At 42.7% G+C, this 70,722-nt stretch overlaps 4 protein-coding genes across 6 annotated transcripts; 1 reads left to right on the plus strand and 3 right to left on the minus strand.

Annotated features, from left to right (window-relative positions):
* Positions 1-2,408: 2,408 nt before the first annotated feature.
* dnai3 (dynein axonemal intermediate chain 3) lies at positions 2,409-16,910 on the minus strand. Its single transcript, XM_028403966.1, has 23 exons — positions 16,833-16,910; positions 15,693-15,754; positions 15,575-15,610; positions 13,657-13,841; positions 13,181-13,285; positions 12,880-13,016; positions 12,591-12,779; positions 12,049-12,165; positions 11,652-11,845; positions 11,390-11,487; positions 10,702-10,791; positions 10,530-10,613; positions 8,452-8,571; positions 7,685-7,758; positions 7,311-7,461; positions 6,834-6,924; positions 5,353-5,480; positions 5,201-5,261; positions 4,937-5,067; positions 4,650-4,857; positions 3,481-3,572; positions 3,206-3,328; positions 2,409-2,546 (listed from the first exon to the last, which is right to left on the minus strand). The coding sequence occupies exons 2-23, from the start codon at positions 15,745-15,747 to the stop codon at positions 2,409-2,411; spliced, it is 2,607 nt and encodes an 868-aa protein (XP_028259767.1). The 5' UTR covers positions 15,748-15,754; positions 16,833-16,910.
* Positions 16,911-16,960: 50 nt separating this feature from the next.
* On the plus strand, positions 16,961-23,464 carry mcoln3b (mucolipin TRP cation channel 3b). Its single transcript, XM_028403279.1, has 14 exons — positions 16,961-17,125; positions 18,736-18,950; positions 19,030-19,197; positions 19,388-19,541; positions 20,568-20,634; positions 20,712-20,808; positions 20,896-20,995; positions 21,081-21,193; positions 21,598-21,747; positions 21,835-21,936; positions 22,149-22,271; positions 22,366-22,572; positions 22,662-22,801; positions 23,033-23,464. The coding sequence occupies exons 2-14, from the start codon at positions 18,738-18,740 to the stop codon at positions 23,070-23,072; spliced, it is 1,674 nt and encodes a 557-aa protein (XP_028259080.1). The 5' UTR covers positions 16,961-17,125; positions 18,736-18,737; the 3' UTR covers positions 23,073-23,464.
* On the minus strand, positions 17,656-39,550 carry LOC114434236 (G-protein-signaling modulator 2-like). 3 transcript variants are annotated; one of them, XR_003670480.1, is made up of 16 exons: positions 39,431-39,550; positions 32,785-33,006; positions 32,383-32,518; positions 31,932-32,071; positions 30,240-30,363; positions 29,968-30,083; positions 28,761-28,916; positions 28,125-28,233; positions 27,830-27,989; positions 27,648-27,745; positions 27,337-27,519; positions 26,642-26,804; positions 26,016-26,201; positions 25,823-25,932; positions 24,477-24,891; positions 17,656-17,668 (listed from the first exon to the last, which is right to left on the minus strand). XR_003670480.1 is itself a non-coding variant. In XM_028403277.1 (15 exons), exons 1-15 carry the CDS (start codon positions 39,436-39,438, stop codon positions 24,721-24,723), a joined length of 2,082 nt encoding a protein of 693 aa, XP_028259078.1. In that variant the 5' UTR covers positions 39,439-39,550; the 3' UTR covers positions 24,049-24,720. The 3 variants fall into 3 exon arrangements, 2 of the variants coding, with proteins under 2 accessions (XP_028259078.1, XP_028259079.1); XM_028403277.1 differs by lacking the exon at positions 17,656-17,668 and having other exon boundaries at positions 24,049-24,891; XM_028403278.1 differs by lacking the exon at positions 17,656-17,668 and having other exon boundaries at positions 24,049-24,891; positions 39,309-39,440.
* Positions 39,551-49,856: 10,306 nt separating this feature from the next.
* LOC114434789 (alpha-2-HS-glycoprotein) lies at positions 49,857-55,271 on the minus strand. The gene is made up of 7 exons (XM_028404188.1): positions 54,979-55,271; positions 54,175-54,285; positions 53,509-53,596; positions 52,833-52,999; positions 52,426-52,533; positions 51,298-51,384; positions 49,857-50,571 (listed from the first exon to the last, which is right to left on the minus strand). Exons 1-7 carry the CDS (start codon positions 55,201-55,203, stop codon positions 50,071-50,073), a joined length of 1,287 nt encoding a protein of 428 aa, XP_028259989.1. The 5' UTR covers positions 55,204-55,271; the 3' UTR covers positions 49,857-50,070.
* Between the last annotated feature and the right edge of the window lie 15,451 nt (positions 55,272-70,722).

A 70,722-nucleotide genomic window follows, 5' to 3' on the forward strand; every position in this document is an offset into this window, starting at 1 on the left:
CAACAAGCTGTTCCTGCTCTGCAGCTGGATGACAATGTGTGAAATGTGCGCAGAGATTTGTGGAAGCAAATCTCAGCGCACCCCCCTCACTCCACCCAAACCCCACCCCACCTAACACCCTCCCCAGCAGGATCAGCTAAGAGGCCAGCCAGAACAATGCCGAGGCAATGGCTTAATTCGCCAGGCCAGATTTACAGCCCCTCCTGCACAGCACCTGCTCACATTGTTTCCCAGGATTTGCCTCAAAAACTTTGAAGAACTTGTGATAAAAATTGCGACCGCAGAGCAATCCGTCCTGTGTAGACACCCCCACGGCTAAAGGTCTCCTTTTATGTTTGGGAAATCTCTTGGACTGGGATGAAGAAGTCAACTGAGGGAAATCTGACATCATGAATACGCTCCATGCCGGCGGGGGTGGCGGGGTTTTTTTTAACGGCCGTGCTGTTGTTGTTGTCGTCCCTCTGAGAGCCTAACCTGCAAACATATTTGCGTTTGTGAGTGTTTATGTTGCACCCAGCATTCTTTGCATGAAGACACTCTGCGTGTGTGCAGCAGCCACATTCCTGAGCTGGCCTGGGAGAAAGTGAGAGGCTCCGCAGAGGACAGAGGGCCTGCAGGACAGAATTCACTGTTTTGTTTTTTTTTGAGTAGGAGATGACTGTAGAGCAGAGGCCCCCTATTGTCACCGGGACCCCGTCGGTGCCTCAGAGGCCATATGGACGCCCGTCTGCCTGCGCTCCCCTCACATCAGCCCATTCTTCCCCCGCCTCCACTCCGTGACAGGACCGTCCACGTGAATGAGTCATGGCCAGATTGAAGTCGACCCCAGCTCACTTCTGCTGAGGAGAATGGTCTGTGGCCATCTTCTTTTTCTTCCCTCTCGCTCTACTCTCGCTTTCCTTTTGAGGCATCTTGGACACAGTATGAATACTTGGCAACAGACAGCTGCCCTTATATTATGCAGTACCCCCCCTTCTCTGTCCCTCTACCCCCTTTTCTGGCAGGATACCGGCTGTCAGTTGGTGACTATAGGTTTGCTGCGCTGCTCTTGACCTGAGGTGGACCCCGCACTCTGAGGCATCCTTATTTTATCCCCATGAAGGAGCGAAACTAATGCAGTTCTAAAAGCTGCAGAGGTCCTGCTTTCAACAGGGAGAAGCAGCATTCACATAAATGTTGTGAACAATGTCACAGAGGTAAACGTTTAGGGGAACATTTTGTTTGGTTTTCCATCAGTGCTTCCTTGTTCCTGTAGATAAAGTACAGCTTCCTGTGATTGGACCAGCCCTTCACCAGAAAAAAAATGTATCATGAGCTCAATATTTCAGTCCCTGAAAACTGAACATGTGAGGTATTTCTCCAGTTGGATCGCTACATATTCACCATACACCCTTACCCTGTTTTTAAGGCCTATCCATAATCAGTCAGTTTATGCCAAATCTAAATAACCGTGGGTAAAAACGAAACTTGCAGCAAGAGAAAACAAAACAGCTCAGGGTGTCAGGGGGACGTGAACCTGAAGCACATAATGCTACAGGTTCAAAACCAAACTAAAAACTAGGACCCACTGTTCACTGAAACAAATCCATAGACGTTAAATAAAGATGGACAAAAACTGTCCGTGATGTCACCACGAAGGGTTCTGAAAAGGCCCAACCATCTTGGCAGTGCCTGACTCCGCCTACAATCTGATTAATCCAAATATAGGAGGAGCTAAGGTGGGCGGGTTGAGACCTAGATGTCAGTCAAAGTTGCATACTCTGCAACATGCATAACTGTAAGTCCTAATACGTTAAAAAAACTTCACTCCACTCTTTTTGCAGGAGTTAGGTAGACCTCCACACACATTCAGAAGCGCTCATTGAGAATCCGTGGATGACACCACAGAGGGTTAATCCATCTTAATTTACAATCTAAGATCAAGACACGTGCTGCGAGATTATTTCTAGTTTACAAATGGTGACTAATGGTTTTTGCATTAGACCCCAGGCGGTGACTTTGATAACATACCAAAGGCACTTTGAACGACACAAGATAGATATCATGAAATTAAAGAGCCGTATAATGACTTCCTGCCAAGGTCGACTCTTCGAGGTATTCCAAGCTGCATCCTCAGGGAGCGGAGCTGCGGAGGGCACTAATGGATGGCATTAGCCGGTAACAAGATCCCACAGGAGTGAGGGGAAATCATCTATTGGTGACCCTGAAGCCCTATAAACCAATAACCATCTCTAATGTTGATGGCAGAATCAATGTAATTAAATGTTGACTGTAATCCTATATTCAATCCTGTAAATCTACACACATGTAGGTGAAAAACAATGATTATAAATGCTTCAAATTATGATAAAGATACAACCAATAAATAACAAACAACAATGTTTTCTGGATGGTATTTTATGTGTTCCTCAGTGTATGTGTGCACTACGAGGAATTGTGTGTGTCTGCAGGCCCGTGTGTCTCAGCTGGCTTTCCTCCAGCGCCAGGAAATCACTGTACAACTTCCTGTTCACCTCCAACTTTTTGCTTTTTTGCTTCTCAGACTCCTGTGGACAAAACCAAAGAAGAAGAAGAAGAAGAAGAAACCGGTCATAAACAAGTAGCAAACAGGGCAACCTTGAAAATGTTTTATCACATTTGATGACCAAACTTTAACTTTATCTGAATTCATACTGCAGCTTAGCTGTGAAAAGGTTTAGCTTCTATAGTTAGTAGACAGACTGCCAGGCACTGCCTGTCAATAACTTCCCTATCCCCCCCAGTGCCCGGGATCAAATAACCATCTGGATGAATTAAACATGAGGAGGGGAGAGATAATGACAGAGGCGCTGAGAGAGAGACGAGAGCATGAAAGAGGGACAGGCTGCTCCGGCTGTTTTTCAGCATCAACTTTGCACCAAAACGCTTTTTAACTGGGTCAATGAGAAACATTTGTAGGTCATTCTGTCCGGCAGCTGTCGGTGAAGTCAGGAGTGTTGGAGTGCAAAGACCCGTTCAAGGCCAATGTGACAAAACACTGATGGCTGGGAGAGGAACCATCATGCACATACTGGATTAGCTGCGTTACAATTCAAAGACGTCAGGTGCAGCAGGACTTTACCTGAGGGGGCGGGATACTGACTATTCAGATATAAATAAGGCATTTCACTGTTTTGATGCATACTGGCTCCTTTTCATCAGTTTAGAGTTGAAATCAACAGCTTACCACTTCCTTCTTGAGTTTCTCCGCCTCCTGTTTGTTTAGCCCTTGTTCCCACAGTCCACCTCTCTTCAGGTAATCCTGCAGTCTGTCAGTCTCCGACCCAAAGCGCTTCTGCACATTAGAACTCTGCACACACAGCACAGGAGAGGGAGGACATTGGTTCTAATGTGTGGCGTGTACTGCAGCAGACATGTCTGTAAGGTTGTTCTTTTGCCGTGGAGTCATTAGTAAACGGACAGCTCACAGTGAGTGTGTAGGAGCTGGCCGGGCTGCCCTACCTCTTTCCTGGAAGGATTGTAGAGGGTCTTTGGTATTTCAATAATGCGAAGCATTCCAAGGTCGTCAGCCACGGCCAGGAAGTGCTGCTTTGCTGTAGGTATGAAACAATCCACATTTGAAAAACAAAAACAACTTATCAGCAAGGGCAGGCACATGCTGTGTCTTTGGAGGAGCAGCTGAGGTCACTGCAGAGAGCCTCTGGGTATGAAAAAGACTTAAAGATATTTTTGATGCTACACAAAGTCCATCCTGTTATTTAAATATGACTAATTAAAACAATGCAAATAGATCCTGGGTAAGAGGCAAGAGCAAGCAGCAGCCTCCGGGGCTCAGACTTGAAGCCCATGAGGAAGTGTCAAAACTTGTAATTCATGCCGCAACCACTGGGGGCTGGCTGTAAAAGCGAGACATTTCCCATAGACTCCCATGTTAAAATGGCCGACTTCACAGCAGAAATGACTCTGGTCTCAAATGATAGGTTCCCTTTTAGTGTCGCGGGGTTGTACCGTATCACAGCGCGAGTTTCCTGCTTCTACGATCGCCCGCCCCCCTAAACTGTGCTTGTGCTCCCTCCCTTTGTCCATATTTGGAGTTTTGGCGGACGTGACGCTGTCAACATGGCGGCGGTCAGAGCGTCCCGGAGCCTCCCACCGAGCCTCAGAACGGCTCTTCAGAAACAAACGGGTGACGTCACGGAAGCTCTGTCCATAGTTTTTACTGTCAATGGGCAAGAGACTAATAACATTTCAAGATTCATTTACTGAATCCTTTTTGCAAAATTAGTCTAATACGGGACAATCTTCATCTTCTACTTTTGGCTTGTTCCCATCAGGGGTCGCTACAGGGAATCTAACTCCATGTCCTCTTTTAGCACATCCATATATCTCCTCTCTGGCCCATGTCCAAACCACCGTCCATCTGTTATATCTGACTCCAACCTGAGCTGTCCCTCTGATGTGCTCGTTTCTAATCCTCGTCACTCTTTCTAAAGCCAACCTCAACATCTTCATCTCTGCTACCTCCAGCTTTGCCTCTTATCTTTGTCTCACTGCTACAGTCTCTAAATCATACAGCACAGCTGCTCTCACTACAAACACTGCCTGCACTCAAATACGAAAGACTAAGTCAAAAGTGTTGTGTTGTGCACCAAGGAGGCCAAAGAACTCACGGGCGGCAGTCCAGGCTCTGATGCAGGTGATCCTGGTGTTGGTGATGTGTGCGTGGACATGCATGGGTTCGCTGATTTTTTCCAACAGGTTCCACACTTCGATGCTTCCGTCCTCTTTCCCAATGAAGAAAACAGCCGGCCGAGTCGGGGACCAGCAGCCTGCGGTGCACTCGTGCTCAGAGTTCGGCGACAATATGATGGGACCGTCCTGGGCGTCACAGCAACAGAGTCGGTCTATTTAACATGTAGTTAAGGGAATCGATTATTCGATCAAAAAGTGTTGTTACCATGACTTCCTCCTTCCAGATGGCAAAGTTGCAGTTTCCCACCGTCAGAACAATGTCTCTGAAGAAGGGTGATCGCTGTATTGTGTTCACAGAGCAGTGATGAGTTCTAAAACACAGAAGGGGTTTGCTATCTGGGAAAAGAAGAGAAAATCCACAGTTTGACTTGGCAGTCATTTGTTTCCAGGGCAATCAACAGTGTACATCCACAGAGGCTGCCAAACCAAGGAGCTGCTGATGGGTGGTTATTAAAATCAGTTCACTTACTGTACAGGTGACCGGAGTCGTCTTTCTCTATTTTCCAGTCAGTGTAAATAATTTCTCCACACTGGCAGCAGAACATACAAATGTAAGTTATTATGGACGCAGTTAAAAGTTAAATATTGCTTAATGTTGACTTTCATAGTAGAAATATTTACGTCTGTTCCAGCATAGAACTTAGTGTTGACATCATCCAGACCCCTGAGTCCACTTTTGGCTGAGGGTGCGCTGAGCTGGCTGTATTCTGGGGTGACCTCTGCCTTTGCCTCATTTTCATCAGAGTGTTCTGAAAAAGGGGGAAAATGAGGTCAAAAGTTCTGCTCATACGATATTATTTAAAAATTCATGGGCCTTTTTCAGGAAGTTTAGAGAAACAGCCTGATTCCTTATTATCAGAGTTACTTTATATTCAAAATAGGGAAATAACAGGCTGAACAGTGACGTTGGTGCAGTCTGCTCTGTAATCTGAGCACAGAAGGACAAAGGGGCGGGAGGTGGGGGTGGCCGAGGTGAATGAGTTGGTAAGGGTGGGTGGGTGGGGGGGTATGAGGTAAAGAAAGGTATAACAGGTAGAGGTGGCTCGGCTGCGACAGGTTGCTCGTGGTGGATGCTGTTTCCATCACAAAAGCCCAACTGTCCGTCAGGGACAGACCCCCCCCCCCCCCCTCTCCACCTGCAGACATCAAGTCTCACTCTGTTAGATTAGAGCTTGAAGGTCAGAGCAGATTACCCCCATCACACATCTTCTAAATCCACTTTCCCACTTCTTAAGATGTGTGTAAAGATATGAGATAGACAGCTACGGGTATTGTTTGGCCACACTGCACTGCTGCTCATCACTGCTGATCAGTAAAAATCACGGAGCAATGCAATTACATCCAGGGCGCGCTCAATCACTGCCAGTCAAACATCTTGAGCGGCACCAACATATTAATCACACAGGGGTTCATTAAAGCCTTGATAACAGAGCGCCTGACTGGCTGTAGATTTATTGCCTGCACTGGTGAGCATATTAATTCTATAACCGCCAGCCACCAAAGCTGTGTTTATGGAGGTAGACCTTCAGCCGGACAAAGACAGGCCTCTTCTTGACCAGCCAGGACACACACGATCATCCTCTGGCCCACGAGGAGCCTGAGCAGCATATTGCAAAGAGCTGACAGTCAGCAGGGCCAATGCTCCGCAACTATGAGGGCCTTGTTTTGGAAGTATCACTTAATAAAGTGCTATGAAACCAGAGGAGAGAGAGAGAGAACCTGAGGGCAAATGAACTCTGCACCACTGATCACTGTGCTCAACCATCCAAGGCAGAATCCAACAGTGCACGTAGACTCAGCTCTGACAGGAGATAGTTGTGTCTAATGGTGATTGTTTGGTCTCCTCACTTTGTATTGTGTCGTAAAACAATCACCTGGGATCTCACCTCAGATGACACAATATCAGGTGCCATCGAACGGCAAGAGCGTTCCGGCTGCAGCTTTTTACAATAATACTTCCTGTTTCATCACACTCAGAACGACCAGACGGCCATCTGTCTGATCACACCGCCATGTTTTTATGGTATATGGTGTCGTAAATGAGGAGGACTGGTCAGATCCAGCACAGCAGACTGAAACAGGCTTCAGGGTGAAATCTTTACCTGCGTTAGTGCTACTGTTACAGGTGTAGTGTTCGAGGCTGAACTTCAAAGGAGCGTACTCTCCACTGGAATGGATATTTGGCAGAGAAACCTGACATGTGACAGAGGAGGAGGAGGAGGAGGAGAAGTCTGAGACCACTGAAGACTTAAAACAAACTCAATGTATGCTAACACAGAAACACAGAAGGAGCTTTTACTTAGTCTGGATTCACATCGGCTATAAGCCAAAGTCACAAATCATGAATATTTAATTTAATGCCTTATTTGGTTATGTTCAAAGGATTTAGCAGGAGGAAGGCAAACAGCTAAGCCAATTTGATTTCTTTAAAAAAAAGGGCTGTTTAATTTATGCAGCTTAGTCCAAAAAGGAAATAAATGTCATAAAATGTCATGAAAATGTTATATTTATTAAGAGATAATATAATTATTTACCACTGAAAACAGCTGCTAAATAAGGGACCAAACAAACAACGTTACCCTGAACAACGGCTTCCAGGTCCGGTCCAGGTGTTTGAACATCTCTGACACAAAGGGCGTGTTCAGTGCAGTTTGGTCCCCGTTCTGATTGCTCTCTGTCACCATGTGGCTCAGGATTTTAGGCTTGCGCACGTCCCAGAACATCACAGTGCTGTAGAGGGACAGACAAACACGGACATGGATTCATACAGACCCTGAAGTCCAAAGCTTATACACGCTAATATAAGCATGAATAACACAGGCAGGATAGAGCCTAAAAAGAATACCAACCTATTAGGATCTAAAACTTATATTGTGAACACATTTATCTTCATGCAGCTATGTTTTTAAAAGACATGCTGTATTTGAAGTGGAGATGTGTGTATAAGGCCTACCAATCAGGAGAGCAGGTGACAACCTGAACACAAATGTTGTACAGGTTCTCCACCGGTGCACCCAACCTGGTCACCTGATCAGAAAGAGAGAGAGAGAGTAAATAAATACACAAATGCCTGCAGCAGCAATATTACTGAGGAGCTGATGGGAAAGAACCAGGGCTCCTGAAGATATACGGCAGGTCTACGTTTCCCCTGGGGGCACTTTGATGATTGCCTTATTTTACTTATCCTGATGAGTGAAGGCAGTTGAGATGATTGATAACAGTTTGCCATATAGAGATGAGGAAGTCAGACTGTAGTCTTTTATTGAACCTGTGTAAGACTGGCATTTATTTATTGTGTGTGGACATTTAATTTAACAGACCCGATGCCACAATCCATATTTTCCCTTTTTACGTGGCGAATCTAATTCTTCACAGAACAAGCTTCTTACACCCACACACTTACATCCTGTTTGCATTCTAGCAGCCATTAATGTTATACAGTATTCCAAAACCAGATAGTGAAATCCTTGTGCCAACAGGAGATATGACTGTTACATGTGAGAGATTATAATAAAGTCTTACAGGTTGCAACACAATGTTTACATTAGATATGACAAATACTAAAGAACGCTTCGCCTAAACCACTGTAAAGTTCCTTTTATCAAGAGGCCGAGTGAAATGCAGGCGTTCTTGTGAAAAGGTCATGAAACCAGACATGTGGTTGCTGATTCCCTCCAACAAATCCCCCCCACCCCCCAGCTGCCCGTCAGCCCCGCGTACCTCGAATGTTGGTGGCAGCCACTGGACATCGGTAATTGGGGCTTTGTGGCTGCTCTCTAAGGCTGACACAGCACAGTGGCGCACGGCAGGAGTCTTAATCACTGCATCGTCATCAAGGTCCTGGTGGGAGGGTGGACACAGAAAGCACAGCATACACCTTACAGCAAACTGACAATTCAATCAAACAAACAAAACAAAAAAACAAGGCTGTGCAGCTCTACAGCCATCCAAACTGCTCCGTTAGACCTAAAACTTAAACATAATGCGAAAGACAGGATGTGATCATGAAAAGGCAAATGGCATACTCGTAGTAGTAAATATAAAGACATAAGCCCCTGACTCATTGATCCGGCACCAACATTGTGCTATTCCAGGATTATACTGTATCATATTACATGTTTCTGTTGTACCACCCTCAGCATGTCTGCAGCTGATGTAGCTGATTGTAGATCATAATCAAGCTGTGCTACTATTAAATTGCAGGCTAGTTTTTTAAATACTTTGCTTTAACAGTGTTCCCTTTCCATCGGAGCTCTCCCACAGCCCTGTCCCTCACGGTGCAGTATTAGTATGTAACGCTCCATTTCTGCAGACTGAGGGTGATTCAACCAACACCGAGGCCACAGAGACACGCAGGCATGTCGTCCTCCAGCATGCTAACAACGTGCCGCCCCTGTTGGTTAGCAGAATGCTGAATGACATGCAGCAAGTACGGTAGTTTCACTCCAGCGTAGCAGGTGCGAAGTAAAGAAAAAACCCAGAAACTACTATGAGAGATTATGGATTACTGTTAAGTGTCTGACTTATTCAAATGGACAATATTTAATAACTTTTCCAGTGAGATACGATCTGTGTAGCACAAAAATAGAACCAACACATGGCAGCTTGCCAGTTCTAGCTCATCGATATATATATAACTCTAGAAGACAGGTTTGATTAAGAGGTTAAAATATCTACTTGACAGCGTTGTATGCTACTTCTAACTTCTAAGTTAGTTGTGTTGTGCTCCTGCAGGCTATAATGGTGTGAATAAAACTCAAAATCTATAAAAAGCCTGATAAGGCAGCAACAGGTGCTGGTGCAGCAGAGCTTTTCACAGCACCCGACATCCAAATAAAACAAAACCTTTTAGCGGATACAACAGCCTTTGTTTAAAGTGCAAACAGGGCAGCGGTCTGATTTGCCTGAGTGTTATCTTCTATGTGGGGGACAATCTACGGTGGTAGTGGAGTCACTTGTGTAACAGCTGGCAAATGTGAGCTGATGCTGTTGACTCTGGGAAAATAAAGTGCAAACAGGCACAAAGGAGGACGGAGGGAGGTGCTGAGGGTGGGAGCATGGAGGCGAAAGAGAAGCAGCGGTGAAGGAAGGAGTGGGATGGAGACAGCTGTTGCACTGTAGAGGCAATAAAAGCACACAAAGCAAACGAGCGCTGGATGATGGGGGGGCATATGTGTCTATTTAAATGCAGCAGTAGGTGGAGGATGTCAGCGGAGGTCAGGCACAGAACCAGACGTCTCAGCACGTCACAGTGGATTTAATGCACTTGCTATGTTGTGGGTTTTACTAAGCTCTGTTGTCATGTATCATTACCTGCATCTCCATCTTTATTAGTCTACACCAGCTCATTTAAACAAGGCAGATATTCCACAGAAAAAGAAAGCAGTCATCAGATTTCATTCAATTAGCCCGCCTCAGTCTGACTGGCATGTTTGCACAGGACCTGATTGGCTGCTTTTATTCTGTCAGTAGGCTCATGTCATGATATAAACTGACTCCAGAGGTTTACTCCTTGCTTTAGCACATTTGTAAAAACAACTTGTGGCTGGCTTGAAAAGTGCCATTAGTGCCACTGCATTCCCATCTAATGAAAGAGTGAGGGTGAGGAGAGAAGTTATGAGTCAACCAATCATCATCTCACTCTGTCATAAGAGAACAACCTGTTTTTACAGCAAATACGCCGCCCGCGCTGATAAACTGAGGACCCAGAACTGAAACTGACATCATCACCGAAGTCCACGACGCAGAGAGAGCATGTATCACTGTATCAACAGCAGCGTCAGGATATGGGTACTCACAAATATGTTGACGGAGGCCTTTTTACTGCTAGGCTGCGTTCCCTGTATGTACGTGACGTGAGTAGAAATGTCCCAAAGCACAACCTGTGGTCGAGACGCCGGAATGAGAACAGAAAACTTTTTTATATTCAAATAAAAAAAAACAACAAATTCTTGAGTTAAAAATGAGCACCTGGCCGTTCGAGCAGCCGCCAACGATAATATTTGGATTCGAGGGGCAGAAATCAAAGGCAAAAATATCATCTGGGCACTCCAGGAGCAACTGTAAAAAAAACAAAACACAGAAAACCACACACACACACACTATAAATATTACATTTCAAAGTAGACATTTCCATGTATTGGGTGCTTGCCATCCCAAGTATTTATTTATTCAAGTCTCTCCATACAAGGTTCAGTGTTTAATCCACAAAACCATGTGCATACAGCGGATTCCATTTCATCAAGGAGTTAAAAAAAGACCCAGAAGATGGAGGACAGCAGCACAAAGTGGCACATTTTTCAACCTCATGATTAAATGTGTGCACGTTTATATTAAGCTGCATTAAAGTATAACAATCCTGCAACAATCAATAAGCTTATTCACTTATTTTATGTCTCGTCGTGCAGATGTACATCGCACAGAACTCATGTTACTTCTGAGTGATTTAACGGCTCAGTTTTATTGATCGGGTTGCTGGGTCAGATCAATGGAGCCACTCAAATTTTCCTAAAGTAAATAACGGCGTTGAGCGGAGGCACGGAGCAAATCTGGCCGGCCTTCTGAGAGTGTAACAGATACGAGGTGAGAAGGGGGAGAAGTGACTTGAGAAATGTTTTTTCTACTCACACTCAGACGTGCTCTCATCTACTTTTCATACCTGGGGATTAGAGGGATCAGAGAAGCTATAGAAGACAATGAAAGCAGGTCGGACCAAGAGCTCCTCCTGTTTCCCCTTCAAAGCCACGGCGATCACACCTGTCACATCAAAAATACATTAAAGACACCAACTCAGCAGCATAAACACAGAGGAGGCTGTGTTTATGTTTTCTGAGACATCGTCGGATCAACTCTGACACCTTTTTTTTTTAAACATTACATCGGTCAATGTTTAGAAACTAACTTATATATAAATCTGTTACCATGGATGGTGGGATGCCAGTGAACGCTGCCTACGCTCTTGTGCTTGCTGTACATCTGGTCTGTAAAGGCCTGATGAAGCGATAACCCTTTAGAAACCTTCCCAGACCAATCACCGTCCTCCTCTGTCGACAGAGCCTTCAGCTCATCAAAGAAGACGTTGGTGATCACTTCCTGCTGAAGGGCCAGTAAAACGCTGCAAGAATCAAACACAAACCTGAGTGTGACTGCTCATAATGTTCTCTCACAGGAAGCAGCAACAATGAACACAGCTTAAATATGTCAGAGAGCGAGTGCTGTGGAGTCATTCAGCTTTTGTCCTACTTTCTAAAGTGACTTTCCTTCAACCTCTGGAGAGTTTACTCCTCTAAGACAGTTTACTGTAATAATTCACTGTACCTGGAGGTCACTGTGCTGCAAAATGTATTCAGACTCTCAGACTGCAGGATGCTTTCTACTTCCTCCTTGCTAAACACTCTTGGAACGTACTGGATGGCGAGATTCCTCAGAAATTTCCTGCAGAAAGGACACAATGTATCACAGGGAGAGGAGTTACAACTAGAAAAAGGCATTTCCTGAAAAAAAAGTTTGATTGCTGCAGCTGAAGCATTGCTTTGAATGCTGATGTGACGGATTGCTCTGAATTGCTGGAGAATCAGAGCAATTCAGAGCTTTGTATGCCTCTGTGTGTCAGCCTGTTACCATGGTAACAGCAGAGGAGACCTCAAAAACCACACCGACTTTGAGAGCCTGGCGTGCAGAAACGATTCGGAATTAGAAAATTCTGCATACAAGTTTGATAGAGCAGCATCTAATGAGCGTTTTAAGACTAAATGGAGTCTGTAGCTTGACATTTGTAGGAGGAGATACATTTGGCAGATGACCCTCGTTGAAGGGCTCTCTCTGTCTGTGCAGAGCAGTGTAGTGATCTGTGGGCGTACCTGTGAGTCTGAGCACTGCTGCTCTGCAGGGTGGGAACAGCCTGCGTCCCGCAGTCCCTCTGCATCTGTGTGATGCTGAATCTGCTGTCTTGGTAGGAAGCACACTCCAGGTAGTGTTCCTTAGCATCTGCAGCGCTGCAGTCAGAGAAGCTGACCGCTTTGCCAACCTCCCTCTGCAGTCTCACATACCTCCACCCCAGCTGATGATGACAGGACAGAATTAAAACATCATGAAAAATGTTCAGACCAGATCAATTTCAGGTTTTTTTTTGTTTTTTTTTAAATATACTGCAGTGCCTTTTCTCTGGTCTGCCCGACAGATTCCTCGTCTACTTCCTGCTCACTGCCCAGAGATATCCATTCCTTCGGTTCTGGGGTTTTATTGATTTCAGTCTCTGCCTCCTCTTGTGTTTCAGGCTCTGGGGGCTGCAGATCACAGACAGAATTACAACAACAGCATAATGAACATCAAACACAATAGTCTGAATTATTTCTGATAGTTCTAACTGAAACCCTCATATGTGCTCAGGCTTAAGTGAGAATATCTTGTTGAAATCAAAATAAAATGTAGTATGTTGCTGTCATTTTACCTTGAGCATCCTTTCCTTGGCTTCTGGCGTCACAACCAGGTAGAAGCTCACACCATATGTGAAGTCTCGGTCAAACACCAGAAGGAGCTCCTCCTCTGGGTAGTCCTGTCAGAGAGAAGAATGAACGGATTTAATTACGACAGAGAGGCAGTTCACAGGAGTAATTTGGGGCACGTTGTGTGTCTCACAAACAAAGACCACACAAACACTGAGAGCGGGCCTTGGCTACAGAAAGCTGGCATTACTTATGCTTTAAAACTGATGAGTTTCTCTCTGGTCTCATTAGAGTAATGGGCTATAGGGAGCATAAGTGCATAAAGTATGAGTGGCGGTTAGCATGTTTTTAATCTAGATCAGACAGAGAGGAAATTAGGTTACAGCGCTCCTTCCCACAGCTCTCGGACGGGGTCTGTGCCTCATCACGGTGTCTTGAGGGTATTGTCTGAGAGACCTGTGCGACAGTGGATCCGCCTTACCAGCACGATCTGCCTCGCAGGGGTGAAATCGGACACTGTGGCTCTCATCCTCATGTCCTGTATGATGTCGTCTTTTTTCAGCAGCTTGTAAGGGTTCTCCCGTGTGACGTCTTCATCGGTGCGGCACCCAAAGAGCTCCTGGGTGGCTGAGGTCAGGACCAGGGGGAAGATATCCTCAGGGTGATCTGGATCAGGAGAGAGCTCACAGTCAATGGGAGAAACACGATGGATAAAGGAAGTTTGGGGAGACTGGACAGAGGTCGTGATGCAGGATATTGAATTTCTGCCAATAAGCTTTGGCCGATACATATGTTTCTCTTGTCTATCGGTCTTATATAGTGGACAAATTCAAATAAGCCAACACTGAATAATTGTAACTAACATTAATAAAGCAGAGAAGCTTCAAATAAAAACAACCAGGGAAGAAGACCTTGGGGAAGACATCCAGAAACACATTTAAAAACTGCATTTTCTACACGAGCCAAAGCCTGTACACTCGGGCTGGATGTAGAAATAATCAGTCCTCAGTCATCAAGAAGTCACTGGAGTCTGTGACACAGACACTCCCTCCCCCCCCACTGTCCTGATCAAACACACAGTACTGCCTCTGATCCTTCACCTGCCCCTCCCTGTGGGGAGGACCCCTCTACAATATCACAGGATGAAATGCAGCCCATGTGAAACTGTGGCCAAGAAGCTTCTTCTCCTCTGGCATCTGAGAGGAACATCAATTATGCATCAACTGAGCGCTGCTGCTGGAGATATTCGAATAGGACTCTTACTATGAAACAAAACAGACAATGCATGTAGACTCAGAGGCCAGGCTCAGTCCAGGGCATCCTACAGTAAACAGGGCCCTGCATAATGATAGTTTTCATCCTGCCTGCGGTCTCTCTCTCTCTCTCGCTCTCTCTCTCTCTTCAAAGTCTTTCCACAAGGTTGCTGAGGGGACGCCGGGAATGCTCAAGTACAGCTTAAGTAACCACTTCCCAGCTGGGTGTGTCAACCTTTTTCACTCACACCACTTAGGCCTCATGCCAAATCATTGTAGTGGAAACTCACACCCTTCATTTTGCAGAGTTATGTGTCAACTATAGGCCATTCACATTCATGGGAAATATTTGCTTGGGAGACAAAGAGAGTGCGATGTGCGATGTTCCATATCCCTCAAGAATGCAATTAAACTACATTTGTAGGCGGCGTCAGAGACGCTGTGAACTTGTCGGGTCGCTTTCCTCCTTCATAATTCAACAAAGGCAGATATTTATACTGCACCACATCATACTTTACTCAGTTTGTGGTCATCTCTGGTGACATTTGTCAAGCATTTTCAATGACTTTTAAACAAATATATTTGAGTAAACCAACATGTTGATGAAGATGCTCAGTCATTTTCATTCAAAGGGTTAAAGTTAGAACTGATAAGCAGCAAAACATCTTCAAGAAAACTCTGCAGATCCAGTTGCCTCGCTTCAACCCTTTGAATGTGAACCAGCATGTTGCTATTGAGACAGAGACAGCTGGAAGGCACCAGGTTACCTTCTGGATTTTAATGGGAGGACATGGTCTTGGGTTAAGTTTACGGCTAAGGTTGGGTTAAATTAAGCATTTAGCACTCCTAAAGGAAAGTTTGTACACACAACAAGACACAATGACCTAATCCAGAGTGAAAGATATGCTTCCAGTGACCTGCACATGACCAAAAGCATCGCTTCAGGGTCGGTATGCTGAACGTAAACCAAACCGTGACAATGGGGGCCTACAGCTGAGTCCACCCAGAGGCTACGCTGGGGTAAACCAAAAACAATGCATGCATATAGCTTTTCTGACTTCTGAAAGAAATCTCAGCCCGTTACATCACTCCTTCAGAGTGAGACGGGAATCCAGCATCAGGATAGCAGAAAAAAACATTTCTTACCTGGAGGAGGAGGTGTGGGTGACTGAGTCTTCCCTCCTGAGAAGAAAATATCGGTCTGTCACTATTTTATTAACCTCTTCATTACAGATCAAACAAAATAGAAACATGTTAAACACACCTTTCTTCTTCTTGCCTGCGCTGCTTTTTGCACTTTTGGATCTCTTAGGTGGCATCTTTGCTCTGTGGATGGCAGCTTTAGTAAAAATGTGAAAGATGACAAATTTTCTTATATATATGTGTGTAGATATATTTTTTAAATTAATCTACACATTCATATTTTGCTGATCAAGTGTATGTGTGAAACTCATACACGATAGACTACAGACAGCCCAACAACACTGCCTTAGATGTTATTACCCGTGCATGTGGCGACATCTTGTGGACGATTATAGAATTGCCTTTCCCTAGTTACCAGAGACAATCATGTCTTTTTACAGTGTACCCCAGTTTGTAATTGCTTGAATAGTTATAGTTACTGACACTGAGTTGGAGAACAAATGTTCAAAATACTTCTTATCTTTGAATCTTTAACAAATTTATTGAAAATATATTACAATAAAGCTGTACTGTTAATAAAAACCTTAAGTGCAGGCTACTTCTACAGAATTATATATTATTAACGTACAATATGTTTGGTTATGAATTATTTCTTCATGTTGTTGGTGCTGTAAATTCAGCTCACAGTCAGGTGGTCAGAGAGTTGGAAAGAAGAGCTACTACTCAGAGCCTACAGCCTCACTGAGGATGTTTAATGTTATGGTCCTGAACTAATCCCCCCTTAAGCCATATTTACAGGAGGCTGAACCCAAAAGTTCAGCTTTTAGACTGATGACAGTTATTAATGCTAATATGGAAAAGTAATGCTGTTGTTTATCTGAGGTTTCATTAAACCTAATACTAAGATCCGGTGCAATGTGATGATTTGTTATGATGTAAAACAGCATAAAAAAGAGGGGGTACTAACTTTTAACACGAATAAATAAATATTAAAGCAGAAGACAATAACACAAACAGCATCCGTTCTTGGTAAAGTGTATGTTAAGTTAAGTATAAGCATGCCAGACGTCTTATTTACATCCACAGATGTTAGCTAACTTTAGCAAGCTAATGTTTTTATTACCTAGCTAATTAGCATGGCTACAGATCATTAAACAAACTCTACGGAGCAGCGGTGATAATGTCTGTTTATGTCTGTGGGTGAAGCTATTTTAAGCGAAGAGTTTATAGACGAGTAAATCAAGTTTTTTTTAACCCTTACTTTAGCTTGAACTCCTCTTCAGCAGTGACACTGTTTGGTTGCCATTAGTTACAGGAGTGCGCCGACAGAGAGAGAGAGAGCCAATCAGATCGCGGCTCGTTGTAGTGACGTTGCAGGAGTGTGGAAAGAGTTACCTGAGGAGGGTGGACTGAGTTTACTGTGAGGAGGAACGCTTCAGGAAGTTCAGTCCAACTAGTTCAGCTACTGCAGTGACAGAAGAACAACAGTTTGATTGATTATTGATTGAAATCAGGACAGTCGGAGGCGGAAGGGTGACGCGCTGCGGATCATTGGTAAGTAGCATTTTGGGGAAGGGTTATCTGTTGGTGTTGGTCCGGACACACAGCTGGGCACAGATCTAAATTCTTTTACACGACAAATGATGAATATTTGATGCTATGGTGGAAGCCGGTCATGTATTATTGATCCATGCTCAGCTACACCTGCCTCCATGTTCTTCCTGCTCTCACTCAGCTGTCATGTGGAAAGATAATGAAAGCAGTTATTCAGAGGAATGGCCTAGATTTGTTTTTAATTCAGTAAACAGCAGCACAAAAGATCATTTTTTTAATGTACACTGTGCTCATCATATCTGTCACTATAGAAGCTTTAAAGTCACCTGACTTCCTGCAGATTGTGTCTCATTAACTTAAAGGCAAGCTTTATTTATATAGCACCAAGGCACAAGGCAGTTCAGAGTGCTTTACATGGGATGAAATCACAGAATAAAAACATTTAAAAACATTAAATTAAGAAGGAAATTACAAAATCATAAAAAACATAAAATAAAATCAGGACGATTAAATGAGAAGAGTGCAGTTAGAGAGCAAGCAGGCCTGTCCCTGATGATCTCAGGCATCTGGATGGTTTCATAGGGAGCCAATAAGTCCAGGATGTATTCTGGTCCAAGACCATTCAGTGCTTTGTAGACCAGGAGTAAAGTTTTGAAACATATCCTTTGACTCATAGGAACCCAGTGCAGGGATTTGAGGGCCGGTGTGATGTGGTCCATTTTCCTGGTGTTACTCAGAACTCTAGCCTACTAAAAATAAATGCATGAATAAGTCTTTCTGTGTCTTGTTTGGACAGAAAGGCCTTTGATCCTAGCAATGTTTTCCAGGTGGCAATAGGCAGACTTAGTAATGGCTTTTACATGGGTGTTAAAGTTCAGGTCTGAGTCGAGAATTACACCCAGATTTCTGGCTTGGTTTGTGATCTTCAGTGACATGGAGTCAAGGTAAGCGCTGATCTTAGCTCTTTCATTTTTGGGGACAAAAACAATCAGCTCTTGTTTTGTCAGCATTGAGCTGGAGAAAGTTCTGGCTCATCCACTCATTGATTTGTTGAGTACACTTACTTAGTGAGTGTAAGGGACTGTAGTCATGTGATGACACTGATATATAAAGCTGTGTGTCATCTGCATAGGTGTGATAGGAGATGTTGTGATGTTCTATGATCTGAGCTAGGGGCAGCATGTAGCTGTTGAACAGAAGTGGTCCAAGAATGGACCCTTGAGGAACCCTGCATGTGATCTCAGTTTGGTCAGAGGCACCAATTGACACAAAGTAGTCCCTATCATGTAAGTAAGATTTGAACCAGTTTAACACAGTGCCAGTAAATCCCACCCACTTCTCCAGCATGTTGTGATCGACTGTATCAAATGCAGCACTAAGGTCCAGCAGCACTAAGACGGAGACTTTGAATGCATCATTATTCAGATGTATGTCACCGGTAAACACCGTGAAGCTGCCCTGCTGCTCTTTGTATTGGTTACTTAGACCCTAACATGTTTAAAAAGTGATTGATGTTTAAGAATGTGTTACTCACGCCGACACCGGTCGTAGCATTGATGTGCTTTCAGTCACCATTCAGAGTTTGGTTGACTTTCATCCATATGTTTCAGACATGGAGGAGTCCAGCGATGAGCCACATGATGAGACCCCTCCACGGGCAGAGCAGCAGCAGCAGCCTCAGCACCCGGAGCATCAGGAGGTGGAGTCCCTCAGGAGGAAGATCAAATACTTCTTCATGAACCCCTGTGAGAAGTACCACGCTCGAGGACGCAAGCCGTGGAAACTCATGCTGCAGATCATCAAAATTGCCATTATTACCATCCAGGTACGTACAGCAAGAAAAAAAACGTGACCTCAAAAACAAACTTCCTGCTGTTCTCATCAGAAATGCTCTCTGATCCCAGCTGGTGTCTTTTGGCCTGAGCAACCAGATGGTTGTTACGTTCAAGGAGGAAAATCTGATGGCGTTCAAGCACCTGTTCTTAAAAGATTACGTTGACGGAGGCGTGGATACGTACGCTGTGTACAGACAAGCAGACGTGTACGATCACATCGAACACATTATCACACAGGTGAGTGGATTTCCACTGAACACACACAGTCGTCGGGTTGTTCACTTTCCTTTTGTGCTTCTGTAAATTATTGTTGAGAAGCTCCGTGTGTTTTTATTAAGCCAGGCTGGCTGTCATGGGGTCGGACTTTGAATCTTTCACGAAGTTGTGTTTTATTATGACTGTCCAGCTGTTCTTTATTGTTTTCCAGTATGGCCTCCTGCACAACATCACAGTGGGCAACCATGAATATGAGAAGAACGGTGGCGTCTACACCCCCCTGTCGCTGTGTCAGCAGTTCTACAGGAACGGCACCATCTACCCTGGAAATGAGACCATTGAAATTGATGCTCATGTAGACACTGGTGATTATTGAGATGATCATTGATCATTGAATTGTTTGGATTTATATTTCAGTGTAGTTCGTGTATTTTTGTTTTACAGTGTAAAACAAAACTTCAGGCATCGATATAAAATAATTGAAGTAAACTAGAAAAGCATTTCCTGAAGTGCAAGTTTGATTGCTGCAGCTGAAGCATTGCTTTGAATGCTCTGAATTGCTGGAGAATCTGCAATCTGAATTTAATTTGCTGAAACACGGTTAAGAATTTGAAAAGATGAAGCTCTTATTTTGAAAAGTAGAAAATCTTAATAGGAGGAGATATATTTGGCAGATGACCCTCGTTGAAGGGCTCTCTTATAGAATTAATATTTTGAAAACGAAACATTTTTGAACAAATCCGAGTTCAAGTTTAATAGCCCTCGAAGAGCTGAACAGAATGATGTTTGGTTTCTGTAGCTGAAAGCATGTGGAACTAGTTACATGTCAAAGTTGAAGGGGGTTTTGAAGGCTCCTCCATAGACTCCAATGTTAAAAATGATGGCGAAATTGCTTAATATTTGAAAAATTATAATTTTTTTGAAAAAAACTTGAAGTTGACCCAGAATGTCCTCTGTGAGATGAACATTTTGATAGTTGAATGGCTGAAATCGGTCAATGTATGCACCAAAAAACGTACGGAAGAAAAAAAGAAGAAAGAGGGTGAAGAACAATAGCAGCATAGGAGCAATCAAACTAAGTATGGCAACATATTGATTGAATTATTTATCCTTATCTATCCTTCTCAGCCTTTTGACAACAACTTTAAGCCTTAATACAAATAAAACAAGTGAGCTATATAAACATCCACCCCCCTACAGGTGTCAAGGAAACTACCTGAAGCCACCAAAAACAGGCTGTAAACATGTCTGCACTAATGTTGGACAGTTTAACATGGAGCTCTGTGAGGACTGAGTCACTTCTGGAAACACATTTTAAAGGCAGATTACACACATTTATCCAGTATAAACGCTGAATAATTGTAAACTAGTTTCATTTTTGTCTTTGAAAGAATGCCTTAAAGTGTCTCCGATGTATCGCCCATTACCTCGTCCACATTTCGAATTGCATTTTAAAAGGTCAGTAAACAGTTAATATGTGTCATTCAGCAGCTTTACAGTGGCACAGGATTTAACTGTACTGTCTCTGATCCCAGGATGCTCTCAGTCCAGATCAGGTTTGTTCTCAAGGCCATAAACCTGCAGACAGTGAGACATCGAGAGCTGCCGGACTGCTATGACTTCACCGTTATGGTCTGATTTCAGCACACATCTGTCCTGTATTGTCCTGTAAACATGTTTTACTTGAAGTGCGCCTCTCTCTCTCTCTCTCTCTAACAGATCACTTTCACCAATGAAGCTCACAGCGGCAGAATCAAGGTCGACCTGGAGAACGATGTTGAAATCAATGAGTGCAGAGACTGGAACGTGACTGGAGCGTGTAGGTTTGACGGGCAGATTTTTAATGTGTAGAAATAACCCGCTCTACTTAATGCGACTCATCTTTAATGTCTTTGCTCTCACAGCTGCCAGAAACATTTACCTGACCGTGCTGTTCGACTGCCTCATCGTTGTAACGTGCATCACTTCCTTGACCCTCTGCACGCGCTCAGTGATCAACGGGATTCAGCTACAAAGGGTGAGGAACAGAAACGGCAGAAGGAGGTTAGACAGCTCAGGGCTGATGATGCAGAAAGTCTGACAGGTATTTGAAAGGTGTAAACCTAAGGATGTTCACAAAGACATGATGTCAGCAGAAGTGAACTGTTGAATTCCTGTCCTTCAAGACTGGTCAAAGTCAATGCACAGATTCAGTACTTGTCCACCAAGAACAGTCCAGATAAGTGGAAAGAAAGTGAAAGCAATCCTATTTTCATACACCAGTGAATGCAGGAGGGAGGAGCTGGGGTTGAACCGCCGACCTTTCGGTTATTGGACAACCCTGCTCTACCACTGAGCCACTGCTGCCCGCCTCAAAGAGAAGCAATATTGAAACTTTCCTGTTGGATTTACACAACCTGCATGTTGTTGTGATGTGAACAGGAGTACACCCACTACTGCAGGCTTCACTGCGGTGAAGAGGTGCCGTGGTCGGACAGACTGGAGTTTGTGAACGGCTGGTACATCCTGATCATCGCCAGCGACACGCTGACCATCATCGGCTCCATCCTCAAGATGGAGATCCAGACAAAGGTAATCCAGATGCAGCAGTTTGAGTCATGTTACAGTGTGAAGGGCAGCGTCTACCACTGCTTCTACTTTTATCCGTTTCGTTTTTAGGTGCTCACGAGCTACGACGTGTGCAGCATCTTTCTGGGTACAGGCACCATGTTCGTCTGGATTGGGGTCATCCGATACATGGGCTACTTTAGGAAGTATAATGTAAGAACGAGTTTAATTTAATAAAAGACAAGAAATGTTCATCATTTTTTAAAGATGGTGGTCAAAAGTGTTCCCTATAGACGTTAAGAGATGCATTGACCTGCTAAACATTAGCCTAAAATGTATCTTTAAGGTCACATAAGCTAGACGTCCAAAGACTGGTCCAGTTTTTCTGATCCATTATTAGCACATGTTCTTTTGGCTACTTCCAGATTCTCATCCTGACACTCAGGGCGGCGTTCCCAAATGTGATCCGCTTCATCTGCTGTGCTGGAATCATCTATGTGAGTTACTGTTTTTGTGGCTGGATCGTCTTGGGCCCATATCATGAGAAGGTAACCACTGTTTTTACGCAACACAAAGTCATTTCTGGTAAGAATTAGAAGATAATAATAATAATAACAACGCTGATGTGCGATTGTGTGTCAGTTCCGGACCTTAAACACCGTGTCAGAGTGTCTCTTCTCACTGATCAACGGAGACGACATGTTCCCCACCTTTAAAATCATGAAGCAGAAGAGCAGCCTGGTGTGGATCTTCAGCAGAGTCTATCTCTACACGTTCGTGTCACTCTTCATCTACATGATCCTCAGCCTTTTCATCACCATCATCACAGACACCTACGACACCATCAAGGTAAAGCTGCTGTGAACTGCTATCGTACATTGTCTCTACAGCTGCTCTCCAAGTGTGAACTGATGTCGGGCTCTGTTGGAATCATTTAGCAGCAGCAGCAGAGTGGAACTCCGACGTCGGAGCTGCATAAATTCCTGTCGGTGTGTAAAGATCTGCCAAACTCGGGAGTTTACAGACTCGACAATACCAGCTGCTTCATTAACTGCTGCATTAACTGCTGCGTTAGCAGGTAAGATCACATGTTCCCTTCCATCCAGAGCACATGTCATCACACTTCAGAACCTCTCTGCTCATTTTGTTTTGTTAGCATGCAGCCCTCCATGTGAAATGTGATGAACGAGCAATAAAACAGGACAACACCGAGGAGTACATATGGCAACTAAACAAAATGAACAGAGGGTAAACATGGAGCAATGAGGCAAATATTAAAATCTAAAGGGAGTGATTTTTCTCATTTCAGACAAAGGGGGGACCAAGACAGGCTGACCTCAGAGGCGTAGCAGGTCCTAAACATGGAGGTATTAAAAGGCTGTACTGTATAAAATACTGAAACAATTACCATGCACTTTAAGCAGATATATTCACTACAAGTCTGTTGGAGGGTTTTTACCTTCTTTACCAAGTTTGATGTTGTATTTTCAACCTTAACCCCGGATTTACACCGGATGTGAGAGCGTAGTATAACTGCAGCGCAGCATCAAGCGTGAAGCGCTTCCATTACAGTCAATGAGAGTATTTACACCAGAAGCGTTGCTGTGCGCTGCTCTGCGTGTGATACGCAGCAGTTCTATTTTGGAGATGTGTTGCGCCCAAGACGCGTCTATTTGCACCAACTACATCAAGCAGACAGGAAGTCAGGCACCAGAATAAAAGAGTTTCCAGTGGATTTTCAAAATAAAACGCTGTCAGACTGAACTCTGATTTAACATCGCTACCAGCAGAGAAACAGCCACAGCCATGTATCAGGAGAGATTCCGTTTGAAAAGTAGAGAAACAGCATTTTATATGATAGAACATGCTTTTATAAGGACGACATCAGAAAGGAAAAGGCAGGGAGAGAAGCAGCAGCTGTGCTCAGAGTGGAAGGTGAGGAGCTTCCCTGTGTGTTGAGGGAGTAAACTGAGTTTTCAGTGACTGCTCTGTGACCCAGCCTGACACATAGAGAGGACATGAACCATCTGATAAACAGGCAGATTACTACGTGAATCTCACGAGAGTGTGGAGGCAGCGCTACGCTTCTGAAAGGCTCCTGGTGTAAATTGATGTTGTGAGACAGACGGGCGTATTACGTCCGTAAAGCGCCACGCTGCGCTTTCACGTCCGGTATACATCCGGGGTACAACTGAAGAAGGAACAGCTGATCTCAGTTGGTTGCATTAAAAAAAACAGAACTATTTTTATAAATGGCTGAATTTTTTTAACACATTAAGTCACTTGATGTAGTGTAGATCTAATAAATCAATAAATAATCTGTTGTGTGAATTGAAGTTAGATTTTATTTCTCCATTGTCAGGAGAAGGTTTCAGTATAAAAGCTAAAATAATATTTTTTTTTTTCACCCTCTCGCTCTAATCAATCTGTAAAATCTTGTAACAATGCAGAAAAATCTCATCTCAGTTCATAAAACCCATAAAAACCTGTAACACTGTAAAACAGAAACATCCAGGAGAGGATACTGTAAATGGTTCCACTTTTACTCCCTCGACTCCCTGTGTGGAGTTATTGCTGGAGAGGCGGTCTCTTTAACCCAGACCTGGTCAGACTGGGCTGTGCACTGTTCCAGTCGGCAGATTTTAAGCTCATAAAAAGTCTTTGTGCATCATCATGAAGCCAAAAATGGCTTTCATTTTGCTTTTGATGTTGGAGTACAGTACTCTTACTGTGACTCAGTCTGTATGAGTGACGTCACGGGTACCGAGGTCTCTGAAAAGGTCCCAGGAACACGGTCAGCTGTCCTGAATGTCTTGGAGTTTTCCCATGATTTGATCCAGTTTTAGATGGTTGTGATTCCTTGTAGCATCCCTTTTATATTCTTGGCAGGATCCAATGTTTGACAACAAAAAAAACTAAATATTGAGTTAAAAAAGAGAGAGAGAGAAGTTACTTCATTATATATCCTGAGATAACATGACACATGGCTCCAGGACATCAGCCTGGTTTGGACTCAGTGATGGCGGTAGGAGGCGGGACTCGCTGCTCCTCCATCCTGTTGGATTGTGAACGCAGGATGAGACTGAAGAAATCCTCATCTGGAACGGTTCGTCCCTTCTTAGCAGTAGACGACGGAGCAGCACACCTCTGGTCGTTCAGCCTGGAACCCTGAAAAAATAGCATCACAGTGGTGTGTGTGTAAAAGACGCTACAAACGCTGGTTGGGAAGTAAAACACCCAGAATTCCCTGATTTCCGAATCTTAACCCTTTCACTACTATAATCATAACAGTTCCCTGCCTTCTTTTTATCAAAAAATGTTCTTTGTATTAATTATTTGACCTGTTTTTCTTGACAGATGAAATATAACTTTCAAAAGCTGCCACACATTTGTTATTATGTTATAAATGCTCAGAACCGTGTGTAATAACAAGAAAAATAAAAAAATGGATTTGAATTTTCAAAAACTATAAATGTGCAGCAACAAGACAACAAGAGGTTACAAAAATTTAACTCAAACTATTTTACATCGACTCTCTTCTACGCTCCACAAAACCCCCGCCCCTGATACACCTGCAATGTGCTCATTACCGTAATGAATGTAATAGAGATCAACAGAGCTGTTTCTCAGCTTTCAGAATCCGTTGAGATTTTTTTCAATAGTGCGAACATAACCAGAGCTACGGTAGTTTTAAACAGTGCATGTCGTGTCGCCGACCACAGCTCCGTTTTAGGAGGGGTACCTGAGACTGTCAACTTAAATGTCTATTTGCTCTAAAGGGGGTTCAGGCTCTGGGTTTCTGTAAAGAGCTTCGAGACAACTTTGATTGTGAAACGTGCTATATAAATAACACTCACAGAGTAAAGAGTAAAGTCAAAGCTGGGTCAGGTATGTGAGAGTACACACTGTATGCACTGACCCAATCTTTCCAAGATAGAAATATTCAATGGTCAAATTCTTCTTCTCATTCCTAACACTGTGTAGGCTGCTTTTTTTAAGGTGAGGAAGAGGATCTGATTTAGTGTAACGTTGAAACTTCAGGCTGTGGTTTTTAACGATTAAAGATGTTTCAGAAGGGAAATATCTTTGCACTTCTCACCTGGCACTTTACCAGCATGTCAAAGAAGACCTCGTCCCCCTCAGGCTGCTCAGCGCTGGCCTCGAGACGATCGTACAGGGAGTGTGTGTGAGGTGTATTGGGGATGGGGCCTGAGAAGAACAAGTAACACTCATCAGGACGTGAGCCAAAAAAAACCCAACGACCGCAGAGAGCGTCCTGGTTTCGTCATCACCTTGTTGCGGGATTTGGTCTGTGCTGGAGGTGGTGGGTGTATGAGGCGGGCGTGAGGCGCTGAGACGTAAGCCAGGAAAATGGCTCATGCTGACTCGTTGGTCGTCCAGACGACGGGCCTGGGAGCTGGCCAGCAGCTCCAGGAAATGACCAGGATCCTGCGATGGTGGTTCTCGTTCTGAAATAGCTAAAACAAACAAAAGTTATACGGGTGGGTAACAAGCGTTACTCCTGTGTGCAGCACTTGGTGTTTACAGTGATTCTATTGCAGCAACACTCCACTCAAATAATCTTAGGAGCCTCAAACGACCCCCATAGTCTTGAATTTAGTATGAAAAAAGTCCTTCATGATGATGAATGTATAGAGCTGTGATGATCTTTAATTTATAGCCGTTACTGGAGTAACCTTCAGTAAAGGATGGGGGCTTTTGGGTGGAGTGTCACTTTGTCTCTGACACAACACAAAGGATACACAACAAGTAAAGGACACATTTTGTGGACATGAATTCACACCACATGGAACATGATGAGTACCTGTCCTGTCGGGAGTGATGGAAGTCTTTGAAACATAAGTTAGTAAAACGTACATGTGGTGTGAACACTACTGAAAACACAGGGCTGACTCACATTTCCCCTCAGCTACAGGTAGGGTGGAGGAGGGTGAGGGGTGGGCAGGGAGATGGCTCTGGCCATCCTGTAGAGAGCACCTTTGGTCGTCCATTCTGCTGCCCTGGAAGCGAGAGAGGAGGTCGAAAAAGCTGTCCTCGCCGATAGTGTCCCGCGACCCCGGCTACAGTGGTGACAAAAAAAAAAAACAGACGCAGGCTGACAACATCAGCAAATAACTCATCATATATCTAAGATATATATCTAAGATCACTGGTGATAAATAATGAAAAAATAGATGCTAGTAAAATCAGTATATTGATTAAAAAAAATTCTAAAAAAGTATATAGTATAATAGTAATGAGGTGTTTAATAAATTATGTTTTGTGATTTTCTGATATTTTCAAAGACCAAAACTTTATAAAATTGTATAATAATAATAATAATACAATATAAAATCCACAATGGATAATCAATTTATGATGTAGTAACTCTTGCCTTTGCCTTTGTTTTGGAGGTTTTTCATAGATTTCAAATTAAATTTTTTTTTGAGGAAAACATCCTAAACACGGCTGTAAATGTTGAATTTTTCTCACACGAGTCAAAAGCCCACATTGCTAGAGAGTGAGGTTGCGTCATGAGGTCCATATTTCCCTTTTCTCTTTCAGGATGATGCGTCATTACCCATAAACCTACAGGTCATTCCTGTATCTCACCTTAGGAGACGCGGTTGCGTCCAGCTCTGGAGCTGAAGGTATGATGCGGTTTTCGTCTTTACCCGACGATTTGTTGTTCTTCTGCTTTTTGCTTTTCAACCGATGGAACAGGAAAAGTTTAGTGGAAGCCTTGATTGTGTTGTTTTTTGAAGACCCGGGAAAAACATCCTCCTCCTCCCAGTCCTGTTCAGAAAGAATTTTAAACATGGCTGAGAACTCATGTTTCTGTACACCAAAACCCACCAAAACACTTTAAATACAGCCATCTGAGGCTAAAATTAAGCCAAACATGAGCAGATCTGTATACGTACTGGATGTGCAGGCGAATCTCCACTTTCATTTTTGTCTGGAACTGGACACAAATTCAGGTTCTCTGCACTCTCTTTTTTTCTTAACGGAGACCTGCCCCCTGAAACACAGACATGTCAAACTTCTTCTGATGTCTACAGCACCAGGATGACGTCTGGAGAGCGTGCTGTGCGGGTGGATTTACCTGGCAGGATGGGGGAAACCTGGTAGCTGACTGGCAAGGCAGAACTATTGGTATTGGTGTTGCGGAAGATGTTAATGTTGGAGTTGGACTTCAGGCCTACAACCAGCCGCAGATCTGACAAGTTCATCCTGGCGGTCATCTCGCCACTTTTATCTCCCGTCTGCACAAAGATAGTATTAAACATTCAGTGTAACATACAGTGTTATATTCCCTACACAACCAGCAGATGGAGCTGCAGGCCTGATGAAAGCTACTGATTGGCCTGTGAGGGAGGAGGTGAACTGTAAACAGTCACCTCTTTGGCAATTTCCAGATGTTTCTCAGCGAAGTACATGGCCTGCTCGTGATTCCCCAGGGCGGTGTGGGCATTTCCTAGACTCCAGTACGCTCTTCCTTCACCGACTCTGCAGCGAGACACGAGAGGGGAACAGGCTGAGCAACTCATCCTCTGAGGTTACGCAAGAAGGGGCAGCGCATTCATCACACTATCACCCAGTGCGATCAAACCGACTTCATGTTAACCTGGGCTCGTTTCACAACAGCTGGTGTTCAGCAATTTCATGTTTATCTAAGTTTTTAAAACACCCCCTTACTTCATGTTTAAAGAGTGTCTGAGTGACTCAACAGCCATGATTTAGACAACACTCCTGTTTTTTCCTTGTTCCTACAAACACCCACATGATGAATTCCAGCATTTCCTTGTCACCAGAGATAGTTAGGAGCACAAATGCAGCAAAGCAGGAACCTTTTTCTCCAACAATACTTGAAATCGTGTTCTGTGGGCATGACACTAAATCAACTCAGTCTGCTTCTCTGTGTTTCTAGGGCAAATGATCTGTTCAGGGGCCACACACACACTGAAGCTGGTCATTAACACTTCAAAGACAGTTTGGCAGAGAGGCTGACAACAAATGGCTCTTTAGAGCTGTACCGGTCGCCGAGGTCCTGAGCGATGACCAGATGTTTGAGGTGATAATCAATGGCCCTTTCATAGTCCTGCAGAAGTGTGTAGGTGTTGCCCAGGCTGTAACAGGCTTGAGCCTCCACCGCTCTGTCCTTCAAAAGCCTGGCCAGCTGCAGAGTCCTCCTGAGGGCGAAGGAAGGGGAGGAAGAAGGTCAAAGAATGTGAAGGGTGGGTGGAGCAGAGTGATACTCGTCACTTCTCTTCTCTTCTCTCTCTCTCTGTTCACATTTTCCACAGTCTTCTATGTCACGAAGTAAGTTAAGTGATCCAGGATCACAACTTTTGCTTGATCTGTGTTTGCATATTTTAAATATGAAGCATTAAAAAAACGTTCCTAGCTGGTGTGATAAACACATTTCAAAGCAGATATTTAACATCTGTTCTCCAGCCCATCATGTGTTCCCAGGTGTTACTGCAGCTTTTAGGCCACATGTGAGAGGACAAAAAAAAATTCACATAATTCAAGAAGAATCTGTAAAATGTGATTTTTTTTTTGTAGAAAGATACAAATTTGCAGACAATTATTTAGTTAATTAGATGCACTAAAAGCCTGTATAAAGCCTAAATAAAAGAATTATCTACCTCTGGAAAAAATATACATGAGGGCCCTTTGAGGGAAGCAGACATGAGATGTTGAGGAGTTGTAGGTATAATGTAGTCCTATACAGCTGCCAGATTTAGTTAAAGAAAATGATGTTATTTTATGTTTTGAAACATTTGAAATGTTGTGTGTGATGATGCTAACAGTAATAATAATGATATTAACTAAATATATTCTAACAAGGTAAGGATTTACATATTTTATATCTATATGTACTATATCCTCTTTATTTATCCATTGTGTGTATTTTAAGAAACACATACACAGACAGTAACCCATGTTATATGTGTTCCTGAGTGTTCAATGCTTTTATTGTGAAGGTCAGAAAAGGGAGGAAGAGAGCGTTTTGGACGAGTGGAATCTCAGTGATTATTTGCCAGGACCGACTTTAATTATGACAATGAGCTCTCGTGTCTGTTCATTTTAGAACACACCTTACCTCACACCCGCGTCTATTATATTATGTTAGAATAATAAGAATCTAAATGATGGCATCGTTAGTGCTCAGGTATGAGTATCAACACAGCAGCCAAACACCAGGTGAAAATGGCCGCGAGCCTTTGATTTACTCACTTGTAGTGACCGGCTGCCACCTCGAACTGGCTGAGGAATATGTGAGCGTTGCCAAGGTTGCAGTGGGCCCTCCTCTCAGCAGACTTATCCCCGAACTCTTTAGCAATGAGGAGCCGCTGCCAAACAGGACAAACAGCGATGTGCACATTAGGTCAGGACTAACAGGAAACACTGTGAGGCAACCAAGGAAGATGGGATGGCATGCAGTCTGCAGAAAACGTGTCAAATCCTCTTAAACACATATAAGAATGCTGAGGATCACTGCTGCTTACTTTTTCATGTGCAGCTACTGCCGTTTCAAAGTCACCCAGCAGATAGTAGGTGTTGCCGAGGTTCCCGTAGGTACGACCCTGAGCTGCCCGATCGCCCAACTCCTTCACCAGGGACAGGTTAGCTCTGTGACAGCAACAAACAGATGGTTATGTTCCAAAGCTGTGGCCTGTGTGTAGAATATGTCAGTGTGTAAACTACAGCCGGCCTGGTGCCGTGTAATATTTGATGACTTGTTTTGCAAGCAAAACTTAAAGGTAGGGTCGGAGATTTTGAAAACTCAGTGAGAGTCAGCCAGATTTGGAAAGTAAACACACGCCCCTTTCTCTCGGAGCTCACCCCGAAGCCACGCCTCCCAATCACATGGACGCGCATTACCTGAAGACGAGCTGCGGTCTGTGACTTCGGCCATCATGCACGTACCTCTCTGGTGCACACAGAGCAGGAAGAGAGTGACAACCAGCCAATACTCCGTGCAGGGTCCACCCGGAGGATTGGCTGATGTTTTTAGTGTTTTATAGCTTCCACAGATGATTCATATTCTTCGTTTTAATGCGAAACTGCCGAACTAATTGGTTGCTATCGGATTGTAAAGAGAAGTTACACTAATTTAACAAAAAGTGCATCAGAATGAAATCTCCTACCCGACCTTTAATAGTTTGTCATCAGAAGCTGCAGAAGCTGCTTTTTTTAATTATTATTATTTGTTGCCATCCTCTGTGTTTGGGTCAGCAGGTTAAGGTGAGTGTTTTTGAATTTTGAAAGTTTAGGGAAATTGGAGATGTTTTTATATAAATATAATAAAAATGTAAATATTAAAAATGTGCATGGTCTGTCTGTGAATGAGCAGGTGAAACATCTCATGTCATCTCTGGGTCATCACACTACTAAAGGTGGGATAATCATAAGATTGATAAGTTTAATCAGCTGCTGGTTTTCTGTGATACGCAGACAGAGTGGAAGTCTGGGCACATCTATAAGCTGACAGATCTTCTGAATAAAAACTGGCAGCGGACTGAGCGATATTAGTTTGTTCACTGCTCGGGTTGGACGATGGGACGAAGTTATCAGCAATGAGGGATTTTCTTACTTTACTATTTTAATGCTCTCCTCTCCTGCAACATTCAACTAAATAATGAAAACAACAGGGCAAATAAACTGGCATCTAGAGGCCACATTGTGCCACAAGTTCTTTATTCAATCATTTCTTTCAACATCAGCATACCGGTAGTTGATTATTCATGCCTTGTTCATAAATCACCTTAAATAAATGTGCTAAAACAGTGATGTTGGGCGCCTTCAGTACTCATATACATCTGCCTTTTGATCATTTGGAGGATGCATGTGGTGGTATTCCTCATCCGATGTGTAAAGTGTAAACTGTCCTTGCACCAGATTCTCAGACAGTGTGTGAGTAATTTGCCGAATGACAGCACTAGAGGACATGTTGATGGTCATGGTTAGATCTGGTACAAGACTGAAATGTGATTGATTTTCCCCGTTATATTTAGATATGATCCTGATACTGAGAGAACTCCAACATTGATTTTTTTTGAGGTCAACAGTGACCCTTCACATCATGAAGCTCCTCATCTTTGCTTCAGTCGCAGCAGCAGTTCATCTAACTCCTCTTCTATTCCACAATAAATCAAAGCGCGATGAATACTAAGAGGCAAACAGAGGTACCGACTCACTCGTAGTACTGTGCAGCCTTCCTCAGGGCTGCCCTGGCCTCCTCTGGAAACTCTCCTGGCTCCGCTCCACTCCAGCAGATGCTCTTTCCCTTGGCGTGGTAAACGTTTCCAAAATTATACAGCGCTCGTGCCTGCCCAACCTACGAGACGCACACAGCAGAACAGAGTTTCACAGACGGAAACCGTGAGTGACCAACGCTGCAATTATACACTTAAAATACACCGGCAGCAGACGTTCTTGTTTTCTGTGCAGGCTGGCAAACTATTCCTGATGTTGGTACATGGATCGCGTGCAGTTGTCGAGCTGCTCTGCGGCAGCACAGCATGTTACGTGGTTAAAAACAAACGTGGATCCATTTGTGCTAATCAAAGCAAATGCTAAAATAAAACGACTAAAGGAATGTTTTACTTACACCTACATAAATCAAGCTGACGGGGAAATACGACCCACCTTATCATATATGGCTCTCGTGATGTCCAAATGTCTTTGGCAACAAACCACCGCTTCATCGTACCGGCCTAAAAGCTTTAATGTGTTCCCAAGGTTACCGCTGGCTTTGGCCTCTCCCAGTTCATCTCCAATCGTTCTGGGAATGCAATGGAACAAAAAAAAACCATTAGGAAATAATTAGCCTGGATTATTAGTGGATTCCTTAAGTGAATTAGTATGAAAGCACAAGAGGCAAGAAAGTAATTTACAGCTGCGAGCAGCAATGCTCCAGAGTCTTGTTTGGCAATTTAATCACGCAGGAGGGAAAACAGTGATTAAACAAAGTTTTGGCTTAGACTACACTCGTCTCCTGGTTTGAAAATAGAAAATTCAGACCAAAATTTTCCACAATTCAGTGTTTACCTGGTCAGTGTGAGGTCATGGCGATGGTACTCCAGGGCTTTATTATACTCCTGCAGGTGGAAGTAGGCGTTTCCCAGCTGGCTGTAGATGGCGCTGAGGATTTGGAGGTCCTCCGTTCCAACCTGGATGGCAGACTCGAAGAAGGACACGCCTGCCCGGTAGTCACCAGCCTTACAGAGACGCTCGCCCTCCAGAGCCAGGTCCAGACATGATGACTCCATCCTGCAGGGGAGAGGGGGCAGCGGTGAAGCGGTTAATATTTCCTAGTCTGAAAGCAGCGACTGTACAATGAGAGCCTTATGTGTTTTGAATTAATCCAATCAACATAATCCAACATCCAACATTATAGAGAGGCAGCAAACTGCCAGCATAAAGAAGGCCAGTCTGCAGAAATCCAGACATGAGAGCTATAAATCCAAAATAGGACGGAGCATTTCCTGCCTGTCGTGAGCACTAAGCCCGAAAAAAAAATGCCACAATTACCCTGGAATGAAAATATGCACCTTACGTTTAACCGTGCACACAAAGTAAACTCAGATGTGTCTTTGGTGAGGACTGCCAGCTTACAGCCTCCTCCATCATGTCGCTGTTTATGTTCGCCTCAGGAATATAAAAACAGACAGGCGAGTGATGTGTCAGGATGACCTCATAAGACTGTAAAACAAATCCAGTCTTGCATGGGTGCACGACGCTCACATCTATGGTGGAGCTAAATGGTTAAGAATTAATAGCAGCTTTGTGGTTGTGTGACTGCCAACCAGTTAGACTAGAGTGCCGAATCAAGAGAGAACAATGCTGGGAAAAAAAAAGGTGACGACCGTCAACACATCGTCTGCAGCAACACGTTCTGTATTCACACTCAGATACAGATGCTTCAAATTATCAACAGGGCTGCAAACAAGATCAGTATAACAGCAAAGAGCATTTACCCAGAACCAAAGAACAATGAAGAGAACGACATAACAGATCCTCTGTAAATGTGTTAAGCTGCTGAATGTAAACACTGAGCCAAAAAGCAAGGCTCTCAATCTATGTTACTATCCTCATCCATCCCCTTGAGCTGCAACCAAAAGAACAAGCTCATGGATACAAGCTGCCAAAATGGATTTACTCTCCAGAGTGTGCTGGTCTCTCGCCTGGACATAGGGTGAAAAGTTCAGAAGTCGCCTGGGAGGAGCTCAGTGTGGAGACACCACTGCTCCTCCGTGTTGAGAGGAGCCAGGAGGTGGTTTGGTTGTGAGTGAGGTGTTCAGTGGGTGTCCCACAGGAAGGAAAGCCCAGGGGGGAGAGCCAAGAAATAGTCTTATAGAAGACCTAGAGGAGGTGGCTGGAGAGACGGAGGTCTGGGTTTCCCTGCTTTTAGCCTGCTGCCCCCAGGACCCTGACTCCAGATAAGCACCTGAAAATCTGTCAGTTCTGTCATAATTCTCAAGTTAATACCAAAAAATACACAAACAGTATAAGCAGCAAGTAAGAAACCATACTAGCCAACATTTACCTTCAACCCCGGTCTGATATATAAACCGTGACACAGCCTATTTTACCTGCTGGTTCAGCTCTTGGACCCTCGTCTCTTCACAACCCCCACCCCTAATAAACTCTCCTGACACTAAAGGTTAAGCTCTGCCGGTATTTGCTGCAGGACTAAGACACTTGTTATCCTGAAGAGTAGGAATCTCAGACAAAGTGTGGCTGGGAAAGTTCACATGTTTATATCTGTGTGTAGTTAGAAGAATTAAAGAAGCCGAGTCCTCTCCATGCTCCAGTACTACTTAAACACACCTCGGTGCCAGGGATACAAGTGCTTAATCTCAGCTGAGCAGCAGAGATCCTCTTCCAAAAAGTAAAAGTGTGTTTAAAATACTGATATGTCTGTGTCCTGTATGTATTGGGATGTTTTCTGATGTCCAACAGGATGGTTTGTTACCTCCAGTCAAAGTGAGTTCACATACCTGTTCCCTCTTCTCATTCGGATGCACTCGAGGCAGTCTGACACGACGGACATTTCCAGCTTCCCGATCGCTCTCTGGAGCACACACAGCCCTTTCAACACAACACCCTTCACTTTCTTTTCCTTCATGTGAATACACATAACGCACACAGCCGATGCCTCCGGATTTCATAAGAATAAAAAAAAAATAAAAAAAAAATCCCCCTGGTGCTGCTGGTTTTCTTAAGAGCGACCTGCTAACTCATGGTAACAGCAAAACAAACGGACTTAATCCTCTCAGCGCTCACAGCGACCTTAACAGTCAGGCGCCAGGACGAGAGGCCATTTGTTTAGGTGAGCACAGATTAACACCAAGTTGTTGCCGAGCAGAAATGATTGGAGAGCAGTCTGCTGGACTGTCATGTTCAGCCGGTTGCTGCATTTCTCTGTCACCTACCCATTAGTAACCTGCATTAGTAGGCCACCTGATGGTGTGTGTCACTTTTAATTAGGCCAGACTTCACTGGTAATTATAGCCACGTTAAGTGGCTCCAGTGAACCCTAAGGCTATTTTCTCAACACTCCGTGGTCTAATCATTCTGCCTGCAGAGCAGCCCAGATACAGCCCACTCGCTACCCCTAACAATATTTCACCTGCACCGTTAACATGCATTTTAATGAGATACTCATGTTCCACAACACTCCGTGGCTCCTTCAGGCATGTCCTGAAGAAAGGGAAGAAACAGGAACAGCACGCTGAAGCATTAGATTAAAAGGAAAAGTCATAAATAAACCCACACCGGAGCTGTCGCACATCCAGAGAATCCACTTTGTCTGAATTAATTAACAAGTCTGGACCACTGCGTCCTCTAGGGGAGAAATAATGCGTTGTCTCACCATTTAAAGTAGTGCAGGCCGTGTGACGTCTCTGCTGCCCAAAGTCCAAGTCAATCATTCTGTACAGAACCTAGTGTGTGGCAGCTAAGGCTAGCATTTAGGACTTTTAAACATATATCCACATCTTTCCTTGTTTTAATTTAATTGTATATATTAGGAAAAATCTGATTATGATTCCTGTTCTGTCTACTAGTCTGAAGGGAGAAAAGCCTTTCTTTGCCTTTAGGAACTGAAATCAGACAAACAAATATCTGGTGGAGTAACAGAAGTGAAGTCTGTTAGTGATCACAGAGCCTGGACGTGACGGGACTTGTATACGCTGCTTAAATCGATGATGCAACTTATGTCTCTCTACCCTGCATAGTTTTCCAAAAATATCTCATACTTCACGTGTTAGTGGTGAAATCTGTGCAAGTTTATTTTGTGGTTCTAATCAGGCGGATATATTCTCACAACCTGGGTTTAATCCGCAGCATCTCCCCCGGGGATCAATAAAGTATCAACTGATTCAGTCCGACCATGAAATATTTACATTGCGGCTTGTGAGGACCTCCTGCAGTCTGCTCAGATTCATTCAACAGTTGGCCGATAAGGTGTTATGTTACCGTCACACACAGGCTCAGAGAGAAAACACACTCTTGTTACCTGTCCTTACACAAACATTGACTATAAATATACCAAAATAACCACAGAAAATGCAATATTTTGAAAATTTAGCAACATTTAGGACATAAAAAGCTAAAAAACAACATATTTTTAACAGTTTTCCTACAAGAATAATCAAATCAAATCTATATATTAGGGCTCTTCCATGTAACCATACATATATTTAAACATGTTTTTACTACACTCATTTAAAATTTTAAAACATGACCACACTGTAAACACTCATCCTACCTCTGGCGGACATGATATAAATGATCTCTGTCCAGCAGGACACGCTGCAGAAACACACTGCCATGCATGATGACAGTCAGCCCAGCAGTCCTAACAGGAGTGTGGGTGAACATGAAGCCAGAGGATGGACCGCACCCACAGACCCCGGTCTACTTAGAACAAAACACCAACAACAACAACACAAACACACGGGCACATGTTGCATCGATCAGGTAAGCCTCCACACTGCTCTGCATGGATACTCTGTGTACCGCCGCCGCTTCATCCTGAAACCGGAGCTGGGGAGTAAAACGCTAACTGACACTGCCGTGTGTTTGCGATAGCAAAATCTAATTCATTACCAAAGCTAACACAATCAGTGGAAGCACGTCTGAGAGCACAGAGATGGGAATGTACTTGAATCAGCAGAGCTTTATGACTTCATTAGTGTCATTGCTGCAAAATGTGGCCATAAATTCTGAAGCTGCTGTCAGATGAAGCCTTTGTTCAAAGACGTAAGGACAAAAGCTGCAGAAATTTGTGAGCTTAACTCTAACTTAACTCTGCATGCAAACGGTGTTCACCTTCTACAGCAGGCCAACAGCCTCTACCTTTAAAACAATGCAGGCAAGACTCGCTGTATTTGTGCCAAATTCTCACTTTCATGTCCAAACAGAAACTCGATTTTTATCAGCACTTCACACCTTCCTTTTTCCAGTGAGAGTGTTTTGATTGCATCTCGTTCGCACATACCACGGCACCGAGCGGCACTGGACGTGTCTGCCTCCCTGTTGGGCTGAATGAGTCTATTTGTCGCATGACCTCATTCACTGACTGAAGTGTTTTCACCCAAAGAACTCCAGCTGACTGCTTGATTTTTGGTCGATTGCATCATGCACAGTTAGCTCTCTCTGCAGTTTAGCGTGCAAATAAAAATCCCAAAGGAGCAGCTGTTTCTGATGAAGGGGCCACAATATGATCTGCCAACAATTGCATCAAGTCACCGAGACACCCAGTCTTATTGGTAAAAGGTTTCTGACCCTTGTGCTTGTTTTAACACAGCTTTCCTGTAGTGTTTTAAGACTCCAGCATCATATGCAACAAGTCACTGAAAGAGTCACACTCACACTTATCAGTAGATTTAAAGGTAGGAGATTTCATTCTGATGCACTTTTTGTTAAATTAGTGTAACTTCTCTTTACAATCCGATAGCAACCCATTAGTTCGGCAGTTTCGCTTTAAAACGAAGACTATGAATCATCTGTGGAAGCTATAAAACACTAAAAACATCAGCCAATCCTCAGGGTGGACCCTGCACGGAGTATTGGCTGGTTGTCACTCTCTTCCTGCTCTGCGTGCACCAGAGAGGTACGTGCATGATGGCCGAAGTCACAGACCGCAGCTCGTCTTCATGTTAATGCGCGTCCATGTGATTGGGAGCCGTGGCTTCGGGGTGAGCTCCGAGAGTCAAGGGGCGTGTGTTTACTTTAAAACCTGGCTGACTCTCACTGAGTTTTCAAAATCTCCTACTCTACCTTTAACACACCACTCTGTCAGAGGAGGTCTTCAACATGCTCTACAATGAGGGTAAGGCGTCACACACTTAAGGAGACAGTGTGTGAGGCATCACACTTCACTACAGAGTGCTAACAAAACACCAAAACACCAGTTTTCCACACTACATCTTCCACGTCACAGGTCATGTGTACGCAAAGGTCACCTATGTTAGCATGTGTTGTAGTGAGCTAAGGAACCTGCTGTCTGATTTACACTAATGTGTTAATAATAGTAGTAAGTTAAGTTATCAGGATCCCATGATTCTCACTTTTTCCCATTGACGCCCCACACGACGGCCCTAAAAATGTCTTCCCATTGAAGCTTTAAGGTATTGTTTTAGTTTTTGCATAATGCCTGATATAAAGACAAAGGACAGTCCTTCTGGAGTGGGCAGGGGGCGTAATGCCTCTACACACAAACAACATTAACATAACTAAATGAATATCAGCATGTATGTGTGCTGTCCATTGTTTTTCTGGTTCAGCCTAAGTAGAGTTGTATGAAGGGTGAGGAGGTGAAGGAAGGATCAGTTCTCTGAACGCTCATGTTGAAACTGGAAGCCAGAAAAAAAAACCACACTTTTCACAGAAATCTGGAAACAGGAACATTTTCTACTGAATTTTACACCGACTGATGAATCATGGGTCTAGTAGACCCAGATCTCACAGACTGACACAGAAGTTTCATTCACAACAAGCTGATACTTGAACACATACACAGTCTGTGTTGAAATCTGAAAGTGTAAGAGTTGTTTTTAAATTAGTGACATAATGAAAGACCTAACGTGTCATCCTGAACTATAACCATGTCTACATGAACACGCCCAAACAATCCTCTCTCCTATGAAATGATGCTGTATAAAGTGATAAGCACGTCCATCATTAAAGCCTTTAAAGCCAGCATAAACACAAAGCAAACAAACAAACAAACACTCTGTAATGTTACTGTTTATCCGCAACTGGTGTGAAAGTGGAAGCAGATTTAACAACAACAGTTATGTTATTTCCAGTTTAAGAAATCCTGTACTGGAAATGAGTCAGTTTATTGTGAGCATGTCGTCACATGTCCTCCGTCTGTCTGTCTGAGACACTGATGTGTGCTGGAAATATTTCACTTTGTCGAAGGTAAATTAACAAGCTGACGTTTCGTGTTTTGTTGTTGTTGTTGTTCTTGTTGTTTTTTTCCCCTCTCTCTCTCTCTCTAAAAATCTGGAAACAACCGGAGCTGGAACACTAAAATTTTTACAGCTCCTCGCTTCACCTACCTCGAAGCCAGGTCCGCGAACACACCACAAACACGATGGACTCCAGCTACAGTAACAAACTCCAAACTAATACTGTGCTAAAGTGGCTAATCGTTTCTGTTTACATTAGCACCGCTACTCACCCGTCCATCTGGGAGGAAGAGGACTCCGCGGTGTGAGGAAGCAGGCACAAGGTTTAAGCCACTCCTCACACTCTCACAATCTGACTCCAATTAGGATTCAACAGCTGCTGCCTTCAAGTGCCATCGGAAATGTTGACATCGCGATTTAAACGACCAATCACTGCTGTAAACAGAAAAAAAACGTGCTTTAAATGTGACGTTCAGGGGGCGGAGGATAATAGTGAACACTGATGTGTGTTATGTGCAGCTGCCCGTGCGGTCTATATAGTCTCAATTGATTCAAGCAGAACGTATAAAAAAAAACTACATTTGAAAGGTCTCCAGCGCCCCCTGCAGCACAAAGCGACTCGGTGCTGGTCAAAGCATAAATAATAAACCTCTGAACATCTGCTTTGATCACAAAAAGTGCGAAGAACAGCAGCAAGTCCGTGAAAGAAGCGTACAAGTGTGCTTATGAATACATCTTAGTGATTTACAAGCAACACGTGAAAGCAGCAAAATTTCAAAATAAGATAAATTAATTTTTTTTTAAAATGTAAGTCTTCCAACTTATTTTATTTATTTTTCACGTTTACTAATTGTATCACCTTTTATTTGTTCATATTGTTAATATGTGTTTGCACAACTCAACTTTTTAACCCTTATTTAACCCACTCAATTCAAACAAACACAAAACTGTGCTTGAGCTTAATCCGAATATTAATAATCTACTTCACAAACCAATACGTGTATGCAGACTTCTGTGGCTGACACCCTGAGTTTGGACTAAACTCAGGGAACTGCACGGTCAGCTGGGATAAGTTGTACAAAAAGGATTTACTGTGGGTTCAACAGGACCTGAAGGATCACAGGTTCAGCCACCCGAACCCACTCGGCTAAGCTGTGAGGATTTATTTCAGCACAGAAAACCAAGACAAAAGCGCAGAGGACAGTGTTGAAGTGTGCTCTCCAGAACTGGGGCTGTGATGTTTTGACACATCTAGGAAGGTTTTTGTTTTTTGCTTGTGTTGTTTACATATGAGTCTGGTTGGTACACACAGCTTCATCTCGGAAACCTTCTGTCCTGTCTGTGTGTTTTGTTGTCCTCAAAGGACGCTCCACTGTCCTTTAAATGAAGACACCCTGCTCAGACCTGACCTCCGTCTCGGCCATATTTCATCTCTTAACTGGCCGTTGCCCTGTTTTGTGTTTGGTTGAGTGGTTTTTGTAGCAGACAAGTTTTGGATCGCTCAGTTCATAAAATCACTGAAAAGCACACTTCACTTGAAAAGAGTGACACTTGAGCCTGGAACAACATGTCTTATCACATGTTGTCCTCTGGGTGAGCTCCGCTCCTCCTGATGGCTCCTGTTGCTGTGTTGACAAAAGCCCACGTTAGGTAGACTCAAGCTTTTAAAGCTTTCCTGTGATGCCTCAATGGCACACACTGTAACAAAAATACCTCATTACAATACCCCACAACTGCACAGTAACTTTGTGTGTTTCAGTGCAGTAAGTTACAGTGTACGGCAGTTTACCTTAAAGTTACCAACCATCATGTAAATCTTGTTACAGTTATTTTCACTAAAAATAACTGCTGTAATATAAATACTTTCACAGAAATTTGCATTAAAAAATATCTCAGTAATAAAGCAGGACACTTGTATATTATATTAGGGCACTTTATTAAAAAGTTCAGCTTTACGGTAAATCACCGGCAGCTGTGGTTGCCAGGATTTTACCGTAAAACAAATACATTGTGATGTATATGGAATTACATCGGGGATGACGTTAACTTTACAGCATAAATCAAGCTGCAATCAGCATACTCACATAGCAGTGCCACAAAAGTCCTGTAATAACTAAAATAATTTAAAAACTCTGTCCAAACCTCACTCAACAAGCCAGAGTCAAACAGTCCGAATGTCTGGACCCTGGAACCTGTGTGTATTGTCTCCACTTCTGCTCAGAGTACACAACCCTCTCTGCACACACAAACAAGAGAAACACAATGCTTTAATAATAGTCCATTCATAACGACACAGCCTTCTACTTCAACTGAGCTCCATGAACTATAAAGAAACCACGGCACTCACCAGCGATCTGAAATATAGTTTATGATCAAATAAAGTATGGAGGTAGAAACGTACCCATGTCTACACTAGGGGTGGAACGGTTCACTAAATCCACGGTTCTGAGGTCACAGTTTTTGGTTCGGTTCGGTTTAGGCTGTTGAGGATTTTTCTACTTTTAACACTCTGGAAATACCAGATGAGCACAAAATATACACTATATCCTAATTATCCAACATTCAACATATTTAAGAATCAGTTCAGTGTTTCCCATATCATTATATCAGGTCAACTCAATTTCATGTCTTTTTTATTTCTATATAGCACCAGATCATAACAGAAGCCATTTAAGAAAACCTTTCCTATAGAACAGGTCTACACCTTGTTCTTTTATTAAACAAACTAAATAGCTCATGTTCGAACAAACTAAATGGCTCACGGCCGCTGCTTGTCGAGGACAGTAGCCTGACTGCAGAATGATTTCAGCTCAGTCTCCAAACGTCACCAGAGAAACCGCCCCACCCCTAGTCTACACTAAGGTAATATCAGTGTTTACTGCAACAGAATAACAATGAAATATGGAGGTGAAAAACATGTGTAATACCCGCATATACCAAAGCAAGAAACATTTTACAATTGACAGAAATAGCAGACCTTGAAGGATAACATTGTTTATTGAATTGTCTTGTCTCATATATGTTGGCGGGCTTGTAATCAGCCTTTTCACCTGAAACAGATCAAGGTTTGAGACATTTTATCCACCTAGTGGTGCTCACCTGTATTTGTAGTTGACAGGACTGTTGTCTGAACCATTGCGTCTTGACGTGACTGGCGGTGTCACTGAGAGGCTGCTGTGACACCTTAGAAGAAGTTTGACGAGGTGTTGGATCATTTCAGCTTGAAAATCCAGGCTCTTGGCCAGGTGACACCGTCAGCTCCTACAGATCAAAGAGCAAACACAGATTAAGATTGGTGTATTTTCATAGATTGACACAACATTTAATTCAACTGAATTCAAATTAGTTTAATAGTAGGGCATGTTTGGCCATCAGAACTGTCTCTGGGTGCTTTACATGGAAGCAGAGCCCAAGGAAGCACTTAAAGGCAAACTGGCAGGAAACAATGATACATGGAGCCAGTGTTCTTTTCCTAGGGCATATTTGGGCAAAATATTTGGCAAACACAGTATAACAAAATAGTACAAATGTATTATTTATTCAATTATTTTAGTCTTTTTAGTAATGTATGGTAAAAAGAAAACCCACAGAAGATCAGAAGATTTCAAAGCAAAGCCTCCTTCCAATAATTAAAACCTCAAAATAAAGACCGGAGATCTAGGCTCTGTGATGGACCGGCATCCTGTTCATGGACAGACTCCAGGGGATCCAGGAGATCTTCATCTGTGGTTGTATTTGAACATGAACACTCAGTATAACCAGATGATTTAGATGATGTTTTAAGACACACATGGAGTTAAAAAGGGAGGACTTACCTTTGCAAAACACAGCTTGCGACATTTAAATGAATTTGAATCTCACCTCATTCCTTGGTGTCACATGGGGCCTGCAAGTGGTTTTTAACTGTAATACCTGAACTGTAAGAGAGAAGACTCCTAAATATTAGCAACACCACGAGTCAATCTGAAAAAAACCCTTAGTTACACTTCAGACAGTTTTATGAACTTTTATTGACCAATAACCAAAAAACTGTTCACATGTCTCTGTCCACTCAGGATCAGGGAGATCTGCAGTGAGGGTGGGGACTCTTGGATTCACAGACAGTCGCATCTTGTTTTACTTACTCTCCACTTTTGTGCCCTTCTCTGGATTTATCAGGAAGAAGCACCTGTGTGGAAACAAGAATTCTTGTTCATTTGTTGTAAAGGAGAAGAAAGTGTTTGTTTACATCTGAAGGAACTCGAGTGTGGAGGCCGGGGCCACAGGATGGTGGATCCTGAAGGTGTAGTAACTGCCCCTGCAGTTTAAAAACAGAAGAAACTTACAATTCTAAGACAAAGGTCCCTTCAGTTTCCTGACATATATAGATCCAGTGGAATGAACCCGTTTCTCTGCCGTGCTATAAGCTAAAAACAAAAGTGCCTCACATGTCAGTCTGTCAGTTCTTCTTTTTGTCTTATTTTAGGAACAGAGAGAAGCTTCCTTCAAGTATACTTACAGACAGCGATCAGAGGAAGCCTTTCAAATTCCTCGGTCGTCACTCCCTGTCTTCCACATCTTCTAGTGGGTGGATGTGACTTTGCTTCCACCAAATTTCCTTTACAAAACAATTAGATGTATGTATAACGAATTTTCTTATCCCCTTCTGTCATTCAGAAATTCAATTGGCCATGTGTTCACCAAGGACATTATACACTCCTTAAGAACAAAGTACTTAAAGTTCCCCATCACTCCTAAAGCTAAAGAAATGCATTTCAAAATACTGAATGGTGTGTATCCCTCGAATGAGTTTTTACGTCAAAGGTTTGGTTTTGACACAAATAGATGTTCTTTTTGTGACGATATTGAAACTTCAGATCACTTATTTTTTCAGTGTATGTTCTCAGAAGCTTTTTGGACTGATATTCATGACTGGCTTCATACCACTGTTCTACTTGAACCCTTCTATCGTAATGATATTATTTATGGTTTTATTTCACAAAGTAAGGAATATGATTTCTTGATTAACAATATCCTCATCCTTGGGAAATTTCACATTCACAAATGCAAATACATGTCAGTTAAACCTAGGTTTTTTGTGTTCCATAACGAATTTGTTTCCTTCACTAAAGCCCTTAAAATAATGAAAGGAAAGTATGCAATCAAACTTTTTAATTTGATTGACAGATTTAATTTGCTAAATAAGCCCCAGCATCCTCTTTATTTTTATGTATTTATTTCTTTTTCTCTTAGTTTTAGGGTTTTTGTATTTGCACTTTACAACCCTGAAAGAGAAGCCAAATGTATTGTTTTTTTTTAATTTTTTTTTATTTTTTTCTGTTATATGCACCTGTTTCTGTTTAAATGTCCATTATGAAGACATAATGCCATAATCTAATGTACATTTTGTCAATAAAAAAAAAAAAAAAAACAAAAAAAAACTTACAGACAGCGGCATTAATGTTGGCTCCAGTACCACAAACGTTGTCAGGAGTCAAAGCGCTAATATTGGAAGTATATAATAAATAAATAATATAGTCAAATCTTTTAAGTAAAAAAAATAAACGTTTGTGTTTAAGATGATAACTTTACTAAGCAATCATCTAGTTTATAGATGATTGCTTAGTGAATAACAATAACTTTGCAGCTATTTGTGCACCTTTGTAAGCACCTCCCATTAACACAATCATTGACACTGCAGCTATTAAAAGCCTTACACAAGCATAATGCAACCTGGCAAATTCAAGTGATTGTTACAGTGTTTCCTGAAAAAAAGTATTGCACTTTTGTATATTTTTGTATTTTTTGTTTGTTTTACAAACATAACATATTTTAACATCTCATTTTGTACAAATGAAGATGTGTTTTTGAATGGTTTTGTTCTGTAAATTTAAAAGTGATTAACAAAAAAATCTTAAGGCAATGACCTCTTTGTGACAGCATAGTTTTTCCCAGTTATTTTTATCAAAATATTATGTTTTTACCGTAAACATATATATTGTCCGTAAAAATCAAAGTTACATACTGTTTTTGATTTAGAGTAATTCCATGTGTTTTGAACGGTGATATACTATTTTAAATTTTACAGTCTTTTACTGTCACTGTTTGACATTTTTTTACCATAATTTATACAGCTTTTTTTAACAGTGAAATAAGATAAAGTCAAGTAAATAAGGTCAAGTCAAGTTTATTTATAAAGCACATTTAAAAAAACAACTTTTGTTGACCAAAGTGCTGTAGACAGGAGTCAGTCAAGTATTAATAAAATCAAAGTAAAATAATAATAATCATATAAGTACAGTAAACAATATAAAACATGCATAAAAGTGGTAAAAGCCAAAGTGAACAATGTAAACTAAAAGTGAGGCTATAAATTGACATGACAGACACACAATGAACAGGTTAAATTCAGAGACTTAGGTCACTTCAGTGTCTTCTAGATGTCTTCTTTTTCTTCTTTCCTCCTTTCTGTCTTTGGCCTGTCTCCTTTCCACAGCTATCCCTAATCTTCGGGTTGCCCAGGCTGTTTTGTTCCTGGTGGTCTACACTCTCCTTGTAGTCCCGGCTGTCCTGGAGGTCTACACTCTCCTTGTAGTCCTGGCTGCCCTGGTATTTTGAACTTTCCCGGTCGGCCTGGCAGACCTTGTAGTACCAGCTGTTCCGGTACTCCTCTTCATCATGGTAGTACCAGATGTCTGCATTGATCCTTTCAAAGAGGCTGTCCAGCTCACTGTCCTCCGAATGTGTGACCTTGGCCTTGCTCTTTTCTGGTGTCTCTGCGACACACTCTTTCTTTGGTGGTTCTTGTGATTCCTGTGTGACCTTGGCCTTGCTCTTTTCTGGTGTCTCTGCGACACACTCTTTCTTTGGTGGTTCTTGTGATTCCTGTTCGACCTTGGCCTTGCTCTTGGCCAGTTCTTTGCAGACATAATCCTTTTCATCAAGCAGGTCAGTGATGACACACTCCTTACAAACCACCTCTGACTGAATTTCGCTGTTTTGTTTCTCGAGCTCATCAAGGCATTTCTTAATGCATTCTCTTGATTCCTGCTCACATTTCAGCTGATCTTGTAAGGAGGACCTGTCCTCTGACAGTTGGTTTATCATACCGTCTTTTTCCTGGACGGTGTTGTTGGCCTTCTGTAGGTCACTCATCAGAGTGCAGACCTCGTTGGCCAGCTCCTCACACATGGAAGAACACTGGGCATGTTCTTCGGCAGCCTTTCTGAGGTTTTCATTTTCTTTTGTGAGGGCGCTCCCGTTGGCCTTTTCCAGTCCAGTGATCAAGCCGTCTGATTCCACACTAAACTGCTTCACCGTTTGTCCTTGCTTTTCGCGCTTCTCTCGTTCTTGGCGCTCTTTCTTCTCGCGCTTCTCCCGTTCTTGGCGCTCTTTCTTCTCGAGCTTCTCCCGTTCTTGGCGCTCTTTCTTCTCGCTCTTCTCCCGTTCTTGGCGCTCTTTCTTCTCGCGCTTCTCTCGTTCTTGGCGCTCTTTCTTCTCGCGCTTCTCTCGTTCTTGGCGCTCTTTCTTCTCGCGCTTCTCCCGTTCTTGCCGCTCTTTCTTCTCGCGCTTCTCTCGTTCTTGGCGCTCTTTCTTCTCGTGCTTCTCTTGTTCTTGCCGCTCTTTCTTTTCGCGCTTCTCTCTTTCTTTGCACTCTTTCATCTCACGCTTCTCTTCTTGTTTTCTGTGTGAAGGCTTCCGTTTGGACAAAAAAAGGAATCGTTTAGAGGGTGTTTCCATCCGTCCATCCATCTTCTGTTAACCCGCTTGTCCTGCAGTGTAGGGTCACAGGGGCCTGGAACCTTCCAGCTAGCTTTGGGTGAGAGGTGGGGTATACCCTGTGAGGACACGACACACCCTGGATGGGAAACATTGGAAATGCATTAGGAAGGGGACAGAGAGAGCTGCAGTTAGGGGCAGTTGATAAACAGGGAAGTTGTTTAGAGGGTGTTTTTACATTGGAAATGCATTAGGAGGAGGATAAACATTCAGGTTATCATGGATACAGGCTGACACACAAGAAGCATACAAAGCAGCCATATTTGTAGTCTTCATCAGATTTTAAGCATTATATCTGTCATATTGCTCATCCTTTAGCTGTAAACTACTTTTCCACATTCAAATCACACAGCCTGTACTTCTTATAAGCTTATGGTATTATTCCAGCCTCAGACCTTTCATATGGTATATTCACAGGCTAATTTTTAATTACTTTGATTGCCGTTGCTAGGCAATTCCTCTGATTCTCCAGCAATTCAGAGCAATCCTTCACATCAGCATTCAAAGAAATGCTTCAGCTGCAGGAATCAAACTTTTTCTTTTCTAGTTCCAGCCTGTAACCCTTCCCCTTATGCCCATCGCAGATATGGCAAACAACAGACCATCAGCCAAATAATACCATCTACTGTAACTTTAAGTAGACAAGCATTTTCTTTAAGTTGAGTCTAACTTCAATTTAACGCCACCAAGAGCTCTACCGTCTCTACAGTCCCTGGGTTTACACTTCTCTGGTCTCTCTCTCACGCAGAATGGAGTTCGCCCCAATATGTGCAGACACACACACACACACACACACACACATAGCGTAAATGCGCACAACTCTCTCTCCCTCTCTCTCTTTGAATAAACGCGATGCACTTATCGCTCACTACTGTTGGTACTCACCACGAATCTGACTGTGTGAAGAAATCTATTAAGATGTTAGCCTCCTCTGCAGCTGTGTGTCTCGTTCTTCCTCTCTGATCTTTCTGTTCTCCGTGTTTAGTCCAGTAATCACGCTTGAGATGATTCTCTTTAGGACGCCTATTGCTTTGCACTTCAGGTTCGTTTCCACAAAACTCCCCAAAATATCCTGCTGTGTCTAACTTTGAAACTGTTCACCAGCCACCTTTTATAGGAGCACCTACCTTTGATCTTTGCCTTTGATGTCACCACGGTAACAGGCCTGCCTGCCTGTATCCATGGCAACCTGAATGGTTCTCAACTGCCCCTAACTGTAGCTCTCTCTGTCCCCCTCCTAATGCATTTCCAATGTAAAAACACACTCTAAACAACTGTTGTTTTTGTCCAACTGAAGCCTTCAGACAAAAAATATGGACACAGTCAGAATCACAAGATGTTGCTCTACACACAGTCTATGCGATATGGACATGTAGCAAACAGCTCCATAGCGATGAATATGGCAGATATCATGTGTAATAATAGATAAAGAAGTAGCCGAATACTATAGAGACAGATATAATGACAGATATAATGCTTAAAGTCTGATAAAGACTACAAATATGGCTGTTTTGTATGCTTCTTGTCTGTCAGCCTGTCACCATGGTAACAGCTCTCCCTGTCTGTTACTCCTCTCAGGTTGCACCCTCTGAACAACTGCTGTTTTTGTCCAAACCGAAGCCTTCAGACTAAAAAAAATCGCAACTGGGGGAACCAGCAAGGTTTTCTCTACAAATGTGTGCGATTTCATGTTAATCCAGTCAAATATGTGGAGATGGCGGCCAGTTAGAAAATAGGTTTGTTCTTTTCCAGTCGCTTCACCGTTTATATGGGCTGTTAATGAGGAAAAGACCGGCACTCTCCCCGAACAGCTGACTTTACAGGCAAAACGGTTTGGTTCTCAGTTTTAAGAGTGACACCGTCAGAGAGCTAAGAAGTTTTCCTTCGAACTGGTGGCAAAATGATCCCTGTGATAAAAGGTGCAGACGTGACAGCAGGATAGAAACTCAGAAACTGGTTTAATTTTTTTCCCTCCCGCACTCTGAGCAATGACATCACCCACTCTGCCTTTGAAGATTCTGCGCAATACACACTAATGTTAAACTCAGAGGAGACCTCAAAACCACTTGGTATAAAACTGTTAACCATTTGAAAACTATAAACAGCAGAACTCTGAAAAGTAACAGCTGAAAAGACCAGATGAAGCTGAACATTTTGATATGAACGGACATTGAGTCTGAGTGGACCATGTTCTCTGCCTCCATTTTCAATGTGGCTGCCTGAAGCTGCGGCCATAGAGTGTCCGGTGCCAAGCGTGCCGCAGCTGGAGCAATTGTGGAGGCAGAGACTCGGGCCTTGGAGGAGTTTGGAGAGGCCACAGAGGAGGACCATCGGTCAGCCTCAAAGAGATTCTGGGGAAACAGTACACCAAACTGGAGCTGTTGACCTCGAGTAGGGATGTTGTTGGATGGTGGAAGGATTACTTTGAGGATCTCCTCATTCCCACCCATCTTCCATTGAGGAAGCAGAGGCTGGGGATTCAATGGTGGACTTGTTTATCACCCAGGTTCCATAGAGAATCCTGAGGTCTTTATAGATACAGATAATGGACCTTGTTATATTTTTCTTCATAAGGGGTTTCTTAGTCTGGCCCGTCACCTAAGACCTGTTGGAAGACCCTGCTGGGGGCATTACGTCCCCGACAACATAGATCCTAGGACCATTCGGACACTCAAACCTCTCCACCACCAGTCTGAACACAAAATTATTCCAACTTCATTGGCAACAGTGTACAAACTAGACTTGAATGCTTGAATACAATGAAAGATATCTGTAATTATGTCTTGAGAATTGACTTCAATGATTAGCTCGTCCACAAATCGCTCACAGATTCACTCTCTTTTGATCAATATGATGATGATATATATTATACTTATATATAAGTACAATATATATATATAAGTATAAGACTATTATTGTAAGTATGAGTTTCTCCAGTAGTTGCATTTTAAACCAGGTTTATTAACATTTTTCAAATAAATGCTTAAGCTTCAGCAGCTTTGGGAGGTCATTTAAGGGGCAGTTGGAGAGAAACAGCATTCCTCTCATTAGCACTAATTAATACAAGCCTCCAGTGACAGGCTGTGGAGGAGTTCATCAGTCGAGGCTCTCACTGGATGAATCAAACATGAACATGACTCCTTAGCAGCACCTGTTACACTGTGGTGTATCGAGCTGGACCGGGACAGGAGCGGAAAGGAGAGGGCCCACTGGGGAAATCAGACAAGAAGATAGGGTTGTGTGTGGGTGAGGTCTCAATCAGGGTCTGCCTTTTCTTACGGTCACGCCTCTGGTAGCGGAAGTTAAAGGGTGGACGCAGAGCTATGAATCCTTCAATTTCTTCTGAGGATGAATCCGAAGACACAGTGGTGGACGGTGGCTGTTGCAGGTTTACAAAACCTTCAGCGGACTCACTGGAAGAAGAGGAGACAGGAACAGAGGGGTTGAAAGCAATGCTGGGGTCGAGGGGCACGGGAAGAGCAGGTGTAGGATTGATCATTGCTGGAACATCAGCAGAGGGGGATGGAGGGTCTAATGGAACCGGCTGTGGATCCACGCCTGGGTCATCAGTCTCGGGTGGAAAGGCGGAGACCTCGGGGCCTGGGGGGTAGAGGTTGTGAATCTGCGGCTCCACCGTCTGGATGACGTCCACGTTCTGCAGACAAACATCACATCTTCAGTGGATGCAGAAAGAGTCTCAGTCATGCAATATTACACTACACACCACAGCTCTAAAAAGAACTGAGCAGACAGCATAATTACAGCACTGTACCATGCAATTTCTCTCTCTCTCTCTCTCTCTCTCACACACACACACACACACAAGAAGACACACATGTAAGATATGACAAAGTAATTACATGAAACCTTTCAGAGAGTTAAATGATCATTCTCAAGGTGGCTTTGGTGAAATATGAAACAAAACAGGACATAAAACATTCATCACATCGAGGTCAGGCGGTGTTTATATCTGCAGCTCCCTGCAGTGTGAGGTGTCCAGCACATTCTGTCAAATTTTAGATCTTTACTCACTGCTCACACACATTTAGTGAGTAAAGTCTGTTCATTTTGTTGCATTATGACACACAGATATTTGAAAAATCTAAACCAGGTTCACCTGGTCCTTACAACCACACTGAAAACTCTATATACATATAATATACATACAGTATAATGATTTTATACGTTAGAATTCTTTTGAAATTTCAGCTGCAACTAATAATACTGTTGTAGTGATAGTATTAGTATAATATATATATATATATATATATATATATATATATATATATATATATATATATGTATAATATATATATATATATATATATTATACTAATACTACTTGGATCAATATGTATCATAATTTCCTCTTGTTCAGTACCTGTATTTTAAACATCTCACAGGACACCCGAGCGTCAGGATGTGTGTCCACATCTCCGTGCACAGAGCCTGTACAGAAACCTGCAGTCTGAGAGAAGAAAAAAAAAAGATGAATAAAATGAATAAAAAGCAGATTTTTTTGGTCAGGATGTTTTTGTTTTAGTCAAAGCCGATTATTGAACCCATTTGGTGTCTGTTCTTAATCTGTTATGTCATCAAGCAGGACTGTAGTGATAGTAAACAAGAAGCTGGTCGATTATTATTAATTGATGTTTATTAAGTCTGCATCAAATGATGTATTTAAAAATGGTTCATTCATGAGACTAGAAATGACGTTAAAGTTTGGTTTTGGAGTGTTGCACTAATTTCCATGCACCCACAGGTCACATCATTCAGTTGTGTATAATTAAAGTAATGTGCTACCACTGGTGGCACAGGGATGCAGCAGTTAACACTGTCCCCTCACAGCAAGAAGGCTCCAGGATCTGGCTCAGTGTGGGTTTTCTCTGGGTACACCCAGCTTCCAGCAGGTTTGTTTAATTGGGGATTCTAAACTGGTTGTAAGTGCTATGTTAGTATGTAAATCTATGTCAGCCATACAATCTCAGAGCCATGGACAGCTGGGACAGCCTCCCAGCTGGCTGACCTTGTACAGGACAAAGTGTGTCAAGAAAATGGATGGATGTTGACATGTAGGCTTTTATGGTTATTGCATATAGTGTAATAGTGTAAGCTGGTTACCAGCTGGATTTCATCACCATGGTAACAACAACACAAAAAAAAGTGAGTGAAAATAAAATCAAACTGCGACTAACACCCATCCCACCTACACAACTTCTCTCCAGACAAGTGTCGTATAGCGTTTCTATCCATCATGTATTTTGCTATTTTGGGTGTAAACTTACCCATATGTGTGGAGGAGACAAAGTTCTAGTGGGATTACAACATTCTAAGTGTTTGCAGGTCCAAAAACACACCTGCAATTATGTCTTATGGCCAATGGTGTCGCCAAAGAGAAGAAAATATATCTTTGAGATTGTTGCTTTAATATCAGACATATAGCAGTATCACAAAAATGATATGAGTACCAAAACAACATAATATATGTTTCATGTGTTTGGCTGAGTACCTCTGTGTCAGACTCGACCGTCAGCCGCTGGCAGGTTCCTCTGTCTGAGATCCCCTCTGGACATTCTTGGACTGTGTACTCCACAAAGGTGGCTTGCACGGGCTTAACCTGACAATAATACGAAAAAGACACATAAACAGACAAATAAAACACAGAGATGAAAGGATTTTATGTTGCAATGCCCTGTAATTGCTATCACTTTGATCCGAGAGTTGGATTGTTGTTGTGATTCAAGATACGGCCCTCAAGGAAATGTCTTATTTCCTTCCCACACAATAACTTCCCAAATCTGTGCCTGACTACTCTATTATTGTATTATGGTTATTGTTCAGCAGTAATGTCATCTTACCCATAAAGATAACATTCAATTCATTGTTGAGCAGCGACAGCTTTATATGTAGGTGTACCTGTGCTGCAGCTCTGGTGATCCTCTTCACTCCGAGCCCGGCGCGTAGGGTGGACTGCCTCTTAAAGGCCTCCAGTGTGACCTGAGCAGCTGTCATTGCCTTTGGGCTGTCTTCAGGAAGCAGGAGGGGGCAGGTGGGACAGATCTGCTGGAGCTTCTCTGGGGCGTCTGCAGAGGACGGAAGAAAATGTAATCAACTTTTATATATTGAGTGACATTATATCACAGATTGAATAAAGGACATTTGCTTTGAGTGACCTCTGCAAATTATTGGCACAAAATCACCAGAAATTAACCAGAGAAAAATGTTTAAACAACCAGAATGAGAGTTTGAATGAGGTGAAACAGACAGTTTCATGGCCAACGATTTGATTAGTCATAGTGGGAAATACACAGGTGCAACTAATTATTAATTAATTATGGCTGAGTTCCATTTAGCTGTGTCGGTAAGCCATTGCTAATGTTATTAGTCACACTGTGTGCCTCTTCTTTCTCACAAACCTTGCATGTAACCATTGATTTATACACTATATTACATGATATATCAAATGTGCATCATCCACCTACAAGATTTGTGTCATTATTTGTTATTTATGAAAAGATAACTTTATTGTTTAAGCTCTGGATATCACACTTTTACTTGTGAGAAGCTTTATGTGAGCTTGTGCTGAAGTTACCTGGCACTAGAGCGCAGTCGTAGCTGTACAGGTAGGAGTAGCCCTCTGGTGTGTGCAGGATGGTTGTGTTGCAGTTGCCAGAAATTTGCTAAAGATAGAAATAACAGCAAAGACATCCAGGTTGGCAGGTTCACAGTCACTGCACTACAAAGACTTGGCAACATGTGACTAAACAGGTCCAGGAAAAAAGACTTCTGATGTGATCTTCTGTCAGAGTGAGGACATTTTTGGCTTATTTTTTATTCCTTTAAAAAGGGCTAAATTCTTGTGTAGCGGTTTAGATCGGGGGCTGATTGATAAGTTTGTGACCGCAATGCTCTTGTTGTGACATCCAGATTTTAACATCATCCAAATCTGGCACCCTAGGGCTTATATCTCATACGGTGATGATGATATTTCATGACTTTGGGATAAGGTGCGTACAAATGTTGGACTATGATTAAAAACACATTATATAAAAAGTGAATTTCTTCTTCTATATTAATTTGCAATAGCTGTCAATGGACTGTGGCTGATCCCAAAATGAGGAAAAACACACAGAAATTCTATGTAAAATCACCTAAAACTGTTCGTCCTTACTGTCTGCAGTGCTATGTTCACTTTAAAAGCGAGGGCCCTCACAGGCATCACATGTGTGTTTGTTTACATAACGTGTGTGTCCCCTACTGTTTCCATGAATGGTCGGACGTCACAGCGTTTCCATGGTTTTGGGCTGCGTGTGTGACACTTGGTCTCCAGGACGTCCAGGTCCAGGTAATACACGTTCCCTGCTGGGCCCTGACATTCACAACGCAAACACAACACAACAGTAAAACAGTGCAGGTGGGTTTTTGCTTAGCAGTGTTATATGCTGCAGTATTTTTATTTATGACTAAAGCAGTCTGCTGCCAAGTAGCATCATTTGTTCAGCTACACATTTAAGTAACCATTTAGGAGGAGAGCACTTTGTACAATATTGATTTGAGTGGCTGAAAACAAATGTCAACACTTTGAGCAGGTGTAATAGCAGCCTTTTCAGGTCACCGAGTTGAGTCTTAAAACATGATCTATCCGGCAGTCAGGCCACTGTAGCCTTCAGCAGCTGACAGCGTGATCGTCCTGCACTGAAATGACCTGCACTTTATTAACAGTTCAGTTACTAAATGCATTTTTTAATGAGGCGTGAAAAAGGAGGACTGCTTCTCCTGATCAGGATATCAGGTTCTTTAATTTTAATGTTGCAATAATTAAAAGCAATGCACACTAATCATTCAGGGCAAAGTGAGGACGGCATATATTTATTGTTGTTAGCCCTGATGCTGTTTTTTAATCCAGAGGAGTCCTTGAAAACAAAAACACAGCACCTTATTATAAAGACTGTTGATTTTCATATTGATGTTTTGGGTACTGCAGCAACAACAGAAGGGTAAAACAACCTTTCCACCCCCAGTTACGCCCGAACAAATGACAGACTGACAGCATTTTACCAACCTGAGCGTGCAGGTGGACGTTTGCAATGCGGTTCAGGGCGAACTTGTAGCCTTCTGTCCGATCCTCGTTGATATAAGTGACAGCGAGACGAGACAGCTTCTCCACTGCTTTGTCATTACAAGGGATGGGAGCAAGTTCAACAGGCATCAGTACAAAGCCGTCCCCGCACACTCGCAGCGCCTGAGTGGATATTAACAGTAATAATGTGCAGATGTTTCTGTCCATGGTGGCAGCAGTTCAAAGAGGAGCTGAAAGCACAGAGCTGAAGTTTGTTCTGTTGTGTTTGCCTTCAATGGAGGCAGTGACTTTTGGAATGACAACAGCAGGGAGATGTTGAAATGAAGCCAAGGACAAAGTTTATTTGATGACAGAAGGCAGGTTATTTGTGAATGAATGTTCCAATGATTTATTTAACCACAGGGGCACTCATTCAGGAGTGAATTCCTGTGTTTGTTTTATTATCAGTGTATAATAAGAGTAACTGTGAGGTGCCTTTATGTAAAGCCATTTAATGCAATAGATACCACACTGCATTAATAAAATGAGCAGTGTTGGTGCAGCTCTGGTTGTTTTTCTGATTGTAATATTATTATCCCACCACTAGGGGTCACTGTTAGTCTGGTAAGCTGCTCTGAACTGAACTCTGTTGCTCCACCAGACAGAACTGGGTTAATGATTCTCCAATATCCAGTTAATTACTTCCAGCATTAGTCTTTCTGATGACTTAGAACCTTATTTGTGTTCCCTCCCTAATTTAACATAAAAAAATGCCCTGGATCTGACTCAGTTTACTTCGCTGTATTAAAACGAGCAGCAGTAATTATTTTAAAACCGTTTTTAAAATCGTTAAAAATGTCATAATAATTGGGAGGTAGAGTATGTATTGTGTTTTAATGTTTCAGTGCAGTAAGCCAGACTGGCCTGTGTTTACGTGGGAGGGGTTAACATTGTTGGAGCAGTCGGATTGGTGCCATTGTTCATAACGAAATCGATTAATGTCCGTAACTGCAGCTGGACAAGCACACACACACACATCGTCTGTCTCCGTCACACATTTCATTTGTCACAGTTTTTAAGCAGCACACTATAGAACATTTCTCTGGTTTGACAGTCACTGGCAGAGACCCTCATTTCTGAGCTCACAGACAGTTGGTCTGTCAACATTCGCAGTCATCAGGGTCAACGTATATATATCTATGCAGGTGCTAAAACTGATGCAGCTGCTCATGAAACCTCTCGTCTTTTTTTTTTTTTTTAAATTATTATTAAATTTCAGACCATCTGTGAGTGCTACACACCTGAAGGTGACATGACTAAAGGCTTGTTAATGAATTGTGACACAAATAGGTGTGAAGCTTCCTGCTGAAAGCTGTTTGAGTGACTAATAAGTGGTGCTTCTCTCTTCTTTAAAGATGTCTGTCCAGTTTTTTACAATGATGGTTTAATTAACTTTTCTTTGGATCACAAGAAAGCGGTCCATAGCTGCAATTACATCAGCATCACTATCAAAATGGCGACCACCGAGCTACATCATGTCTGGGAAGATGTAGCAGTCTGAGCCTGCCAAATCAGGTGAATTAAGGCAGATGTTGTACACTCTTAAATCCACGTTCCTGGATGGCAGCCATCATCACTTAAGGACCTGTGGACAAGTACGCTCCTCCTGTCACTCTCACTGTTCTCTACTCTCAGAGTTTTGCATAGTATACCTGTAATAGCGTGACTGAAGGAAGGCCATAACCTTGATGGAGGCCTCACTGGTTTTGAGCTGAAGGCTCACTCTTTTGATCAATCATTCATTTCTAAGTAGAACTCACAACAGCTCTCCCTTATTGCTTTCTGCTCCCCTACCTTGTATCACCAAATGATGTATCAATAACACACCAATTTCCTGACTCATTTTCAGTGTTATTTGTGTGTCATTTTACACCACTTTTGCACTGATTTGCACTGAAATGGGATGTTTTTTCCCTTAAAGGTAGGGTAGGAGATTTTGAAAACTCAGTGAGAGTCAGCCAGATTTGGAAAGTAAACACACGCCCCTTTCTCTCGGAGCTCACCCCGAAGCCACGCCTCCCAATCACATGGACGCGCATCACCTGAAGACGAGCTGCGGTCTGTGACTTCGGCCATCATGCACGTACCTCTCTCGTGTGCGCAGAGCAGGAAGAGAGTGACAACCAGCCAATACTCCGCGCAGGGTCCACCCGGAGGATTGGCTGATGTTTTTAGTGTTTTATAGCTTCCACAGATGATTCATATTCTTCGTTTTAATGCGAAACTGCCGAACTAATCGGTTGCTATCGGATTGTAAAGAGAAGTTACACTAATTTAACAAAAAGTGCATCAGAATGAAATCTCCTACCCTACCTTTAAAATGTGTAAAAAGATGAGTGTCGGGTGATCATCAGCCGTCCCAAGTGTTTGAGTGTTATTTATGCGCCATGACATCACATTGACTTCCAACTTCAAAAAAGCAATGTATTCACATGTGGAAAGAGTTAACCATTTCCACCTGCTCTTAGACCTTGGGTTAAGCTAAGCAGTTGCATCACATGAAAGTCTTCTCACCTGTGCAACAAAGTCAAACTATTCCCTCAAACCATTGCTACTCCAAGTCATCATCATCTTGTAAAGTAGCTGTAAAAAACCTTTTTGTTCTCATCTTTCATGTGGGTAATTTTCCTTTTTGGCAGCCACTTTGGTTGAAATTACACCTAGAGTGGTTAAAAAAAAATGTAACACCATATTCAAATGTAGCCGGGTCTTTTTGCAGGCATCTGTCCAGGGATAATCAGTTAATCCATTTCAAATAGTCAGTGAACCAGGTTCAGCTCTCAGCACAGGCTGGAGGAGGGAGACACAGACACAGAGAGACTCACTCAGCGAAACAAATTCTACTAATATCAGAAGAAGAAGAAAAAAAGAGCTGCCTCAGTGTTGTGTGTGTGTGTGTGTGTGTGTGTCTTTGCGCATGTGTGTTTCCATACAAGAGAATGTGAACTGGTGTTTGCCTGTGTGCACATTTGACCGTGCTGAGCCGTGCATTCATGCGTCAGTGTTACCGGGAGCCAGTTGTGTTGCAGCAGAAAGCAGAAAAGAGTCTGTGGGGGAGAGATAAGAACGGCGAGGCTGCTCCAAGGACTCGCTCTAACCAGCACAAACGCCAGACCCAAGTTAGACAAACCTCCTTTGATGTGAGCACAGAGTAATCTCCCCTTCTGCTCGCTGCAGAGGGAGATGCCACGCTGTAGCGATGCCCAGGCCCAGATACGAGGGGGGCTGCTGTCACTGCAGGGGGCTCCTGCTGTTTCCTTTGTACAGTGATGGACCTGGGGTTAAGAGAAGAGAAGAGGAAGAGAACAGAAGAGAAGAGAAATGGAAGAAGAAGAGAAGAAAAGAGAAGAGGGAGAGGAAGAAGAACGGGAAGAAGAGGAGAAGTTGTCATGGAAAGTTTTGCCATGCTCCAATGCTGTTTCCCAGAAGTTCATTAGTATTGTTTTCAGAGGAGAATTTCAGTCTACCATGGTCTAAATGCTGTTTCACAGACTTTTTCCACCTTGCCAAGAACACATTTCTGGGGGAAAAACTGGCAGAAATCTCCTCCTGTGTCACATCAGTTGCCAGTAAGAGAGGAAAGAAACGGTTTCTCTACAGCACAGCACATTCAAGGAAAAAAAGACCAGTGCTATTTTCCTTTCTAATCACATTCTACCTGGGATTTGAGTGTCTCAGTAAGAGTATTTACATTTTGTCTTCTATCATTACTTTGTCTCTCACAGATTGAATGAATAAGAAGAAACCACAGGATGACAGCCAGACTTTATCTTCAGGAAATCATCCTTTTTTCATCTTCATCTCACATATCTTCTCTGTTACATTTTATCTCCCACTCTCTCTTCACTGTTTATTTTTTTTTCCTTTCACACAATGCTGCTGGGATTTCTTTCTTATCTTATTGGTCACAGTCTGCACACTGAATCAAAGACATTAGGACAGAGGGAGAAAGGAGAAAGAACGATAATTCCCTCATTTAATTGGTTTCAAACTTTTTCTCCCCCTGGAAGACCTGTTTCCTCTGCTGTGGCCAAAACCATGGACACTGATGCTAAACCCATTAAATTTCACTGTAAGTGTTCGAACTATGAGCTCACGTTTGAGAAGCTTTCACAGTTGATTGGCATTCTCTGCAGCAGTGGTCACAAATCCCAGTCATTTCGCTTGGATAAAGTCGTCAGCTTTAGACTCTTAATTTCCCTGTCATGTATTCAGCTTCTCTCTTTTTTTTGCAGCACCAGCAGGAATCAAACGAGAGAAGGACACCAAACATTAGTGTTTAATGGGGAGTTTCATATCTTGGTGCCTGCAGTTAGCAGCAATGTTTTAAGATTTCTTTATATTAATTACATTTTTAAGATTTAAACTTTTGGCCTAAGGAATTTTTTTTGTGTTCCAAGGTAAGTTTGTGGCCTAAAGCAACACAGTGAAGTCAATGGGACAGTTGCTCTGGGGCTCCCCCTAGGTTTAAATGTGAAATCTTACCGTTGTAAATATTTGTTTTTATTTACATAATGATGGAAAATGAACAACAATGTCCAATGAGAAACTGCTCTGTAAAATGAGTAACTATGGTTGATAATAAACCGAGGAGCGGACAGCTTCACTAGAAACAAGGTTTCATCCACACACATCCATACTTAATGCATCCTTACTCAATTCATCTCCATACATTTATGCAGTGCAGATATCTAACTGTCCTCTCCAGCCGAGCTCTAAGGGTGCTAAGACTCTTTACGTGTCTGGTGCTCACCCTCAAATTCAAACACAGACTGGAGCCAATAATCTGCAACAAAATAGAAGCTCAGCAGACAATGAATCACTTAATAATCCATAACAGCAACAAGAACATCACCCCTGCATCCCTTTTCCTCTTTCAGCTCTCATCAACAACCACAAGCCGGTCCAGGCTTATGCTCAGTCACTTTTTCTGCCATAATGTCGATATCAATGCTTTCAAAATGATTTAGCAGCCACTAATTTAAGGGGAAACTACATAATATCACTTGGTTAAAGTAGAAGGAGATGAGTGCCACATGCATGTACAGTTTAGTTCTCATTCACGAATGTCAGTGATCTGAAACTTCCCTTCCATTCACAGCAGAAAGCAGATTCCTCAGGCCAGGCTATATTTTTGCAGAGCTAAGCTCTAACTGTCTAGTTTGGGTGAACTTGTGAACCACTGCCGCCTCACATTTCTGTTCTTGGCTGACAGGAGCAGTTATCTGAGTTTCCTTTGTGTCAGCTTCAACCAGTATGGCCATTCTCAAAAAAGCATTTCTGTCCGCAGGTGAACAGATATTTTTTTGTACCATTCTGCTGCTGTGTTTAAGAATCTCAGGAGATCAGCCGCTTCACAAATGACCAAACCAGCTCCCCTGGCGCCAACAGTCATATCACAAAGTAAGACCTCACTGTGTAACCTAATCTGACTGAACATTAACCAAAGCTCCTTCAGAGCCAGTCTTACAGCAATAGTAAGCTTGCCATATTACTTTATCAGCTAATAAAATATTATCAAACCGTTAATGTTTAGCCACAGTACAAATCACTGTTATGCAATGATACTATGTAGTCTATGGTTTAACTGAGTGACCCCTTAAGCATTTGATTTGCTCTTAAAAAGTGAGCATAACACAAGCATCATGACAAAAGTGAAAGAAGTTTAGACTTGAGAAAAAGGATTGTGAATGTGTCTACAAAGCAGGAGTTTATCAATGCACTTGCACATTTCAGGATCTGTGTGAAGTGTTAGTGCAGAACAAGACTGGCTAAGGAAGTGCTGCCAAGACACCAGTGAATGATTTAGTCAAGCCTAAAGCTGAAGTGTCGGAGAAGCCAGTCACTACAGTCCTGCACAGGACTGGACTGCCAGACTGCAGACCAAGAAACACTTCTGCAGAGAAAACACCTCCAAACCAGACTGAAGTCTGCTAGAGACCACCTGGAGACAGAGATCACAGACTGGAATTTTGTCAGATGAAACTAAACTAGAGCTCTGTGCTCACAGAGATGTTGTCTTAGGCGTAGAACCCAAAGAACACGCTTCATACAGTCAAACATGGTGGTGGCAGTATGATGCTGTGAGGAGGATTCAGTAGAAAACCTGAAGCAGTCTGCTGTCAAACTGGAGGAGTGGACTAAAGACCAGGGTGCATGCAGGTGTGCGTGCAGGAGTTGGAGAGATTCACTAAAGAAGAACGGGCTTGTATTAATCAGGAGGTGAGACTCACACTTGTTAAAAACTACCAGCAGACAGACTCTTATCAAACAAAAGGGATAGACAATTGACTATTAAATAACCCCTGACCTTCTTATTTTTAAAGTTTTGGAAAAATATTTCTGTGTACAAGATAAAATATTGTAAACTTCCTAAATAAATAGGACATTTTAAAAAAGAATGACATTTTAATAAAGGGGCTCATAGTTGCTAACAGTCAAAACTGATGGGAGGCTGTAGCCGTTTGCCAGCTAGCTGTATGGGGTATAAATATGGATCTGGTTCGGTTTATTCCTATCATTCAATCCAAATTAGTTTTGTTCTTTATTCTTATGTAATTAGTCTAAGAAAAATACTTACAAAATATTGCAGCAGGACAGCCGTAAACACTATAGAAATAATCAGAAGAGGACACGAAGCTCATCAGAAGATGACTGCTTGTTATTAATGTTTTTGGCTTGTGTACAGTGTTAATGTGCCACTTTAATGTTTTTGTTCTGTCTTTCAAAGCAGTCAGTGGCTAAAAAATGATATAATGTCATACGAAGACATGGGCGATTTGAAAAGCCATTACAGTAAAAGACACAGGGCATCAGCTTGACATGCAGAGAGAAAATACACAGGCACATAGCTATGTCAGGGTGTATTATAGAAAACCCAGAGCTGGAATGATGACGCTCAGTATGAGAGACCGGCTCAATCACTGAATGTGATTGAAGTACTTCAAACTCGGGCTCTCATGATACATTGCCCATTGCTCATTTTACCTCCTCGGCCAACTATAAGATATATCACGACCAGTCACCTGCTCCCCAGCTGGACGTCAGTGCCAATCACGCTGACAAAAAAAAAAAAAGTAATTATTTGGCGGTAATATTGTTGATATTTGGAAAATGTCATAACCTCTACTTGCTATTTAAATTCCTGGTATTTGTGTGTGTGTGTATGTTTATGGTGAATAGTGTTTGGAGGCTTGTGTTTATTTGCACAAGCTGTACAGTGTTTGAAAGCCTGTGAGCAGGTTGTTGTCTGGCTGTGTGTATTTATGCTCTCTGTGTGTTCTTGTGTGTGTGTGAGGGGTTAGAGAAAAGTCACTGAGTCAATGCATGACCTTGTCTAACCGACTGGGTATCAAACTCATGACAACTAAAACTTTTTCAGCCCTAAAGCCTATTTATACAACCATACAGGCCTCTTTGATGTCGGCACTTAAAAGCACCACTAACTCACCCTGGAGGAAGAAGTCTGGCACACAGAGGATGCTCTGGATGTCTCAGCCTGAGTGTGTATGAGGGTGCATGCGTGTGCACGTCGGTTTATGTGCGAGTGTGTGTGTGTGCATACGATCCATGTTTAGGTTTGCGATGGCTAGCTTTAAACTTATCTGACTCCTCTGTCTGCTGAGCTGCAGACTTTGTTTTTGGGCGCTTTAATAAGCCTTCACACCTCGAAACTTCCTCAACTTGATAATTTCCCATTTTATTAAGCTTAAATCTGCACCGTCATTTTTTTTCAAATAGTGACTAATACACAGCAGATGCACTGTATCTGTGTCTTTTCTGTCAACAAACCACTGATCTGCCACAGCCTACATTGTTCTTCATCAACCTGCCTTATATAGCTAGCACAGACTTGGGATGTCCTTGGCAGAACGCCATTTCAATTATCTTTCACTCTCACTTTCTCCAGAGTAATCTTTTAATCTTACTGCTATCCACCGTAGTCTCAGCGCAGTCTTTGAAAATCACTTAGTGGTTTTTTTTTTCTTTCCCTTTAATGTTCATCAAATATTGAATTTTTTTTCCACCTCCAATTTCATTCCGTATGTGTCAGAGGCTGCAACTATGCAGATGCCCACAGCACGGTTCACAATAATATGATGTGGCATTGTCATTTAAAAGCTAGTGAGTTTTTTTTAAATTGTGATAAATAACATTCAGCAGACTCAACTCAAACCAGGTTCATGGAAGCTTTTAGAAATAAGCTGCTCTTAGTGGGAGATAATAAAATCAATAGATCACATTTCTCCGTTTCAGGAGTAATACGTGGAAAGATGAGGAACTGAGCAGTTAATAATGAAGTACAGTGTTTTTTTGTTTGTTGGCTGAGAGTCTGTGATGATGTTTTGCTGCTGGTCCAGCTTCATCAGGGTTTGGATGGGGAATATAGGTTTATATGTGGACAGTATGATATGCTTAATGATTGCTAAAGCTCAGGCTGCTCTAACAACTAGCTAACAAATTTAAAAGGCTGCAACTCATCGTTTTCATGGGACATGTGTGAGGTTAAGTGAACCTTCCTGGGATGGCTTTAAAGACTGCATTGTGTGTTGTAGAAAGATTAGGTTTTTCCACCTCGACAAACATGACTTTCTTGACTCCCTCTTTCAAACTATCTCAATATAAAATGTTTACATTGTTGTCCTCAGCACTGTGTCTCTTGTCTTTGATGTGTAGAAGGACTGCTGAGTCCTGGTCTGCTGGAGCTGGCTCTCCTTGCTCAGACACTGGCTTGTGTAGTGGTTGTTTGGTTTCTCCAATGGGGCATTCTTCTCTGCACTGAACTGCTTTGTTTTTCCCCTCATCATTTTGTCCTTTGGGTAAACCAGTTTGTGTGCCAGTGTTGTCATTGGATTGAAGTGGATCAGGATGTGGTGATTACTGAAGATCCTCCTGAGTTTTTCAGACACTCACACTGACACTGACATGTAGAGGATGACAGTGTTTTTTCTTTGCCAGTTGCTTTCCTTTTTCCTCTCAGTTTTGGCTTCACTTTTGTACAATAGGCAGAGACTGAAGCATGTTGTCCATCCACATATACAGTGGACGACACAAGGAATTGTTTGGACATGATCAGGTGTGTTGATATCTTTGTATATTCCCTGTGTCACTGCAGTATAGTGAGAAGTTAAACTAGCGAAAATGAAAGTATTGAATTTTTCTCATATAATTGAATTCTAACCACAAAGAAACTATCGAGTTAAAGATCAGATGGAGTTTTCATGATAAAAAAAATAGTCTAACATGGCACAAGCTTAAAAGGTTTTTGCACTTGACCCCGACCTTTCTTTCACTTGGGCTGGATTGATCGTGGTTTGATGTTTGAATGAAAACGTCTGGATCTGGTAAAATCAAAATTCAGGTCCAGGCATCACTCCCACGCAGTCTGTCTCTTTGTCTGGCTACCACTCTTTGCTTGGCTGCCTCTGACCAACTATCTGCCTGATTGCACACTCTCTCTCTCTCTCTCTCTCTCTCTCTCTCTCCATCTTTCTCCATCAGATCAGGGCTGCTCACAGTCAGAAAGGAGAGGATGTGTGAAAAGCTCATGCAGAGACAGCAACCCCAGGAAATGCCAGCCAAAGAATGACTGAAACAAGGAAAGTGTGTTTGCGCATGTCTGTATGACTGACTGTGTGTGTGTGTGTGTGCAGTTTACATGTCATCCTCCTCTTTGTGGTTTTCTACTTGTCTGCTTCTGTTCACTTGAATGAACGAGACTGTCGGCCTGACAGTGTTACAGCACACTGCAGGAATACCAAAAACCTGTTGTTCCAGTAAGAACGTGACTTCTATAAATAAGCTGCCACGCTCACACATGCAGTCTCCAAATATAGATCAATTTAAGTGAAATAGTTGCACACAGCATTTTAGAGCTAAACATGAAATCCATTTTAAGACGTGTGCCTTGGTTGTCCTGGGGCAGGATGCACACGAGCAGCACGATGTAGTCATTTCAGCACTTTAATCATAGATGTTTCAACACTTAAATGTTGTAAAAGATGAAATGGAGAGCTCTGAATGATATTAAGCATTGATGGATCAAAAAAGGAAACACTCCACGTACACACACACACACACTTTAGTGGCTGCTGCAGTGAGTAGTTGGGCAAATTTATCAACCCTGAAATGGGAAGAGAGGGTTTGTGGTATTAAAAAAAGGAATACGTGAGGGTGGCAAGAATGTGGAGGCGTGCTGGTCAGGAGGAAGAGAGAGGAAAGGATGGTCCATTGGGCAAACTAGGTCCCTGAAATCCTCATTAACCCTCCGAAGGTATTTCTGGACCTCGGTTCCTCTTTCCCAATGCCAAAAATGGTGCAGAGCATGGCACCCAATACACAACATGCACCCCTAACTTTGAGAGAAAGCATGTGGGGACGACACACTATTTTACTTGCTTCACCAGTCTCTCTTGTACCTGGACAGGGGCAGTACTGCTGTGAGTCATGCTTTCTGATTTCTCCAGCCCGCCGACCGCCCCCCACCACTGAGAGACAAACTGACAGAGATGGCTATGGACTCACACATAGTGAAGTGTCACAGACTCTCACTGGTGGACCACAGGATGTCCAGCTGAGCCCCCCCCCCTCAGTCTTCAAGTACAGCTTGGATTTGGGTCACATGCAGACTTTTTCTGATCGCACTGCCATCGTAGGGTGTACGAGGAATGCTCAGATGAGGGAGTACAGGAGCCTGATTGGGGACTTTGTGACCTGGGGAAGGTCTAACCAGTTGCAGCTCAACACCACCAAGATGAAGGAGATATCAAGCCACCTGCATCCTGTGTCCATCCTGTTAGACCCCGTTCACACTGGGGAAATCAATCCGGCTAGAGCGGGATTCGGGCCGTATCTGGATATATATCCAGCTTGATTTCAATCTACCTCTTGGAGGTAGATCTAGCCGGATTGGCTCAAATGTTGCTCAGGTCTGAACGCAAACGCAGCTAGCGAATCCAGCTAGCGATGTGATACTTCCGGTTCAAGGGGACAGTGTCCGGGTCGTGTACAAAAGCCGTATTTAAACAACCGTCGGACTATGACAGCTTTGCTTCAAGTTTATTTTCGACAGGGCTACAATGGAATAAACTTCTTTTTAAACCGAAAAAAACAAAGGAACAAGATATATTGATATGGCTCTTTAACTCCTCCCTGTAATCTATCAACCTATGTCTCTTAGTCTTTTGATCATGATTTAAAAATGTAGTCTCTAAAATAGCATCCACATGTGTTCTCTGCGCAGCAGCAAAAAAAGGCAGCTTTCCACACTGACCTTTTACCTGCCAGTTTGAACACACATCCTTCAAACACTTTAAAACAAATGCTTATTTGAAGACTGCCACAAAATGGCCCCTGCAGGTCGGTCCTTCAAAGAGTGACCGCAGGTGAAGACGCGGAAGTGCTGGTGCACATTTCACAGCTCCGTAATGAGCTGCAGCCATTGTGTTTCTGCGTGTATAATTATGTGTGAATAATGCTGCTGAACTGTGCAGGTACCTCCCACTGTGTGTCCCTGTGTAGTCGGTCCCTGTGCTTTCACATCTGGCTAGAGCTTTGAAGTGGCAGGTGTGCCATCTACATGCCCCCCCCCCACACACACACACACACAGACACACAAAGGCACACTGCCACCACTATGTTGGCAAAATGAGAGCGAGAGGAAGAGAGGCCTTTGTTGGCAACTACAAAGAACATACACATTGTCTTTTTGGCATTTAGGGTGTGTTTTTGTGATACAGAATAATCAGATTTACACATCTTACAGAAGTGTCTTACCAAAAAACAAAACCCAAAAAGCTTAAAACCCACACAGTTGTCAGGCATAAGTCATCTGGGATGAGCAATGACTTGACTTGAGTCTCAACACTCATTTCCCCTCCCAGTGGCAGAATTATATTTCTATTGAAATTTACACACACACAAAGTGCCTTGAAATGATGTCGCAAGTGAGCCAAAGCTGCAGCAGAATAAGTCAACAAAAGATTGAAGCAAGGCGTCTGGACTTGTAGAGTTTTCTTGAAGATGTTTCGCTGCTCATCCAAGCAGCTTCATCTGTGACCTGCTGGACCTCTGCCTGACCACCACTTATTTCCAGTACAATGGGAGTGGAGAGAAGAGCCCTGAGTTCCTTTCCTGGAACCACCCCCACCCACTGGTTTAGATATGTGGATGACACCTGGGTCAAAATCAAGACCAATGAAGTGGAACGGTTCACAGAACACATCAACGCAGTGGACAACAACATCAAGTTCACTCGGGAGGACACCAGGGAAAACAATCTGGCCTTCTTGGACTGCACAGTACATATTGAGGATGACAGGAGCCTCAATGTGGAAGTGTACAGGAAACCCACACACACGGACCAGTACCTGTTGTTTGATTCACACCACCCACTGGAACACAAACTGGGAGTCATCAGGACCCTGCAGCACAGAGCACAAACTGTACCAACCAGCTCAGAAGGGAAGAAGAAGGCGCAACACCACATCAGGAAGGCCCTGCAAACCTGTGGCTACCCCAAGTGGGCACTTACCAAAGCCACAAAATCAAGACCCCCCAACAACAAGAAGAAGGACAACAACCGGCGGAGAAAGAACATCTCCATTCCATATGTGTCAGGAGTATCAGAGAAACTCTGCAGGATCTTCAACAACCATGACATACCGGTCCATTTCAAACCTATGACAACACTGAGACAGAGACTGGTTCACCCAAAGGATAAGATTCCCAGGGAGAAACACAGCAACGTGATATATGCAGTCCAGTGCAGTGAGGAATGCTCTGATCTGTACATTGGAGAAACTAAACAACCACTCCACAGAAGAATGGCTCAGCACAGGAGAGCCACCTCCTCAGGACAAGACTCAGCTGTTCACCTCCACCTCAAAGACAAAGGACACTCCTTTGAGGACAACAATGTTCACATTTTAGACAGGGAGGAAAGGTGGTTTGAAAGAGGAGTCAAGGAAGCCATCTATGTTAAGCTGGAAGAACCTTCCCTTAACAGAGGTGGTGGCCTCCGACATCATCTTTCTACCACATACAATGCAGCTTCCATCCATTCCCAGGAAGTTTGCACATACTCACAGCAAGAACAAAGGGCTGTCAACCAGTCCCCCACACACCTGGCCCAGTCAGCCAGATCATCACAGGTAATTATGGAAACATTTAGTGCTATTGTTTTTAAGTTTTTACCCAGACCCACCCACTGAGGTCTGCAACCACATATAAACCATGTTTCCCCACCAAACTGTTAGAACTGATGAAGCTGCTTGGATGAGCCGCGAAACGTCTTCAAGAAAACTCTACAAGTCCAGACGTGCTTCAATCTTCTCTACGTATGATGACCTGGGTGACTGAGAATCTACTTAAACAAGTCAACAAAACATTACAGCAAAGTGGAGTCACTATTCCTCACACTATTCCTTTTTTTCTCTAAAAGCTTGTTGTTTTTTTTTTTTTAAATCCAAAGTTCTTCTCTTGGCCTTATCAGATAAGTTGGTGGTTTAAAGGAGATGAGCTTTACGTGTATGTGCATTTCAATACACAATAATATTATGTTGATGGTAGCTAAAAATGGCGACCATGCAACAGGAGCAGTTATCCTTGTACAATGTGTTTAATGTTATGAATTCTATGATGATCTTTAGGTAACCCCTTACTCTGTTTTTAATGCCTGACTTTAGCCACTAGTTTTTTTATGCCAAATCCAACCAGGGTTAAAAACACAAGCTAACATGCTGCCACATTGAGGTTGCATTATATGGCTGTATTATTTTGTTACAGACAGTAAAAGACAAAAAAATAAATAAAAATCAAAGATGAAATTGAAATATATAATAAATATCTAAATACCTAGGTAGCATTATATTAGTAATTAGCATTATATTAGTATAGGAGTATAAGGAGGTTGAAAGACACATTTTAAATATATTAAAGAATAGCTGCTTGAGATGTAGCATCTCAGGAGATAAGGTGGTTAAACTGACCAAGCATTGAGCAAAAACATTCACTCCTAAAAAGGCACATCTGTGAGGTCTGCTACAATATATAAAGAATGGTGAAAAAAAATCTTGTTAATGACTTTAGAGCTTCTACACAAAGCAGGATTAACTATTGTTAACCGGGTCCGCAGTGAGGACCTGTTCACCCCCAGCAGGACACTGGAAAATTGCTGCTTAATTCCTGCTGTAGCACTCAGAGATACAAGGATCATAATTTGAAGCACCCGACATGAATCATTTCTGGACAATGACCCGTTTGACCCAAACTCTTCCAGTCTTCTCTTTAAAGTGTCAGCCTCTGTGCCCTTTTTCTATTTATCCCAGGAGAGTGTAATTGCCTTCAGCACTTTACTGGCTGTGAGACTGATTGTTCTGCACCTCTGTCTCATACACACTGAATTCAGGAAGTGCTATGAGGTTCGAACTGCAAAAAATAAGTCTGTCTCTCCAGGGAAGGTCCAATGCTTTAGTCAAGGCCGCTGCCTCAATCAGGAATATTTGATGAATTGTGGGAGATTCGACCCAAATAAATGAATTTTAATTGAGGTGCAACTTTGATATGTTTTTAAGGCTTTTTTGTCTTAGAGGCGGTGAATATGAAGAGGTTGAATACCACAATTTGTCAGTCTGTCATCGTCACTGCACTCCAAAGGCCACTGCAGTCACCAGATCTCAGTCCAAAAAAAAACAAAAAGGACCTTTGAAGAGCAGCTGTGTAATGCTAATGTGCTGCTGCATCAATGCAACATAAAACTCAGACTGCTGAAAACAGCCTAAAATGATCACTGGGTGCAGGGTTAGATGACAATCCTGAACACACACACACACACACACGACTCCACGCAGAAACAGTAGATCCTGCTTTAAAAATAACCTCAGTCTAATTAGTTTTCTGCTTTGTGTGTGTGTGAGAGAGAGAGAGAGGGCAAGATGGGGCGGCAGCGACAGAGTAATTAAGAGAAAAAAGTCTTTGATCTTAATGAGGTTTTTCTACTCTTGTCAAAGTGAGGGGATGTGTTTATATGTGAGAGAGGGTGTGTGTATAAAAATCCCCCAGAATAGCCCCCTTCTGAAATGAAAAGTAAACTCCAATCCTACCCAGATCAGCAGGGAAGTTTCGTCTGCGGCTACTCTGGTGACTTTCTACTTTTTTTTTAAACACATCTTTAAATGAACAGATTTAGGTCATCCTGGGTTTAAAAAAAAATAAAAATAAAACACAACTTCTCAATGAGTGTTTCGTCTCAACTTCATGACTAATTGACTGGAGGATAATTTGAATGCTGAGCACTGTCAGCAGGGAGTCCACTCCATTTAGCGGTGGGATTGATGCATCTGAACAACACCAACAAACACGGGCCGTAATCACTCTGGAGGAGGGGGTTACTCTGTTGAGTACATCATTACCGACTATGTGTTGTCTTCTAAATCAAAGTGGCTTCCCCTAGCTTTGACAAAAGACGCCCACCAGGGTGGGAACTCGCTGCTGGGATCAGAATCGTCCAATGAAACTAGAGATGACCAAAAAAAAAAAATAGAATTATTAAATATGGAGAACAGGCCTGCCGGCCTGCTGGTTGACTGCTATCAAACAGAATACAACAAAAAGTGACACTATACTGTCAGGCTGAATAAAATATGACTGTGTTCTGAGAGTGAAGATAATTAGTTCCAAGTTCAGTAT

Source organism: Parambassis ranga, chromosome 4 (genome assembly GCF_900634625.1).
Source record: "Parambassis ranga chromosome 4, fParRan2.1, whole genome shotgun sequence".
Lineage (NCBI taxonomy): Eukaryota > Metazoa > Chordata > Actinopteri > Ambassidae > Parambassis > Parambassis ranga.

Bases quoted from the DNA above. Each gene is read 5' to 3' on its own strand.
- dnai3 (XM_028403966.1), bottom strand. From the start codon at position 15,747: ATGCCACCTAAGAGATCCAAAAGTGCAAAAAGCAGCGCAGGCAAGAAG. The intron at 13,842-15,574 runs GTAAGAAATGTT...CTCCTGATCCAG, and splicing joins ACCCACACCTCCTCCTCCAG to ATCACCCTGAGGATATCTTC. The intron at 12,166-12,590 runs GTACGCCCACAG...TCCTTTCTGCAG, and splicing joins AGCAGTGCTCAGACTCACAG to GAAATTTCTGAGGAATCTCG.
- mcoln3b (XM_028403279.1), top strand. From the start codon at position 18,738: ATGGAGGAGTCCAGCGATGAGCCACATGATGAGACCCCTCCACGGGCA. The intron at 21,748-21,834 runs GTAATCCAGATG...TTTCGTTTTTAG, and splicing joins AGATGGAGATCCAGACAAAG to GTGCTCACGAGCTACGACGT. The intron at 21,937-22,148 runs GTAAGAACGAGT...GGCTACTTCCAG, and splicing joins GCTACTTTAGGAAGTATAAT to ATTCTCATCCTGACACTCAG.
- LOC114434236 (XM_028403277.1), bottom strand. The intron at 27,746-27,829 runs GTAAATCCACCC...TCTGTGTTTCAG, and splicing joins GGTTTCCCCCATCCTGCCAG to GGGGCAGGTCTCCGTTAAGA. The intron at 26,202-26,641 runs GTGAGTCAGCCC...TGTTTGTTTTAG, and splicing joins ACCTGTAGCTGAGGGGAAAT to CTATTTCAGAACGAGAACCA.
- LOC114434789 (XM_028404188.1), bottom strand. From the start codon at position 55,203: ATGGACAGAAACATCTGCACATTATTACTGTTAATATCCACTCAGGCG. The intron at 54,286-54,978 runs GTTGGTAAAATG...TGTGAATGTCAG, and splicing joins ACGTCCACCTGCACGCTCAG to GGCCCAGCAGGGAACGTGTA. The intron at 51,385-52,425 runs GTACTCAGCCAA...TTCTTCTCTCAG, and splicing joins CGGTCGAGTCTGACACAGAG to ACTGCAGGTTTCTGTACAGG.